Consider the following 71,116-nt stretch of genomic DNA (forward strand, 5'->3'; position numbering starts at 1 on the left):
TCTAAGCTAGGATCCAAAACGATAGGGGGAGCATCCAAAATTAAATTTCTATCATATTATGCTCACCAATAATATTGGCGTAGAGCTGTTTTACATTCTTTGTGGCTTGTGCTCAAATGTGTTGTTTGTTTTGAAAATTTTAACATAAAATATATTGTTTAGCCACACTCATCTATTGTGCCATATGATTGTGCATATGAATTGTCTATCTTTTAGATTTATATGGTTTTCTTTTCTGGAAAGTGTTGCTTGATTAATTTTATCTATTAAAGTTTCTTTTTTCAACAAGCACAATCCCCAAGTACTTTTTGGAGACATCAAAGGGGGAACATTTTTTTCAATGTTTTATGGCAAGAAATATTTTCCAAACTAAAACTCATTATCTCTTGCCTCATTATTTATTTATTTTTTAATGCATAATTGGTTCAGTGATTATACATGAAAATACAAACGAACTAGTTAGACTGATTTTATACTCAAACCTACCCCTTGCTATTATATGTCGTACATTTTAAAAAGTCCAATTTTTAAGGGTTGTATGATATGTCTTAATTGCAATAGTTTGTGGATAATCCTGATCTAACCATGTTTATCATGTGTTTTTAATCTCATATGGCCAGTCATATTATTTATTTTTGTGTGTGCATAAATTTCCAAATCCTTCAAAATAAAAATAAGATGCTTTTATATGCCCAAAATTTTTTAAAAAAGGGGGAGTTCTCTTAAGCTAATTTTTTTTTTTTTTTTTTTTTTTTTTTTTTTGCATAACCCTTTTTACTGATGCCAAAAAGGGAAAAAATATATTTGAAAATTTGGGTGTATAACATGCTCAAAATGCAATGCATATTGCTTTGACAATGTCTTCTTTTCTAGATATACTTGATCTGCATTGAAAATTTGAAAGTATGCATATTTGAGCTTTGATATATGGGCCTCAATGACATACTCAAAATGCAATGCATATTACTTTGACAATGTCTTCTTTTCTAGATATTCTTGATCTACATTGAAAATTTGAAAGTATGCATATTCTTAGGGGGAGCCTTTTTAGGTTGTACCCACTTTTGCCCTTGTATTTGTCATCATAAAAAAAGGGAGAGATTGTTGACTTTTTGAGTCCTATCTCATTTTGATTATGAAAAATACAAAATATCTTACATGTGCATTGACCATGTGAGCAGGATTATATCTTTGCATGCATGGATGGTAAGGATAAAAAAGAAGCCATGAGGAGCTAAAATTCAACATCACCTGGCGTATGGCATGGCAATACGAAGTGCAAAAGGAATGAAGACAACATTTTTCAATTCTAATTGCATTTTATTTTCTTTGGGTCTGTAATAATCATACGGTCTGTCATAATTGCATCTCATGCATGGCAAGGATTGAATGCTCAAATACAAAAGATCATAGATTGACCATTAGGTTCCACAACCCTTTAGTTAAAATGTCATAACTTGTTCACACAGGGTTGGAAAAGTTTAAAGGCAAAGTAGGGCCAAAATTAATATCACAAAGACTTCGATTGACCGACGTTGCATTTTTTGGGCTTAATTAAAAAGTTCGGTCGACCGACCTAATCACGTTTTAAACAGCTCAGTTAACGGACCTGGCCAGAAGTCAAATGTTTGACTTGACTTCATCAATCAACCTGTTTTGAACTAAGCTTCCCCGATTGACCAACCTTGAAACTTGGCTACTCTACCGTCCCCGGGTGACCGAACTTTCAATTCAAATTTACCTCGGCTGATCGGCCGTTAAAGACCAGTAGACCAAACCTTAGGCTAGGCGATCAAACCTATGAAGGTTTGGAAAATCACCCTAACTCGGCCAACCAACTTCTCCCATAGCAAACCAAACCTAGGATTTAAATTAAAATCATTATGTCTGTTCGTGCGACCGGCCCATTGCTCCGTGCAACCGAACCTCTCAGGTTCGCGATTTTTTATCGCGTTAAACATAGGTTAATTTTTAATTAATATTTTTTCAAATGACCGCCGTGTCCCCAAACAGTAATATTTTTTAGGGGACTCTATATATATTTCACCATTTGCCCTAATTAACAGAAGATTAGAAAAAGTGATTAGCAAATTTTCTCTAAAATATTTTTTGTGCTAAAATCTTTTATACTCCCACATTCTTGCAAGCATATTGTTCAAAAACTCTTTCTCATACTTTATTGATTGCATATTTTTGAAAGAGTGCAATTGTGTTCTTCTCCTTCATTTGCAAAGTTATTGCAACTTGAGGGCAGATTGAATACTCAATCTTGTGGGCATTTATACATTCTTTTTATAGCTTATTACTCTCTCTCTCTCTCATACTTGCATGGTTTGATCTTGATTTTTTTGAGAGTAAGCTAAAAGTTCTTTTCCCATTATATTTCATTGATAAATATTGTATTGGGAAGAGCTCATCTTTGCTTTTTGATTCTTGGCATCTTTATTGCAAGAATCAAAAGCTTGCATATTATTTTTTATAAACGTTTTTGCAATCTTAAACCCTAATATCTATTGTGCTTGATACTTGAAAACTATTTTTGAGATATTAGCTTAGGGATTTTGAAGTTCCTTTGATTATTCATTTATTGAATATACTATATTGAATCAAAGGACTCACTCACACACACACACACACACACACACACACACACACACACATGCATGCACACGCGCGCGCGCGCGCGCACTCACACACACACACACACACACACACACACACACACACACACACACATATATATATATATATATATATATATGCATTCTTGAGAGTTGACATTTATCTTGACAAATCTCACTTGAGTATAAATTCTTATCATTTGTAAGTGCATTGATTATATTATGCTTATTGGTGTACTTATCTACTTGTGAAGAAGCACTTGTATTGTACACAAAAATTATTTGATTATCTGTTTTATTCCCGATGTGTGGTCGAAGGAGGATTGCACTGGCTTGAAACGTGCACCGGATGGTTTAGGCCCAGTTAAGAAAACCGAGTGCACCTTTCTAAGGTGCTGTTGTAAAGGTTGGGATCAGCCCTGTTAATTTGAACTGGGGTTTCCCTTACCCAATAAGGAAAGGGTGTTGTGAATGGTGTCGTTCCACCCGTGAAGTGAGCTTTAGTAGAATATTCTTACTTGTTAGCTTGAGGTGGGGACGTAGGCAGTCTTGGCCGAAACCCAATAACATACCTTGTGTCACTCTCTTCCCCATGCTATTTAATTTCCGCACTTGAATGTTTATATCTTTATTAATGTAAATGATTAGGAAGTACTGAGTGTGATTTATCTAATTAGTTTTATTGTGTTGGGTGATTAATATTTGCTTAGACAGACCCTAGGTTGAGCTATACTGATCGTGGATTTGAATTGAACCTAGGAATAAATTTTTAGATACCTAATTCACCCCCCTCCCTCTTGGGAATACACCAATTCCAATAATTTAAGAATGCACTCTTCACATCCATTTGATAGAGTAAATTCTCTATGAGATGCATAACTTTCTTATGGCTTCCATTCTAACTACAAGAGCAAAGGTCTCATCGTAATCTATTCCTTCTTCTAGATTATATCCTTGAGTAACAAGTCTAACTTTATTAAGTACTACTATTCCATTTTCATCCTTTTTATTCCTAAATACCCATTTGGTTGTTATTACTAAATGGTCATTGGGTCTAGGAACTAATTTCCATATTTTACTTCTTTCAAACTGATTTAATTCTTCTTGCATAGCTATTATCCAAGAATCATCACTTAAGGCTTCTTCTATATTCTTAGGTTCTTCTTGAGATATAAATGCATAATGATTACATAGATTTTTCAATGAGGATCTAGTGGACACACCATGTGAAGGCTCACCAATTATTTGGTCTTTTGGGCGATTTCTTACAAACTTCCATTCTGTAGGTAGTTTAGATTTATCTGTAGGTCCATCATTTGATTCATTGTTCTCATCTTTTATTTCCTTAATTTCTAAGTCTTCTAGTTGTTGTATTTTTTCAACTTCCTTAATATCATTTTTAGTGAATGGATTTGCCTTATCAAAGGCTACATGTATTGAGTCTAAGATTGTGAGTGTTCTTTTGTTGTTGATTCTAAATGCTTTACTATTTAATAAATACCCTAGGAAAATTTCTTTGTTTGATTTTGCATCAAATTTTCCTAAGTCTTCTTTATCATTCAATATAAAACACTTACATCCAAATACATGAAAATAAGATATGTTAGGTCGTCTTCCTTTCCATAGTTCATAGGGGGTCTTATCTAGGCTTGATCTTATGGAAACTCTATTCATCATATAACATGTGGTATTTACCGCTTCAACCCGAAAATACTTGCATAATTTATGCTCATTAAGCATGGTCCTACCCATTTCTTGAAGAGGCCTATTTTTCCTTTCAACAACTCCATTTTGTTGAGGAGTTCGAGGTGCTGAAAAATTGTGATTTATTCTATATTGTTCATTACAAAATTTAACAACTTCTTTATTTTTAATTTCTCTTCCTTGATCATTTCTAATGTTTAGAACTTCATACCCCTTTTCATTTTGGAGTCTTTTGCATAAGTTGATTAACATCTTGCAAGCTTCATCTTTGGAGGCTAAGAAGAGTACCTAGGTAAACTTGGAGTAGTCATCAACAATGACAAAAGCATATTGCTTTCCTCCTGAACTTTGTGTTGTAGTAGGGCCAAATAAATCTAAGTGGATAAGTTCTAAGGGTCTACTAGTGGAAATGTGTTTCTTCCTTTTAAAACTTGTCTTAGTTTGCTTTCCAAGCTAGAGAGCGTCACAAATTTTGCCTTTTATGAACTTTGTGCTAGGTAGGCCTTTGACTAGTTTTTTTTCCATACTAGCATGTCCTAGTCTTCTATGCCACAGCCAGCTGGCTTCATTCATAGTTTGTAAGAAAATTCTCATTCACTGTTTCTAGAAGGTGTAATTAACACCGTAGAAGATTGGAGGTCTAGGAGAGGATTGTCCTTCGGCAAAGGGAGATACACCTAGGTGTACCATAGAGATCTTTATGTAGCTTCTAGTTTAAGATTTACCTACGCTCTGATACCAATTGAGAAGTAAGGTGTACTCCCAAGAGGGGGGTTGAATTGGGTTTTTAAAACTTCTTTATAACTTTATTTTATCAATTTCTTAATTTAAGAATTTACCCAACAAATTAATATTCAGTAATCACACAATCACAATGATATTGATTTGCAACCTCTCAAGTTCAGCCAACAATCCTTTTGAAGTTAAGTCAACAATCAATCCAAGTTCAATTCTTTATGAATGATAATAGTAATCAGCTTGAATAAAATCTTTGAACTTCAATATTCAAAATCAGAATTTTTCTTTCAATCAATGAATAGTTAGAATAAATAACTTCAGAGATTTGATTTTACAAGACCTGGAACTTTCCTTTAATTTATAAATCAAGATTAACTTTAGGAGTGTAGTAAAATCAATATTCAAGATTACTCTTGAATTTGTCAAACCACTTAACAACCAAATAATGATGACCAATATGTTTCTTAGTTTTAGATATGAAGCAAATTCAATAATTCAATGAGCTTCAAAGTTTGATAATCTGATTTTTTTAATCAATCATTCAATTTAGTATGCTAATTTCAAATATGGATCAAAGTAAGAAACTTCAGCAACTCTTAATATTTAGCAAGCATTAAATAATCATACACGCAAGTTATATGTTTGCAAAAAATTAAAGGTAGGTGTAGAGACCCAGAATATATATATATATATATATATATATATATATATACATAATAAATAAAAAGGAGTTTGTTTTGGTGCAGACCAAACCGTCTATGATTTGGTGATCTTAGGAAAAACCATCAACGGTTTTGAATTACGGAGTGTAGTTAAGGTAAAAACACAGTAAAAATGGTTTGATTAAAGACCAAACCATCAATGGTTTCAGGAAAACCGTTGATGATTTTGTCTAGGACAGCAGCCTATAAATAGGACTTTAGTTCATATTTTTTGGGTAATTCTCTCTCTCTTCTAGGACTGCAAATCCTCTCTCTCTCTCTCTCTCCTCAATTTCTCTTCATTCCTAGGCTAGATTGAAAAACAAAAGCCACCTCAAGATCCTAACTCCGATCCTTAGGACTTTAACCAAAGCGGAATCGTCGTTTGGGGTATTCTAGGCATCACTCCAGGGATAAGATAAGGGAAATAGATTGTGTCATTTATTTTTAGAAATTTAACCGATTAAAAAGGAGTATGTGATTATATGAACATTATATATAATTTTTCTAAATATTTAGGCATATGGATATGGTGATTCTAATTATTACATATGTATTTGGGAAAAACTAAAGTGAGCAGGGTAATCATCTCATTTTTCTTATTATACATGTATTTTGAGTTATATAAAAGTATGGAGATGATTATACACTTTTTTTTAGCGAAATATATTTTTCCTAGGCAGTTAATTACATTATACATTATCACTCAAATTGTGTGGCATGAGGAATAAATATGATATGACAGTTTTATACTGAGATACGATATGACAGTTATGATATGATGGTTTTATACCAATTATGATATGATAGTTATGATATGAAGGTTTTATTCTGATTATGATATGTCAGTTTTATACTAAATTGTGAAATGAGATCATGATGTTCTTTTATGTGATAAATATTACTATATGGTATAAGAACCCTAAAGGACCAATTATGTTAAGAGCACGGTACCGTTGCTGGCATGATATGTTTAGTGCAGCCACACCATTGAGAAAGTGTAAGCGGTTGGATAGTCGATTGGTTATGAGAAGAGTAGAGTACCCCCCTGAAGTCCAAACAAAGCATGGTGGTAGGCCAATCGTGCTTACAGACGATTATGTTTGACTTAGTATGGTTGTAGGCCAACCATGGCCGAGTCCAGTCTTCCGACCGCACAACCCGATCATGTGGGTTTATTACATGATGATATATGAATGTCCATTCAGAGGAATTCTTTTATGTATATATATGATGATTTATGTACACAGAGAAAGTTTATTACGACAAGCATGTTTTTGAAAAGGAAGTATGTATTTTCAAATGTATAGGTGTGAGTACAGTTTTACATGTTTTCTCAGTTAAATATAATTATTTAATTAATACATTTTTATTACACTAAAACTAATGTTGTCACACACTGATGATAATTTATTCTGTCTTATTGAGAAATGTCTTACCCCAATAGCTTTAAACATTTCAGGAAATCCACAGAGTCGAACTTAAGGAGCTCTAGGGCAAGATTCGATAGTTTTGGGGTTGAAGTTAGTGTTTGCATGACACTGATCTGATTAGATAGTATATATATATACTTTTGTATATTTTGGAATGTAATATTATCATTGAGAAAGATTTGAGTAATGGTGATGGTTTAGAACTCTAGTATATATTTTAAGGTTTAATGTATTTTCCACTACATGTTTAGTATGAATTATGGACTGGTGTACCCAGTACCCCACTTCGGGTTTGAGTTGTTATAATGATGGTATCAGAGATATACGTATAGGGAATAGCACTCCGAGCCCTACCGGGTTCGGGGCACGGCAGTTGTGGTATCAGAGCAGTGAAATTTTTGGGTCGTCATAGATGTGGTATTAGAGCCTAAGTTGCTAGGTTCTGTAGACATTAGCGGATAACTATACCAAAGTATAGGAATAAATTTTGATGAGGGTAGGAAATGGGTAGATCAGGATTTTAGTAAGTCATTATTGGAGATTAAATAGGAACTTTGGGTTTTGTCTCGCAACTTGCAGGCATAAATTCTACGACGGTCTTCTACAATTTTCCTGAGACGACGGTTTCAGGAAAGTCATGGTAAACGATCATCGGTTTTTGTTTCTAAGCGGTAAGATTGAACCTTAAATTGGGAACATGGACATTAAGTTGATTGGTTGTATAAGGATATAGTATATTTTATAGTTTCTTAGTTAAATGATTGTACCAGTCGTGTTATGATAATAGGATTTTAAGATTGTTTTCTACCCTACTTTTAGGATGGACCCTGGGGGTAACAATGCAAATGTTGAAGGTAAGTAGTAACGTGGGGGCTTCCAGCAGGGATGACATTGATTCTGCTTCAGTGCTATGTAGTGTAGCTCAACAAGTCATGGTGGAGATTGTGAGAAACTCAAGAGAACATAATTGCCCACGTGCTGACCAGGGATGTACTATAGAGCAATTTACCCATATGAATCCCCCTACCTTCTCAGGAGGAGCCGACCCATTCATTGCAAAAAACTAAGTCCAGGAGATCGAGGAAATATTAGTAGTTCTTCCTTACACTGATGAACAAAAAGTCCAAAATGCCACCTTTAAATTGATTAGGGAGGCTAAGCACTTAGCGAGGCTATTAGAGGATCAGAGGCCAAGAGCTGCAGCTCTGACCTGGAGCTATTTTAGAGACATTTTCCTCGATCGATACTTCCCCCCCTACCACTAGAGATGCTAAGGTAGAGGAATTCTTGAATTTGACTCAGGGGTACCTAATAGCCCAGCAGTATACACCTAAATTTGTTGAGCTGTCCCGCTTCACCCCATATATGGTTCCAGATGAGGCTAAGAAGGTGAGGAGGTTTGAGAGAGGCCTGAGATAGGGGATTTATGAGCAGGTGGTGGTGTTTCAGGTGTAGGATTTCTCTGAGTTAGTGGATAAAGCCACAGTAATAGAGACGAGTTTACAGAGAACCGTAGGGGTATGTAGTTAGAGGAAGAAGCCCATGCCTCCTGGATTTCAAGCAAGTACAAGTCGAGGCCCCTAGAGGAGAAATAATAATAGTGGGAGGCAGAGACAAGAGATGGGGAGTCGAGAGTATCAGGGTACTCAATCATACTCTAATTGTCCTAAATATAACAAAAGGCATGTGGGGGAATGCCGAGTTGGAAGGAATGCCTATTACCAGTGCGGTAAACCCGACCATATTGCACGAGACTATCGTGTGCCGCTAGGCAATGCACCCACTCCTAGTCGTTACCAGGAAAATGACCCGGCACCTCGAGGCAACCAGTTGAAGAACATCGCCCAAGGTCGGGTTTATGCATTTACACCAGGAGACACAGAGAATGCAGGTGATGTGGTGACAAGTACTATTTCTATATTTTCAATTAAAGCTGTTGTTTTTTTTTATTCAGGGACAACACATTCTTTCATATCTCGAGATTATATCAAATTGTGTGGGGTAGAAATTCAGTTGTTAGATGCTAATTTATCTATAGTCACACTGATAGGAATAGTACTAATACATAGAGATTATCCAATGGGTATTTGTTGACCTAATAGGTCATACTTGGTTTTGATTATGACAAATACTCATGTATTTAATGTCCATCAAGTTTGTGTGCAGGTTCATATTAGTAAGATAATTATATGAAGACTTGAAAAATAAAGACCCAGAAGATTCATTCATTGTAATTTATATTATGTTCAATTCAAGTCTGTAATAGTAAAATAGGAAAGGGCTTTAATAATTAAATGCATATCATGCATGTAGGATCTAATAAGCTCAAAGACCTTAGAAAGACCCTAGGTCCTTGCACTTACACGTAAGATAGTCCACAAAATCACATATATTATCATGGGAATCAATTTAATTAAAATAGGACTTGAAGGAATAAAATAATAGGGTTTTGGGTGACCGAACCTTGGTGTTCAAAACACCTTGGTCAACCGAACCGTTGACTGGTTAGCGGATTGACCTAACTTCGAGCGACCAAACCCAAAAGGACTTCACCGTCCTCGGTCAACTGAACATTAAACCTTACTTTTTCCACCAACTCAGCAGCTTGAACTTTCAAATTCAAAACTACCTCGGGCTACCGAACATGCAAGTTTGGTAAACCGAACTTGATATCGGGCGACCGAATCACAGACTTTTGGAAAATCACCTCGGTTCAGCAAATCAAACCCTTATTCAGGCACCTGAACGTTGAAAAGTTCTTTTTCCTGTTGTGTTTGTTCAGGTGACCGAACCAAGGGTCAGGTGCCCGAAACTCTTGGGTTGTCTTAATTTTTACCATGGTTATTTTGAGTTAAACAGGGTTAATTTTTTTAAAAGTTTTTAAAACAAATTTAATAATTCCCTATGTATCCCCAACGATTATAATTTTAACCTTCTCTATATATAAGGGTTCATTTGTTTGGATTAGCACCTAATTAGCATTTTGATTAAGAAAAAAATCCTCTGAAATTTCCTAAACTCTATTTCTTCATACAACACTCATATACTACCATTCTTTAGAGAAATCAAGCCTTGTGAGTGTTTATTTAGTGTTTTATTGTGCTAGAAACCCTTGTTTGTTTATTGCATATTTGATTTTCGAATTGAGGGTTTAGCTAGGTTTTTCCCCCGATTTTATTTAATAAATTTGTGTGTGGGAAAAATCTTATAGCTAAGTGAGTCTTTGTATTTTTATTGCAAGACTCATTGAGCTTATATTTTTTGTGTGTGCAAAAATATTTTTTTACAAACTCATTTTTGAATATGTCTTTGTGCTTTGACATTGAGAAAATATTTTTTGAGATATTCTAATTACTCTTGGTACAAATCTTTGAAACCCTAAACTGTGAATGAGATTTTCATCTTTACATAGTTTAAAAGATTAGCTTGTTGATATACTCTTATGCTTAAATTGAGATAGTCATTACTTTGAGTGTTAATTGCACACATATACCATTGAGCTTATTGGTCTTACATTATTGGTGTGTTTTTTATTATTACTAGTGCAAATCTGCTTGATTGAGAAACATAATATTTGTACACAAATTGTATTATGATTCTATTGTATTCCAGGCGTGGCCTGAGGGGGCGTTAATACAGCTCGGAAGGATTGGTTGTAAAGGTTGAGGTCAATTTTGTGCTAATTGAAATGATTGTATTTAGGTGCCGCTCCCCTCATTAAGTGAGCCTTAGTGTTATCCTTGTGCTTGTGAGTCAAGGCAGGGACGTAGGCAGTTTGTCGAACCTCAATAACATATTTGGTGCCATCTCTCTTTGCTGCTTTATTGTGCATGCTTAATTAGATTACTTGTGCATTTTTATTTTCACTAAATATATATATATATATATATATATATATATATATTGATTTATTTTATCCGTACTGGATTGACCTTAGGTTTGTGTAATACTGCTGCTAGTTGATTGACCTAGGGAAGAAATTTTAAAATACCAATTCACCCTCCTTTTGGGATTATAGTAAAGCTAACAATTGGTATCAGAGCCTCGTAGCTTAGAATTAATAGTTATTTTGCAAAAGATCTAGATGACTCATAACACTGTAACCCATTTCCTTGAAAGACCCTCTTCCACACGCCCTCCGGTTTTCAGTGGTGTCAATTACACCTTCTTGAAATAGAGGATGCGCATCTATCTTCAAAATATTAACTGGAAGGTGTGGAGGGTTGTCTCTAAGAAAAACTATGTTCCTATGAAAACTGAAGGTAAGAGTAGAGTTCCTAAGACTAAAGAGGAATATACTGACGATGATATGAAAGCTCTTTGTATAAATGCTACTGCCATGAATAATTTGTATTGTGGTCTTGATGTTAATTAATTTAACAAAGTTAAATATTGGATAAGTTAGAGGTCACCTATGGGGGTACTAGAGATGTGAAGGATAGTAGGATTGACATGTTGACCAGTGAGTATGAAGCATTTAGGATGAACATTGGTGAGTCCATTCAGAGCATGTACACTAAATTCACACACATCATTAATTCATTGCATGCATTAGTTAAGACCTTTCCTACATATGAAATGATTAGGAAAATTTTTAGGGGTTTGCCTCCTGTTTGGGAAGCAAAGGCTACGGCCATATCTAAGGGTAGAGAAGGGAGAGCCTAGTAAAAGAAAAGAAAAATTGAACGCTCCCATGTGCTACAATTGCAACAAGTTTGGGCATATCAAACCTAATTGCCCGTTGCTGAAAAAGGAGTTTAAGAGAAAGAAGAAAGCCATGAAAGCAGGTACTTCGTGGGATAGACAAAACAACAACGATTCAGATTCAGATTGCAGCGACTCTAAGATTGCCAACATGAGGTATTGTCTTCTTGCTCCTTATCTTCATATTATTCTGATGATGATTGTGATTCTGATAGCATGCCTACTTTTAAAGAATTGCAATATGAATATATTCGTATATCTAAATTGTTAAACAAAATGACCAAGGAAAACTATGTTTTGAAAAAGAAACGTGAAAATTGGTCAAAACTATTTGAAATTGCAAAGAACTCTCATGCCTCGATTCTTAAAGAAAAATATTTGAAAATTGCCAAGCTTGAGAGAAAATTGGAGGATAGCTCCAAAATTATTTTTAAATTTACTGAGGGCCAATGCAATTTTGAAAAACTACTTAGAGCCCAAAGAAACTCTCTTAGCAAAGAAGGTCTTGGATTTAATGGTGTTGAAAATGTAAGATGACCTAATCTTTATTTAGGACTCTTTACTCGAGAATCAAAATCCCAAATTCCACCTAAAGATCCTAGGTGTCGAATGATATGTTTTAAATGTAAACAAATTGGTCATATTCAGTTTGACTGTCCACTTAGAAATAGACATGTAAAGGTTAAAAGGGTGTGGAGAGTCAAAGGTGATCCAGGCACTAACCCCTGTGGACCCAAAAAAAATTAAGGACTAGTATCAGTTACTTAGATTTTCTTGCAGATGTGTTTGAGATTATCCTCTTCTAAGGATAAGTGGTACCTGGATAGAGGGTGCTCACGACATATGACCAGTGACAAGGCCAAGTTTGCATCCATCACTCCCAAGGATGGAGGATACGTGACATTCGAAGACAATGCAAAGGGGCGAATCATCGGCATAGGTAAGGTTGGTGAGGAATCTTCCCTCATTGTTGATAATGTATTGCTTGTTGATGGCTTGAAACATAATTTGTTGAGTATTAGCCAATTATGTGATAAAGGGTATAAAGTATCTTTTGAAAATGACAAATGCATAGTTTAAAGAAAATCTAATGACAAAGTATTTTTTACTGTTGAACGTCATGAAAATGTGTACACAACTAACTTTGATAATTTAGCTTCTTAACAAGTTATAGGAAATTTCCCAGCTGAAGAGTCGTGGTCAGGGCTGCCAATGCCACTCCCATGTCCAAGTTGTGGATCTCCAGAGTTGCGGTGAGGAAGCGGTGCATCAGCTTTTTTAATGTCTCCCATTCTCCTTGGACCAAGCTCATCAAATGAGCTGAAGTTTTGACAATTCTCCAGCTTCCAATGAAATGGCTGATAAACTGCTACTTCATCTCAAAGAAGAAGTCGATCGATCTAGGTCATAAGGTTCAGTACCAATCCCTGACACTACCTTTAAGGGTGGCTGCAAATGCACGACACATGATGGCGTCAGGTGCGCCCTGTAATTGCATCAACACCTTGAAGGTGTCCAGATGATCAATCGGGTCAGTCAAGCCCTCGTGCATTTCAAAAGTCGACATTTTGAACTTGCTGCGGAGCAAGACCTCCATCACTTCTTTGGTGAACGGCGGCTCCGAGGAATTTAAAGAGGTTTCCCCGTAAGAGGGGTTGGTTCGACCCTCTTTCATCATCTTCTCTATTAGATCTATTTTTTATATCCTCTCCTCTAACTCATTCGATCTTTACTCATTTACCCCTACGCTGTTCGCGTCTTCCACCTTCTTAGTGAGGTCAGTTTTTTCCTCACTCTCTTTCGGGTTCTCTGCTTTCTTAGGTGAGTCAAGGCTAACCTATTCTTAGAGGGGGACATGTTCTTCCTTACTCTTTTTTTGCAAGAGTAGGTTGAACATATCCTCCATCTTCTTCTAAGAGGCCTCCATTCTCCTTTGGAAAGCGAGGAATTCTTCCCTAGTGACCCCCGAATGATCTCAATGCGTGGAATGAATGGACTGAGGTGATTCTTTAACAGCGGCAGGGCTGGAGCTTGAGCCATGGGTTGTTGTCATTATTTGGGAATTGGAGAGTGGAAGCAAGATGAGCTCCTCTCAAAAGTAGTTCCCACAGAAGGTGTAACGCCCCGACCCTCTAGGTGGCCCCAGAGTGCTCCAGAGTGCTCCTAAACATACATACCCTCTAATACCTTACATATACAACCCGCCCAAACAAGGGAAAACGGGTGGTCCATACTAATCTGTATAAATATACAAAGCGAAAATACAAACATCATCTAATACAAACCATACTTTCCAACTACTTTCCATATACATTCATACATAATTAAAACATAATCTGCTACTACAATCCCCAAAAGACAGACACTGACTAATATCTCACCAACTCTAACAAGGACTGTCTGCTATCTAACTCAGCCTAGAAGAACGCTTGGCTCGATCCCTCGGAGGACCTAAAAATACATTTGTATGCTGGGGTGAGACACCTCTCAGTAAGACGAATTACATTATCATTAGTGTGCGGTTAACATGAGATTTTGTGTGTACATAATACTGCTAACATTAATCATTTAACAGGCAATTAAATTAGTACTAAAATGTATATATGAAAATACATGCTTTCATAATAACATACTGCTAGCTCAATATAGCCCTTTCTATAGTAAATTTGCCCATATATGCTTAGAAGATACAACCTAGTCTATAGGACTAGCGTTGTCATGCCATCACATACTTGTGCGACATGTTTCCCCCCTATGACGGGTTGTGCGACCCGAAGGCTAGACCTAGAAAATAGCCGGCCGACTAATGCTAAGTCAAACATAAAGTAGTTCGATGGTACCTACTCAATTTGTACCTGAAGGGCACCCGAAGGCTGAGTCATCCGGGATTACTGCATCGGATGGAGCCCTAGAAAACCTTCGGGGAGTACTTTACCCAAGTCACCAATCGCCTTTCCCATCGACACTCTATCTGAGATGTGTGGTTGTACCCTTACATACACATAGCTATGGTACAATGCTTTAACATGAGAACATAATAATAGGGCTCTACTATCATATGTGGCAATTTACATCGTATAAAACTGTATTCATAATTCATTTCATAAAACTGTACATATCTTTGTTACATATATGATGGATAATGACTTGGTAAAACCCAGCACATCATATCATCTCATATCTCATATCTCGATATATAGCCGTTACATTTCATTATTTCAAAAAAATTGCTTATTTAATGTCAATTAAAAACTATACTCATGCCACATAATTTTCATCAGTTAATTCATAAATAAATCATCTACTTGATAAAGTAACTTCTACTGTTAAAACTAGGGTATGACTATCTCCAATTCATTGTTTTATTAAATATAGATATATAGTTAAATACAGGAAAAATGGAGAAAATCAACCCTACTGCCTTGGTTAATTTTAACACAAGCTTATGGTTTAAAATAAAGATTTTCCAACAAGTTAAACGTTCATAAAGACCTACACTATACTTTAAAATTATCATACTTGAATTTAAACGGTTGGTTTGGAAAATAAATTCGGTTAACCGAACCCTAGGCCCGAAAACCCTCGAAAAAGCCATAACTAAATATATAAAAATAATTTTAACATTCCATTCGGTTAAAACTCTTAAACATAACTGACATAATATAATCCTCTTACCTATTTCCTGAAAAACACCCGAGACACTCGAAAATTGAACCCTAACTTTTCCTCGAAATCGAGAATCTACTCTGCTAGATCTGTAGATATTCACTCCCTGATCCTCGTGGTAACCTCCGATTGTTGAAATAGGCAACGAATGGCGAAAGATCAGAGAGAGAGAGAGAGAGAGATTTAGATTTCTTAATGAAGAAGCAAACAAAAATCCTATTTATAGCCCCTTTGACCCGGTCAAATTCGTCAACGAATTGGCCTTCGTCGACGAGCCACTCAAGGCCGTTCGTCGACGAAGGAAGGACCTTGTCGACAAACCCTAAGCCTGATATTTTTTGGATGTTCTGCATCTCTTCGTCGACGAGACTCTGAATTTCGACGACAAAGCACAGAAGAGCCTTCGTTGACGAGAACATTGGCTTCGTCGATGAAGCCTGCTGCTCCATGTTGAAATTTTCTTTTCTTTCTTTCTTATTTAATTTCTGGGTTCAGGTTTCTATAGACGACGCTAACTGTTGTAGGATAAAAATGGTTGGGACTTGCGACGTTGCTCTCCGATTTCCGATGACCTCAAAATGGTGAAAACAAAGTAGACTTGGAGGACCCGGGGTGTACTCCGGAGGATCACTCTGATGCCTAAGTAAAGGAACGCTTCAAAGATGTTGAATGCAACAGTAAAGTGGATTAAGAATGACTTATCATGACCTCTTGCCCGAGTCCCTACTTATATTGGCCGGAGTTGACCTAAGGGTGTATGGCCATTTATTGGTGAGTTAAGGTGTGAGCGTGAATTACTTTCACTTTTAAGGAGCCGATAACGACTGCCTATGATGCGGGCGTGGATTGTTCTAGCCTATATGGGGTTGACCCCTTCAGAGCAACTGTCCATGAGCAATAATAGCCCTCATTGCTACTGTACCTTAATGCTCCTTTATAACAGATGGACTATTTTGACCTTGATATATATATATATATAAGGTATATCAATTATAAAATATTATAAAACTAATAATATTATAAACATAAGTTAGTTATATTATTTTTAATTAAAAATAATATTATTGATAATTAGAAAATAATAATCAAATAATGTTTATATAATAAAAATATAAAAAATATTAAATAAATTGATAATTAGAAAATATTTAAGATGTTAACTAAAAATATTAATTAGAAAATATTATGAAAAATATTTACATAATTAAATAATCTTATATTATTTATTATGTATTGTATATACTGATTATATGTTGAAATATAATAATAATATTCATATATATAGACACACACACACACTTATAAATGAATATCCAAATAGGATTTGTTTTCAAGACTTATTCTAGACAAAATAAACTTCAACGCCTTTCTAACTCAACACTTATTAAATTAGTAATTTTTTTTAGAAAAGAATCCTTTTCAATTTCAAACCATCCAAAAAAGGATTGCTATACTTTTCTTGCTTATTAGTCTATTAAAAGCATTATAAATTTATAAATAATAATTTGTCTTTCATAAATAATAGTTCAAACATAAAACAAAATAAATACTATTAAAAAATTATTAAAATATTATTCAGTTCAAATAAACCTTAAATAAACATCCATACAAGTGTGCCCACGTAGCCCTAGGTTCTCCTCATTTTACAATGTAAACATCTCTGATTTAGAATTTCTAAATCTCAAAAATAAGAATTTGGATTTTAGTTCAAGTTTTAACTATAAAATTATTATAGCCTACCCTATAGGATATTCAACAATCCCACTAATTTAAACCAAATCAATTCAAAAAAGGAAAGAAAAAAAAAAAAAGATTTTGAATGGCTATAGAGATTTATAATTTTCCATTTTACATAATTAGATCACATGTAAAAGTTTGTGAATTTAAAGTTTAGTCCAACTGACCCAATCCAAACTCTCCCTCCCTCTCTCTCTCTCTCTCTCTCTCTCTCTCTCTCTCTCTATATATATATATATATATATATATACACACAGGATGGACTATGGAGTTGATACTTGAATTTTAAAATATTTTAATTTTTATGTTTTAGTTTTATTTCTATTATAAAAATATTTATAGATATAATGTTTTAATCTTTTAAAGGGTTATAGACACATTTTATTTTATTTTATTTTTGATCTTATGCATTATATTCTCAATAGTTGAGATTGAGTACTTTGCAAATCAATTAGATTTTGGGTCTGACCAAAATTTTAGGCCCAATCCTGTCCACGAACGCCCCTGCTGCCCTGCCGGCTGGCCCCGTGAAAACACACGGTGGAAGCGTGATCTCCAGTTGTCTCTGAGGAGCGAACCTTGCTTGCTATATGTGAGCTCTAGGAATCTAAAATTCCATTTCCGAGGATTTTCCTCAGAGCATCTCAGATTTCCGGCGGGATATGGAAGCAGCTGCCTTAATATTTTCTCATTCTACGTTTCGCTTGCCCACTTTGGGATTCGCAGTCAGAAAGCCCAGCCCGAAGCTGGGAAAATCCATTTTCTCCATCAAAGGTAAAATATTTTCTCCAGCCCAGAAACCCTAGTTCTTTCATTTCTCATTTTGCTTTCCTAGAATCGTGAATGTTCTGTGTTAATTGATGAAAAATCTAGGTGATTTTTAAGTACAGAGGCGCATTTAAAGTTATCCGTTCCAGAAAATCAGTGGCTTCTGTTACATGGAAACTCACTGTTTTTCTGTTATTTTAGAATTGCTGTGAAGAGATTTCAAAATTTGTGAAACCTTTCATCTCATTTTCCATTATCTTCTTCCTTTATTTTATTTTATTTTTTTGGGTTTAAATGGTAAGGTGTCAACCCTTCACCTCACCTATTTGGTTTTCAAAGGCCATAATCTTGATAACTTTCTGCAAATCCTTCCGCTTATTTTATTCAGTAATTAAGCATTACAAATTCTGTTTTATCTTAGCCAAAAAGTTTTGAAAAAAGAATCACCAGCCACTTGGCTACATGAATCTTTTTTTCACCAGTGTGCGTTGCCTATAATCACATTTTCTATTAAATCAATACCACCCTGTCATTTTAGCAATGTCTCAAGTCTTCTTTTTTCGGCTTTTCCATCGTCCATGTAACAGCTTTAAAGTAAACGCATACCATTTTCATTTTCCTTATAACTTTACTCTTTTTAATTTTCCTTTTTAAAAGCAAAAGTCGTAAAAGAATTGGCAAACAAGCCTCGGGAATTAGCGGCCGCAAAGCATCTTTCAATGGTGATACATCCGCAGGATTTTGCTAGTTTACCCAGTGAGGACGGATGGGGCATCTGCACATTGATTAATAGTCTAATCTATGGACAAACAACACCACCCACAACAAAGGTTGCTGGTTGGTCCATATGGTATAGCTTGTGCCAGCTGTTAGATTTCCACTTTACCTAAAAGCGTCCATATGAATATAGCTTGTGCCAGCTGTTAGATTCCCATTTTATCTAAAAGCTTCACTCTTAGGCTATGTGCCAACAATATATTTCAAGCTTTAACACTATCCCACATTGTTAGCTTGACAACACGCAAAGAGATGAACACATGATGAATAACACCCATCATAGGGAATATAATAATTTTTTAAACACCATACAACAAATATGGGCAACGAGACTAGAACTTATGACCTCCTGGTAACCAGCTCTTATATCATATTAGATTACCATTTTACCTAATAGCTTAAGCTATAAGTTGTGGGCCAACAATGTATATCAAGTTTTAGCACCAGCCACAATTCTAAGGTTATAATTTATATGATAATGTTAGACTCGTCTGAGTTGAGATGTGTCTAGTGATGATAGATGTCCCACATTTATTAAACAATACTTTTTATTGAAACTATTTGTGTTAGTATGTTGTTTGTGTCTTTTGAGTTGAAAACAAATATGGAAACATCACATTGAACAATTTGAACTCACCATTTTCGTACGGTGCTTACAAATTTTTTCACTGCATTGATTAGTTTAGTCATTTCCCTATGCTTTATAAAACTTGCAGTAATGTATCAGCACATTGATATATTGTTAATGCTCCTAAACTTTTCTGTACTACAGCCTGAGAGATCATTTTTTGATGCAGCTTGTTGAATTTGGCAGAGACTGCAGATGGCTTCTTATGCTGTGCCTCCCAGGGGAACATTCTTCCATTAACAGTTTCAGCCGTAAAATCTGATGGAAATAGGGGACTTCGACCTCTGAAGAAAAATACAGCCTCAGGAAGAATATCAAGAGGGAAGGGAACTAAGACGCCCCAACCATCTAACAATAAATTATCAGAGTCATCTAACCAGGAGGAGATAATTGCTCTGTTTAGACGGATACAGTCTTCAATCTCGAAAGAAAAGTCTCCAAGTGCCAAAAAGGGCATTTCTAAATCATCTGTTGGGAAAGCCTCAGCTGAGTCAGTTTTGGAGGTTCTCCGCCAATCAAGGAAGCAAGTGAAAGGTAATGGTAAAAGATAATATGTCTTTTTTCTTTTTCTTTTTTTGGACAACAGATAGGCTGAACCATAAATTGCACTGACTAATAGTTTTTTGTGGCTGTATTCCTCATTATGTGTTTTTGTTTAGTTTCAAATGAAAAACATGGGAAGAGAAAAGAAAACATGAATTGTTTGACATTACTTATTAGCTGAAGTTTTTTTATTTCTTTTGAAAAGTAATAAAAGATTTTTCTAAAAGGGTGTACAAAAAGTATACAAAGATAGGAAGGATACAAAGATTATAAAATTTAAACCATGGTGTTTAGACCATCAAGAAAAGAAGAAAAGGATATTGTCTTAGCTGTTGAATTAGCCTTGCCCTTGGGAAGAGACCTCTGAGGATGAGTCCAATAATCTTTTCATTATTATTTTCTTATCTGAAAGCTCATGAATCTATTTCCTTTCATAAATTCCAAACATGACTGTCGATGGAGAAGAACATGTTCCATATCTTGCTATGTGTTTGTGTGCATCAACCCAAATATAGACCCTCAAGGGAGTGCAGAGTACCCATGATATTCCCAACATTAGGAGGAGATTGCACCAAATTGAGGAGACAAAACCACAGTGTATGAAGATGTGGGTTACAAATTTTGGCTTTTTCCTGCAAAGGAAGCACCTATTGGCAAAGTTCCAGCATCTCTTTCGTAGATTAATGTAGGTAGGAAGGATTTCTCCAACCACCACCCCCCCCCCCCCCCCGGGCTCCCTCCCAACCCAAAATACTGCACCCTAAACTTGCTTTAGAGAGGATCATGGTGGACCAAATTTTCTCAAGTTGGGAAGACAACTTTGTAGGTCCTTCCTTCTGGTTGATTTCTCAGCAAAAATAGAGAATAAGTGGATTTTACAACAAAATTCCATTTGGAGAGTGTCACCTAGTCATTTTTTTACCATAAATTTCATAACTTAGGCAAATAATTTAAGAATTAAGCTAAAACAAAGAGAAAAGGAAAATTGTAGAGTCATCGACCAGCCACTTAAAGGGAGTTGACCAGTCCTTGCCCTTCTCGATTTTTGCGCATGTGTGAAAAGTTTTGGCACCACCCCAATAGCAGTCTACTGGTCACATGGGGTGGTCGGCCGGTTCAATTAATTTTCAAAATTATTCTTTGATTTGATTGGCTATTGTTTTTGAGGCTGTCAAGTGTCCTCATCATTGCCACATATAAGGCCACAAACCAGGTCATTGTTGGTTGTTAGTTGGTAGTTATGGAAGTTGAAATTTTGGATTCAAAATCTGAAATTTCAAACTCCATGCATGGTCTTATAAATAGACCATGCACGGGTTGTTTTGGGGCATGTCCTAGTGGGGGATAAGGAGAGTTGTGCTGCAGAGAAAATGTGTGTTTTGGGTGTTTGAGAAGAAATTTATACTTTGGGCATTTGAGAGATTTCATCCTCTCAATTTTCCATTCATATTTCTGGTGTGTGTATGTGTGTGTGTGTGTGTGTGTGTGTGTGTGCATTTTCTGAGTTTTCTTCTACTATAAACACAAATCTTCTTGGATTCAAGTCACTCGTATCACCTTTCTTTTGTAATTTCTATGTTTGATTGTAGTTGTGCATGCATAAGTTTATATGGTTGTGTTCTATTCATGTGGCATAGTGCTTTGAATTTTATTTCATGTATAGTGTTATCTTAGTGTCTCTGAAAGGATAACCATGCATATTTCAAAGCCACATTGGTTTCGACACCATTTTATTCAAAAAATGCATTTTTGGAAAAAAAATTTGAAAATATTTCTTCCCATTTCTTTATGTATGCATGTTTGTTTCTATAATTAGTATTCTATTCAGGATAGGTGTAGATGGGATCCATGCACTGGTTTCACAAAATTTACATGAAATTTCGAAGAATGGTGAAATATTCATGCAAGCAATCAACTGGCCTTGAGGGCACAGGTGACTAGTTGATTCTCTACATACAATCGATCAACCATTGAGGTGCGATTGACCGGGACAGTCCAGAGGTTAATTTTAGTCCATTTTTGGACTTCTCTTAGAACTTTGAGTCAGTGGTTGGTTTAAACACTCACTCCGTGTATGGTTAGTTTTCCAGTTGGTTATTTGATGATGGTTTAACGGTTTTTCCTTAAAAAATAAAAAATATTATGTTTTCAAGTATTTTTCAAAAAAGAATTCTGAAAGGAATGCCCATGATGTGACATTTGGACATTTTTTACTATATTTTCAAGTGATATGAAGATGGGTTTGTGATTCTCTTTTGTGCATGTGTAGCCAGCCCCATGGAAGGGTAGGTCAATGGGATTGTTTCAGATATTGAAATCTTAAATTTTCTTCATTGCTTGTAATGTTGGTGTCTCCTTTCCTTTCATGAGGATACCTGACAAACTTTCAGAATTTTCAAAATTATTTTCCTTTATGATAAACAAAGAATTATATTAAAGGAAGAAAGAAGGATTACAACAAGAAACAAAAGAGGAAAACAAAAAACCAGGGAGGACAAGATCCTCTTTTGATGAATTTAATTCTATGCTTTTTTGGGATATATATGTATGGAGTAAATCTTTTGAATGATCTGAACTTAGCTTTTGTTTCAAATTGTTCACTTCAATCTATAACATTTTACTAACTGATTTTTTAAAAATGTTTTCAATGTGACCCAATGTGTTAATGATCATCAATTGTGACCAATGGAATACTCTACAAGCACTTGAGTCAGTCATCCTAAGCCTTTGTGGGCTACAACCACCCACAACACCAACACCTTCATACCTGAGGACCATACTCTTCATCAACGTTCTTCTTCTTGACCTATGCTTTATTTTTGCAGACACCAACAGAACCAAGCTGTTGAACTAAGATGTAGTCCCAAGAGAGGGGGTGAATTGAGTTTTAAAATTTCTTTGTGTTTTTAATGAAATCTTAACCTTTTATTGATATGTTCAATACACAACAAAAGTTTTAGGTCTTTTATTCAATCCACAACCTCAACACAAATAAACATTTAATCAACCACTCAAACAAATGAATCACAAAGTAAGTAACCAATCAATTAACTACACCATATTCAATCAAGATGTTTAGTTTGTTTGCAGCTCTATGGTGAATGAAATTTTGAATCAAGCCCTGTATTTGTGAAATTTGTTTCTCAATTTGATATTCAACAAAACATCCACACTCTTCCTAAAATTCAGATTTCAAATAAACCTTAGTTAGTAGGTTTCAACGTACTCCCTTACGGTTTCCGTAAAATATTGATTAACCAACGTACTTCCTTTCGGTTTTCGCAAGCCCAAAAATAAATTACACTTCAGCTTTATTTGAAATATAAATCATTCACACAGTTTATATGTGCTGAAAATAAAGAGCAAGGGAAAGAGAGAGTGAGACCACGATTTTTATGAGGTTCGGCTTATCCCCAGCCTACGTCCTCGCCTTTGGCAAACCACGAAAGGATTCCATTATTTCAGTTTCTTTCCGGGTGGAACAACACCATTACACACTCCTTCAGTAGATTAGAGCCCGCCTCTCCAAGTAATATCCCCTCATTCGGTCACTCCTTCAATTAGGCTAGAGCAGCACCTCTCTAAGCGATCCCCCACGCTTAGCCAACGATTCAACAATCTTGGAATCGTTAAAAACACTACAAGAATACAAAATGATAGCTGCGTACAAGAACACTCTCTTAAAGAGCAGATTAGTATAAATTCAGAACTATATACTTCAAAGCAATTCAAATATGAAATTCAGATTAAAGCTCAAAGAGTGTATCACCAAATAGTTCTTTCAATGGATGAAAGAATTAGAATTGTAGCACAAGATTCGAGATTGAGAGTCAGCAAAGCCTCAATAATTTTCGTGCAAGATGAGAGTGAGAAAGCCTTTGAGAGTTTGAGAACAATTGAGAGAGATTGAAAGTTGTAAGTGATTCTTCGTGTATGATTTAATTGATCTTGGGTGTATTTATAATGTTAGAAAAACATTTAACTTGATCCCCAAGTTTGCTTGGAGTAGTGTCCAAGTTTTGAACCAATTTTGAGCCCTAAGCAATCTAATTTTTAAAATATGTCCGTTATGAAATTTAAAATCTGCCGCATGGCAGTAGCCTGAGGGGTTCTCGTCAGTCGCATTTCAATGAATTCCACAATTAAAATACACAGGCAGTAGGGTGGCAGTTGCCTATCACTTTGGGGTCAGGCGCCTGTCACTGAATAACCCAGTTTTAAAAAAAGAAACAGAAGGATGACAGTAGCTTGATGAAACCTCGTCAGAATTCTCATTTTGCACCATCAGGTGCCTTTCACAACTCAAACAGTAGCCTGACGACCTTGTGTCTGTATATTTTAAAAGCTTTTATAGTGGTAGCCTACTGACCATGTTCAGCCAGGCGCCTATCAAGTAAAAATGCTGGCTTTTAAAATATTGTTATTTTCTTGCTCTTTTCTTATCTATTCTTGGAATATTAATTTGTTTTCTTTAAAAAATATGTTCCAAGATTTTAAAAATTAGAGTCTCTAGGTGTTTTCATTCCTAATTAGCTTCAAATGAAATTTCATAATTTGAAAATACTCAAAGTACTCACATTACATCTCCTATTGACTCTCTTCATTTCTTTGATTTCTCTTTGTTGCTGAGTTTCAATGATCCTTTAAGCTTTCACTCTTGAAGCTTTTTCTTTAATATCAATGCTCTCATGATCTTCAAGTTTTATCTTTGAATTCATGCTTTAAGTAATCCATGCACTAAGCTTCTCTTGATTTTCTTTCTTTGGAATACAAGTTTTGTGAGCACTTGACCTTGCGTTGTCATAGTTGAGTCCTGAGATGACATTACTTAACCAAATATGTTAAATTCTACTTATTTGTTAGTATCAAAATAAGATACTATGCCTTGTAAGGCCAACAATCTCCCCATTTTTTATGATAATAAATAAGGAGTAAAAATTGAGGTGAGCCTTAAAAGGATTCCCCCTTACAATAAGCATCATCTTAACAATATTTGTAATATCAATATCCATTTCAAAAACTCTTTTACAATCATACTCATTACTTTATTCAAGTACAAGGTTACATTATTCAATATCACTCATCACATTATTTAAGATCAAGTTTATCAATCAATATCAAATACTTCTCCCCTTTTATGTTCATGCTCAATTTTTGCTCAAAACTTCTCCCCTTTTTTGACATCAATCAAAAAGAGTAAAAAAATAATTAAATTCAAATAAAATCACATTTTGAGTATATCATCAAACATGCATATCAAACATATATACACACTCAATTTATTATTTTTCAATAGAGCATGTATAGTGTGTTTTAATAGTCATGCATGTGTTGTAATATCTTTACTAACAGCATTTTCCCCTTTGACATTATTCAAGATAGCAATTGAACTTTTGAATTGTGATACCAAGTAAGACATTAAAAATAATACCAATTGAAATTTGAAAATTATGTTACCAATTTAAAATTTCATTAATTCATGATATCAATTTGAAAATAGGGAAACAATCATAATATAAACAATAAGTCATAACACTCCCCCTGAATTTAACACATTCAGATTTGATATTAATTATGCTTTTAAGTTTATCATCTTATGCTTCAAATATTGATTTATATCATATATGTATAAATTACCATGTCAATATCATCAATATCTACATGTTCATGGATACAATTATGCTAGTCATGCTCAAATTCCAATTGAGCTTTTAAATTGTGATACCAATTAAAGTATTCATGGATACAAATATACTTTATAGATATCAAAGCTAATATTATATCATGTATAGTTCATGGATATCATATCAAAATTTCATGCTTCAAAATGAAGCTCAATAATTTCATGCTCAAGTTTTCAATATATAGTGAGCCACAAATCATCAATCATTTTCATGTCTTTGGAGATTTCAAGATATACACATGTAGCATATTATTATCATGTGCATTGTACTACAATATTGCTCAATTTATTCTCATTCTCAAATATCTTTTCTTAAAAACAACATGCAATAAGCTTAATTTTTTCTTTACATTTTCTTTCATATGGGTTCCCAATATTTATATTTTTTTTCAAGACTTAATACTTTCTACTTTAAGCCTTGTATGATTTATTCATTAATTGAGGCCAATAATTTTCATTTTTGTTTTTATTTGTTTCAATAAACTCTTAAACTCTTCTTCATTGATTTGAACAAGGCTTTTTATCTAGGTACCCATACTTTCTTGGGTCCGATTGGTCTAACAAGAGATATTTCTTTTACTTTCCATACTTGTTTGTTTTCACACCCTTTCTCTTAAATGGACATTCAAACTTTATATGTCCCTTCTTCTTACATAGGTAACATATGGTGTGAGTGTAAGCATTTGAAGAAGTGCTTGCATAGTCCTTGGAGGCTTTTGTAAAGTACCTCATATAGAGGTTCTTCTTCCTTGAATTTTTAACTCCATTAAATCCTATGTATTCTTTGTTTAAGGTTATTCTTTGTGATCCAATCATTTTCTCAAAATTTTCTTTTCCTTTTGTGAAATTGTAAATGATTTTGGCTTGATCCTCAATTCCTTTCTTAAGATCATTGATTTCTGAATTTTGTATATTTTTATCATATTCTTGTATTTTTACTTGGTCTTGAGACATCTTGCTAATTTTATTCTCTAGTTCAGAAATATATGTCTTTCTCATTTTGCTTAGAGGATAAGGATCTCAAGTCTTCTACTTCCTTCATCAACTTTTCATTCTTACTCTCTAATTTTTTGATTTTCAAGTCTTTTTCTTTTTCAGCAAGATTTATAGATTCTAACTCTTTTATCACTGCTTCATTCTTACTTTCAATTTTCTTTATTTTTGAATTTTTTCATTTGCAGCAAGTTTAAGAGATTCTAACTCTTTAATAACTCTTTCATTCTTATTTTTTAATGATGTGTATCATTTAGTCACATTAACTAACATCTTATGCACCTTGAATAAATCATTTTGAAGTTCTTCATAAGATGACATGCTCTCATAATTGGATTCATTAGATGAATCACTACTATAACTATTAACCGATTTGGATGAGAAACTTTGTTCTTCATCATCATCCTATGCCATAAAGCAAGTGTAAGCAACTTCTTGGTCACTTGATTCACATTCTGAACTAGTTGTACTCAAATTATCCCAAGTAGTGGCTTTCATGACCTTTTTCTTTTTCTTTTTAGAATCTTTCTTAAATAATGGACATTCCGATTTTATATGTCCATATTTGTTGCAATTATAACATGTAGGAATTTTATTTCTTTATTTCTTCTTGCTAATTTCTTCTTCTTCTTCTTCTTCTTCTTCTTCTTCAAATTTCGATTTTCTTGTAAATTTATTCTTTCTTCTAAGGATTTTAGCAAGTTTCTTGGATATGTAGGCTAATTCATGTTCATTCATCTCTTCTTCATCATCACTAAAGTTTTATTTGTTGTTTTAAAAGTTATGGATTCTTGAGCTTTAGTTTTTCCACTTCTTTCATTCATGGTCATTTTGTATGTGAGGAGAGAACCTATGAGTTCATATAGGGAAGTGTTTTTAAGATTTCTTCCTTCAGTTATTGTTGTGGCTTTTGGTTCCCATATTGGTAGAAGCCCTCTAAGAATTTTTTGAATCATTTCATACGTTGAATGTGTTTTTCCTAAGGCATTGAGGAAGTTTATAATATGGGTGAACCTAGTATGCATACTAGTGATTGATTTATCTGGATTCATTTTGAAAGCTTCGTATTCACTAGTTAGCATGTCAATTCTGTTGTCTCTAACATCTACCATTTCTTCATAGGTTACCTCTAACTTATCCCAAATTTCTTTGGCTATTTTGCAGGTCATGACTCTATTGAATTCATTAATATCTAGATCACAATACAAAACATTAATAGCACTTGAATTAACTTGCAACATTTTGTGGTCTAAGTTAGTCATGTCATTTTTCTCCTTAGGGACTTGTTTTCCATCTACTAGTTTGGTAGGAATTAGATCACCATCTGTGACAATCTCCCAAGCTCTCCAATCCATAATTTGAAGATATATTCTCATCCTTTGTTTCCAAAATGTATAATTTAAACCACAAAAGATGAGTGGCCTAGTTGAGGATTGTCCTTCTCCAAAGGGAGCTACGCCTAAGTATGCCATTAAGATCTTTGTATAGCTACTAATTAAGATTTGCTATAACCCCGCTCTGATACCAATTGTTGAACTAAGGTGTAGTCCAAGAGGGGGGTGAATTAGGTTTTAAAATTTCTTTTTGTTTTTAATATAGTCTTAACCTTTTATTGATTTGTTCAATACATAACAAAAGTTTAAGTCTTTTATTCAATCCACAACCTCAACACAAATAAATATTCAATCAACCACTCAAACAAATTAATCACAAAGTAAGTAACCGATCAATCAACTACACAATATTCAATCAAGATGTTTAGTTTGTTTGCAGCCCTGTAGTGAATGAAATTTTGAATCAAGCCTTGTATTTGTGAAATTTGTTTCTCAATTTGATATTCAACAAAACATCCACACTCTTCCCAAAATTTAGATTTCACATAAACCTTAGTTAATAGGTTTTGGGGTGTTAACCAATCAACATACTCCCTTACGGTTTCCGCAAAATATTGATTAACCAACATACTTCCTTTTGGTTTCCGTAAGCACAAAAACAAATTACACTTCAGCTTTATTTGAAATCCAATTCACGTAGTTTTTAAGATTAAGAAATATAAATCATCCACGCAGTTTATATGTGCTGAAAATAAAGAGCAAGGGAAAGAGAGAGTGAGACCACGGTTTTTACGAGGTTCGGCTTATCCCCAACCTACGTCCTCGCTTTTGGCAAACCACCAAAGGATTCCACTATATCAGTTCCTTTCCGGGCAGAACAACACCATTACACACTCCTTTAATAGGTTAGAGCCCGCCTTTCCAAGTGATATCCCCTCATTTGGTCACTCCTTCAATTAGACTAGAGCAGCACCTCTCTAAGCGATCCTCCATGCTTAGCCAACGATCCAACAATTTTGGAATCGTTAAAAACACTACAAGAATACAAAATGATAGCTGCGTACAAGAACACTCTCTTAAAAAGCAGATTAGTACAAATTCAAAACTATATATTTCAAAGCAATTCAAATATGAAATTCAGATTAAAGCTCAAAGAGTGTATCACCAAATAGTTCTTTCAATGGATGAAAGAATTAGAATTGTAGCACAAGATTTGAGATTGAGAGTTAGCAAAGCCTCAGTAATTTTGGTGTAAGATGAGATGAGAAAGCCTTTGAGAGTTTGACAATTGAAAGAGATTGAAAGCTGTAATTGATTCTTAGTGTATGATTTAATTGATCTTAGGTGTATTTATAGTGTTAGAAAAACATTTAACTTGATCCCCAAGTTTACTTGGAATAGTGTCCAAGTTTTGAACCAATTTTGAACCCCAAGCAATCTAATTTTTAAAATATGTCTGTTATGAAATTTAAAATCTACCGCATTGTAGTAGCCTGAGGGGTTCTCATCAGTCGTCTGTCAATGAATTCACAGCTAAAATACACAGGCAGTAGGGTGATAGTCACCTGTCACCTTGGGGTCAAGCGCCTGTCACTGAATAACCCAGTTTTAAAAAAAGAGATAGAAGGGCGACAGTAGCCTGATGAAACCTCGTCAAGCTTCTCATTTTGTACCGTCAGGCGCCTGTCAAGACCCAGACAGTAGCCTGATGACCTTTTGTCTGTATATTTTAAAAGCTTTTAAAGTGGCAGCCTATTGACCATGTTCAACCAGGCGCCTGTCAAGTAAAAATTCTGGCTTTTAAAATATTGTTATTTTCTCTCTTTTCTTATCTATTCTTGAAATGTTAATTTGTTTTCTTTGAAAAATATGTTCCAAGATTTTAAAAATTAGTCTCTAGGTCCCTTCATTCCTTTCAAAATGAAATTTCATAATTTGAAAATACTCAAAATACTTACAATACATCTCCTATTGACTCTCTTCATTTCTTTGATTTTTCTTTGTTGCTGAGTTTCAATGATCCTTTGAGCTTTCATTCTTAAAGCTTTTTCTTTAATATCAATGCTTTCATGATTTTCAAGCTTTATCGTTGAATTCATGCTTTAAGTAATTCATGCACTAAGCTTCATTTGATTTTCTTTCTTTGGAATACAAGCTTTGTGAGCACTTGACCTTGCGTTGTCATAGTTGAGTCCTGAAATGACATTACTTAACCAAATATGTTAAGTTCCACTTGTTTGTTAACATCAAAACAAGATGTTAAGCCTTGCAAGGCCAATACAAGCATCTCTACAACGACTTGTGCACACCTTGATCAAACTGTAACAAAAGAAATAGAGATGGAGAACGGACTTTGTTTAATTAGACATCGTGATTCGTGTCTCACATATTTTGCGCTTCCAAGAACTTATGGGTTGCTTCTACTACTCGACAATTGCTGCTCCACTTGCCTTTAAAGTCAGAACTCAGCAGAAACATAGATGATAGGAAATAAAATTGAAACATCAGGAGGATTTATTTATTATGAGCCAATTGATAAAAGATAAGAATGCAATTCTTAGTAATGGTATTCTAGGCATAGGAAGAGGGAGGGATTTGAGAACTTGGTTGGAGCTATAAAGCACCAGGCTGTGGCACTCTTTGTCCAATTTAGTTGGGCATGTTCCTCTTTTACGACTATCAGATGGAAGAGTACCAAGACACTATACGCCCAAACTACTGCTAGTTCTATTGTGATTGCACCATCTCTGGCACCATTGACTTCATCTTTGGGGATGCCTCCTTCGTCTTAAAACTGCTACATGCTCCTCTGATGGCTGCTTGATTGCTAGCAATGCATTGTCACGGCCCAAGGCCTCCTTGACCACCACCATGATCCCACAGCCACCATCCTCCAGTGTTGCACCATTGTTGCTGCTGAGAGCTTCACAGCCACCAAGGGCCAACCCATCTTATTCTTGGCCACCCCTTGAAGTGGTATTCCAGGACCATTATCATGCAGTAAACTCGCTACTGGGAGGTTTGTTGGTGGCAGTAGTGGATAAGCCCACTTCTCTGGTTGTCGATCATGGAGGTTGTCCAGTAGCTGTAGAGATGCTTGGTTTTGTGGGTGGCTGTGTAATTTAGCAGAAGAATGTGGACGAAGAATGTTCCTCAGGTATGGAGGTTTTGGTGCTGTGGATCATTATGGCTCACAAGGACTGACTAGGATGGCTGATTGGGACGTTTGGAGAGCATTCTGCATGTCACATGAAATTGTCATTACACATTGGATCACATTGAAATAATTTTTGAAGTTCAGTGCTAAAGCTCAGTGGCCATTCATGAAAAGTATTATAATCGTTGTTGTTGTTGTTATTGTTGTTGTTGTTGTTATTGTTATAAAGAGATAGAGAGACAGAGATGGTACTGCAACTTCCAACCCATAATTTCACATTTTAGCAACTCCTATTTCACATTCTTTATGTACTAGTAATGTTATTGATAATTCAGCAAAGCACAAACAAATTAAAATACCCTTTTTTTATTTTCAGCAATCAAAATGGAGTGTTAATGTCATTTATTTGGATGTTACCTCCAATTATCAGTGCAATTAACTTTTACTTTCTAAGCTCTTTGTCTAATTCAGATTCCTGTAATATTGGTAGGCAGTGACCCCAACAATGAAGGTGATAATTTGTTGACAAGGAAAACAGGGGTTCTGAAGAAAGAGCGAAGAACACACGATAGCCCTCCAGAAGCGGACTTAAAGTTAAAGCCAACTCGACCACCATCCAAATTTGTTAAGAGTTCCCCGATTCCATCTCCATCAGCCCTCAGAGGAACAGTTGCTGAACAAAAGAGTAATGCAGTGTCCGTCACAGGCAGTGGTAAAGAGTCGAACTTGCAGAAAGTTGAGGAAACAGAGCTTCCTGGTAAGGAGTTGCAGAGAGTTGAGGAAATGACGGTTGCTGCACTAAAAGACTTCGCCAAGTCAAGAGGTATTAAAGGTTACTCAAAACTGAGGAAGAGTGAGCTAGTGGATTTGCTGAAGTACTTAAACTTTGGAGCCATGCTGGATTGGAAGAAAAAGTAATGTGATAGAGATCCTGTCAATGTTTAATACATGCCTGAACAGCTTGCATTTTTGGCAGCAAATTGTTCAATTAGTGAAGAGTGCCATTATTTTTCCTATCTTATTTCCATTTATTTGGTTTTTTGCTCCGATTAAATTGAGCTTTACTATTCATGCCACTAGTTAAAAACAAGAACAAATTAAATTGGTTTTAGGCTTTTGTAGCAAACTGCATCAAGGGTTATTATTATTTTATTTTATTATTTTTTTTAACAGAAAACCCAATTTTATTGATAACTTTCACTTATGTCGGAGGAAAACTATGGTTATAAATATGTTTACAAATAACAGACAAAACGAGCCTAGACACAAAAATCAAAACAAGCTTAACAAAACATGTATCATTTACCAACTAAAACAAGTTAAAGATGCCCAAATGAATTCAAAACAATCAAACACATAAAAACAATTTACCTGCAAACGGAAGACAAATACCTGCAAAACAAAAACTCGAGGAAAACATAGGAGAGCCAAAAATGACAATTAAAAACGAAGACTTGGAAACTCATCTTATCCATACAAGTTAGACCTCTCATTTTATTAGGCACCTCATCACCTATAAAATATCTCCTAGTGTTGCCTCTCACGCCTTGACGAGCCAAGTAATCCGCCACTTGATTACCTTCTCTAAATTTGTACTTTATAGATAACTGAAAGCATAGCTCCTCCTCTAACAATTTCCAAAAGTCTCATAAGTACCAAAAAGAGCAAATTCCAAATGTGATTCAACCCACCACCAATTCCGAGTCGCTTTCAATACAAATATTCTGATAACTCAACTCTTTACAGAGTCGAACACCACCAGTAAGAGCCTACAACTCCGCTCCATTATTAGTACCTGATTCAAATTTTTCAGAAAAAACGGCTTTAATATTACCTAATGAGTCAGATGATACCACCACCACCGCAAGAACCCGAATTTCCTCTACAAGAGTCATCTATATTTAATTTTAACCAACCTACGAGTGGTTTTTCCCAGACTACTTTTCGAGGAGTTCTAACCTTCGGAGTTATCAATTTTACTTGGAACTCTTCCAAAAAATTCTTATCAATAGTAGGCAGGGAACCCTTCACGCCTTCTGTAATTTTTGTGAGCCAAAACCTCACCAATAACCAAACTGCATTCCCTAACTTATACTTATCTTCCATGCGGGCTTTATAGTGTCTGAGCCAAAGTCTCTAAGAAATTATAGTAGGCCAAAAATGAAATGATGTGCTTGGTCAAAGGTTTGTAAACCCCTAGATGAAGGGGGTGTTGGTGTACGGTACTTTAATGACATTCAAAGATCTTTTCACACGAAGTTTGCTTGGAAACTAATGACAATAGATAATCTTTGGACCTGATTTTTTAAGGCTAAATACATTAAATTAGGTCACATAGCTTCAATCAATTATACTCCTGTGGGCTCTCTATTTTGGAAGACAATCTTAAAGGTCTTTCCAGAGGTCTATAAGAATGTTTATGTGAAGGTTAGAGAAGGAAAAACTTTCTTTTGATTTGATAAGTGGTTGAGTAGTGATCTCCTTGCGGAGTGTTCTTACACGGTCTAGCATCCTGAGCTTAATATTCAAGAGTAGTGGGAGTCCGAGAATTGGGATACATATATGCTAAAAGATTTGGTAGGGGTCCCCAAAACAGAAGAGATTTTGCTATCATCTATAAAGCACAAATTGGGGATGTTGATTCTATGAGTCTAATCCTGTTTTGACAATAACAAATCACTTGGTATTTGACCTATACAATTGAGTTTGTAAACAGGATCATGATTTAGAATGCATGAATGGTAAGTTTGATATGAAAGCCACGAGAAACCTAAAGTACATATCACTTGGCTCAATACATGGAACTAGAAGAATAAAAGGATGAAGAAGTAAGCTTCAAGTTCAAGATCTTCAATTGGAATGGGTATTTAGAATTGACTGTATTTATATATTTTATATGATATAATTTGAAACTCAAATATACCCTACATTGACCTTAGGACTCATGCATTTTATGAAAGATTCATTTACATTAGTTCTAGGTTGAATGAATTTTAGAGGCAAATTTTAGAGGTCTCATTAATGAACGCATGAAGGCCACTCAGCGATGAATAGTCTGTTCTCGTCAATGAAAAAATACCGAGAGTTCAAAAAGTTCAGACAAGTCTCTCATCGACGAACTCAGGTTCTCGTCAACAAATGGGTGTTGTATACTCGTCGACGAATGCGTACTCTCGTTGATGAATGTTGCGGCGTAGAACTGCGTTTCAGCGCGGACACAGACGTAAATATGATATTTTAAATGATCGTAGAACTGCGTTTCAGCGCGGACACAGACGTAAATATGATATTTTAAATGATCCAACAACCAGAAATTGTTTAGATGACGAGATTGCTTATATACACTAACCCTAAACCCTAGAAGAACAACTTTTTGCATACTATTGAGAGCCTTGAACTTTTTGCCTACATTCTAAGAGCCTTGAACATATTGTTGAACTTGTGCGTGCACTCTAAAGATTTTACACCTAGTCTTGTGCTTTTGTTACGTTGATCAAAAAGCATTCACGAACATATTTTGCAATCATCGTTGGGAGGTTTGAGTATTTTGAGTATTCAAATCTTATTTTTGTTTTCCTATACTCATTATATTTAATATATTTCTTGGGAGCAAAAATCATAATTTGTGTATTTTATATTCATTGATTGAATAAAATACTTGAGAAAAGTTTTTCTAAAACTAAAATCTTTGAGATATTCAAATCTATATTTTCATTCAAAGATTTGATATTTGGTTATTACAAAAACTATCTGATTGCAAATTCTAAGAGCTTTTAAATACATATTTTTGAGAATAAATTTTTAAAAAAAAAAATATTGTTTAAATCTTTGCACTATTCAAAGTCATATTTTTTTATTCAAAGATTTAATCTTACAGGTTATTTGATAGCAAGAACTTAGATCTACATATTATTCAAGACTATTTTTTGTGAAGATCTTATTTGTTATTCTTGTTTAAAGTGAGTTGAAATCAAACCCTAAGATCTCCAAAGTTTTTATTTTTAAGAAATTATTTTTAGGAGATATTGATTAAAAAATAAATTTAGGAAGCATCACATTACTCATATAACGATCTTATCGTTACATACATATTGAATTTCATGTTTTATCATATGATTATGTGCTAGAAATTCAATTGTATTCACTAGTTTTGTTAGAAGCATTTTGAGTTTTTTGCAGAAATATTGTAATCATTATATTGTATAAAAGGTTTGGGTTGTGAACCGTGGTAAGGAGGAAGCTACGCCTCTTATAAGCAGCAGACTGTAAGGGAAGCTCCGTCCCAATTAAAGGAGTAGGGATTAGTGGAATCCTTAAGTGGGTTGCTCAAGGCGAGGACGTAGCCCGCGTTGGTTGAACCTTATAAAAATCATGTTTGCCTTCTCTCTTCCCTTAACTCTTTTTAATTTTCACTTGCATTTAAGTTATCTGTTTATTGTGTATGTGTTGAACATTTGGTACATTTGTAAGTAATTGGGTAAAATTGTATGTTTGATAAAGATACACATTAAATTGGTTAATTGTGAAACATTGGGCTAGTTGTTAAGTGGCTTGCAAGTTTGTAATTGATAGTTTTCAAAATTAGGACTTGATGGATTTAATTTTTAAAATATCCAATTCACCCCCCCCCCCTTTTCTCTTGGGATAACACCGGAATTCATAGGGGCCTCATGTGTTTATTTGGAAGCCTTCCATTAATGGAAAATTTTCAGCTAACTCGGCTTGGGAGGTGATAGGAATTAAAGGGGAGCAGTACCCGTGGATGGAGTGGATCTGGCATAAACTATTACCAAAGAAGATATCCATGTGTATATGGAAAGCTATGTTCCAATGTCTTCCTGTACATGAGAGAGTACAAAAACTGAGAGTTGATATGGTATCATGTTGCAACTGCTGCGTGAATAAAAAAGAGGAATCTCTCAATCATGTTCTAAATACGGGATCCATCACAAGTATGGTTTGGAAGAGAGTAGCGTCTTTCTTGGGAATTCTAAATTTTGACACTTTGAATTTGGGGTCTTCCTCTATCCCATTTTCTTTCTTCCCTCTGTACCTTTTCTCCTTGATTTTATAGCTTTTCTCCCTATTTATCCTCATCTAGAGTGATTTAGAATGGTTATAGTTTAGGGTGCTCTAGGTAGGCCTAGGGCATTGCATGAAAGTTTTAACCTTCCTAGATTAACTTTGAATTTTTTTAACTTCCCTATGAATGAGAGATTGTACACACACCTATAAGGGCAATGAATTCCTTTTCTTCTGTTTGGAGAGGTTTTGGATTTAAATTTGTATTGTATGTGGATAAGATGTAATATAAAATTATATTAAAGTTTATCCAAATTCACTCACATCTAAATTTAAGGTTTGAAATCTATTTTCTAAATGCAACCAACTCTATTTTGAGAGGTCTTGGATTTACATTAGATTTGGATAAGATGTACTATAAGATTATATTGAAATTTGTCTAAAGTCACTCATTCAAATTAAAGATTTGAAATTCATACTCCCAAACACGATGTAAGTGTATTTTAATGTTGCATAATTTATGATTGTTGGTGAATGCATCTCCAAAAAAAAAAGTGTATTTTGACAAGGGTTAAGCATCAATAATTAATTAGGAACCTCTCGCTAGTTTCTGAATTTGATAGCAAGAAGTGTTTTCACACCATTGACCAACTTGATATATGATTTTTATAAATTCTAAATATTGATATTTTGGAATTCGTGACTCATCATTCTTCATTATGGTTGGTTTGATTGTCATTTGGAGTTTTATAACTTTGGTTTCGTGACTTGGACAAAAAACTTTATTTTGGGTAAGACTTCTCCATTTCTCATTCAAGTTTGATTCCATCTTGATGGTGTTAGCTCATATTATTTTCTATGCTAAGAATTTGTAATTCTTGATGATTGTTGTTGATGTATGCCTCTAGTTTTAACTACGAAAAACCTATTGTAATCTACTATTTTGAAATAGTGAAAGATTGGAAGTGGACTTCTGTCCTTTTTATTTTTCTCTTTACATCGAAAGGTTTTCCATGTAAATCTAGGTGTTCTCTTTGTGATTGTGTGGCTAGTTTTGTGTGTTTGTTTGCTATGTATTTCTATTGTTTGGTTAATTAATTATTCTATTTAGGATTGATTGAACTAATGGAAGGTTTATTTTTTTGGATCATTGTATTTTGGGCATCACCTCCGTAATCCCTTCTTCCCCAACTGCATTAACATATTAGACATATAGTTTTTGTCTCATAAAAGGCATCTTGTAAGTTAAGCCCTAATCATCTTTATATAGTCAAGATATTTTTAATTCATGTTCAATGTAGGACCTTAATAGTCTTATCCATCTATTTATGAGATCCATATAAACAAAAATCAAATCAAATCAAATCATAAAACGGAATCAAATTAAATCTAAAAATATGTTAACCTTTCTATCCAAGATAGTTTTTGCTTTCGGTTTAGCTTATTCAATAATTGCAATTAATCAAATTGAATCAATATATTATGTATAAATATAACTATATAATTATATATTATGTTGACCTTATAGGTCACACCCGGTTTTGATAATGACAAATACTCTAGTATTTGATAACTTTCAAGTTTGTATGCAGGTTTATATTAGCAAATCAATTGATGGCACACGAAGTAAAGCCTGAAGACCATGAAGATTATTTCTTGTTATAATTTATATTATTTGGGTTTGTAATAATTTATATCGGTCTGTAATAATCTTTGCATGTCATGCATGCAGATTTTGTAAGTTCAACATGACCATAGACTAACCATAGGCTCACCAGCACAAGGATTATCACTATAAGGCTCACTTAATGGGTGGTTCCGCCTAGAAAGTGAACTGAGGTGACTCTACCTCATAAAGAGAACTGGTTGTGGCTCAATTCTGTAATTGAGTTAGGGAGACTCCGCCTTATAAGGAGGAACTAGTTTGACTCAACCTAATAATTGAGCTGAGGTGACTCCGCCTCGTAAGGAGAACTGGTTGTGGCTCAACCCTGTAATTGAGTTGGGGAGTCTTCGCCCCCGTAAGGAGAAGTGTAAATAATTTCTACTCCACCCATTAAGTGATTAGGGTTAGTAGAATCCTTGGGAGTCTGCCCACGGCGAGGACGTTCGTAGGATTGACCGAACCTCAATAACAAATCTTGTGTGTGTCTCTCTCTATCTCATTTATTTTCGCACTTTAAATTCCACACATGTATGCTTGTCCTCTTATTGTTATAATTATTTTGCATACACATATTTAATTTAAATGGGATATGTTCCACGTGTATGTTTGCATTCACTGGTTAATCATTTTACATACAACCTTCAAATTTTAAATGGGATATGATGTGGTGTTTGTATGCAAATATTTAATTTGCTAAGAATGCCATTTTTTAAAAAAATATTTGCATACTTGTTCATTTGAGGAATTTGAGACTGCTTAGAAAGACCCTAGGTTATGTAATGCTAACTGCAGTTTAAAACTCAACACACTTAACCTATAAATAAATTTTAATATCCAATTCACTCCTCCCTCTTGAGATCACACCATTTACATCAGTTTTTTGTAGTGAGTGACCCAAATACCAAATGTAACGATTTTGGTGTAATTAGATTGATAGTTATATCCACTTTGGATCATTGAGTATTATGGTTTTACACCATAAGGATACATCATAAGGTTGAAGTCTTTATCCTCTTGGTCTGACCAAAATCTCTTTAATACACGTTTAATGTGAGATTGTGCCCCCCAATCTAGGTGTGTATCTATGTTGCTATGATAGTATGTATTTTGCTTTGTGCATTTGTATGTGTGAATTGAGCGTACAAGTATGTCATTGCAACTAGGGAGGAAGAAGATGAACATGCATCTTCCCACCGACCCCCTAATTTATTATTATTATTATTATTAGAAAATTAAAAAACAAAAAACAAAGAAACAAAACCTATGTTGTGTTATTTTTATTTTTTATTTTTTTTAGAAAACAAACTTGTTTTCACAATCACTTATTATTATTATTGCCATATTAGAAAAATAGCACTTGTTATTATTGCTAATGCTATATTAGAAAAATAGCAATAAGTATAAAAGGGAATAGACCAGATTAGCAGAAAAGGGAGAGGATTAATAAGTTAGTACAAGAAATTAAGATAAGATTAGCAACATGGAATATAGGGGCTCTCATTGAAAAAAGTATGAAAATAGTTGAAATAATTTTTAGAAGGAAAATTAACTTAATCTATCTTCAAGAGACGAAATGGGTAGGAGAGACAGCTAGAGAAATTGAAAAAAACCAGTATTTAAATTTTGGTACACTAGTAAAATGAAACATAAAATGGGGTGAGTGTTGTTGTAGAAAGTGACCTAAAAGATAATGTAGTAGATGTTAAAAGAATAAGGGATAGAATCATTAAAACCAAGATAGTTTTAGGTGGAGATAGTGAATATCATTAGTACATATGCTCCCCAAATAGGCTTAACAAAAAATTTGAAAAGACAATTTTGAGAATATATGAATAGTATTTTACTAGGGATACCAATGTCTGAAAAGACATTCATAAGAGCTTATTTGAATGGTCACATCATCAGGGATAATATAAGATATAAGAGGATACATGGATATGGAGATTAAGATAAGATGAGTGATACAATCTTAGATTTTGGCATGTCTTACAATTTGGTTATATTGAATACTTGCTTTATAAAAAGAGATGAATACTTAATAACTTTCAAGAGTTGGTACGATAAAAGTCAAATAGATTTCTTCATTAATTAAGAATGAGGACCATCTATTTTGTAAGGATTATAAAGTTATTCCATGTGATAGTTTGGCTACACCACATAAAGTCTTAGTATTAGATATACATATAAAAAAAAATAAATGAAAGAGAAGGAGTAGCATAAATCAACACAAGATGATTAGATGGTGGAACTTAAAGAGAGATAATATAGTAAAAATTAAAGATAAAATGAACAAAGAGTATGATTAGACAGTAGGGGATAAGGTTGATGCATTCCTGTTTGGAATAAAATGAAAAATTCTATTGTAAGGATAACAAGAGAGGTTTTAAGTGAATCCAAAGGAAGATACTTGGGTGGTAAAGAAAGTTGGTGGTAGGTTCAAGAAGTCCAAAAGTCGTCAAGACAAAACAAAATTGGTATAAAATATGGCAAAATCATAGAAATATAAAAAATCTTGAAAAATATAAAGAAGCGAGAAAAAATGCAAAAAAAAGACTATCAATGAAGCTGAACATAGAGCTTATTATACTTTACATACTAAATTAGATACAAAAAAAGGATAAAAAAAAATATTTATCGACTTATTAGAGTTAGAGAAAGAAAATGCAAAGATTTAGGTGATGCAAAATGTATAAAGGATGATAATGATAATGTCTTTATTAGATAATAAGACATAAAAGAGAGATGGAGGAGATACATTGATAAATTGTTTAATGAAAATCAAAATGAAATATTGAACTTGGAAGTGACATATGAGGAGAAAAATAAAAATAGGAGATTTATCTGCAAAATTAGAGCCCTTGAAATTAAGATGACATTAAAGAAGATGAAAAGTGGGAAATCTATAGGACCAAATAAAATACCAATAGAAGTTTGGAAATGTTTAGGGGATAAATAAACTATTTGGTTAACTAATTTATTTAATAATATTATAAAAACCAAGAAATATCAGAAGAACGAAAGAAAAGTACGTTAGTACCTTCTAGAAAAAACATAGGTGATATTCAAAATTGTAATAACTATCATGGAATAAAGATTATAACTCATGTGATGAAATTATGGAAAGGATAATTGAACATAGAATAAGATTGGAAACGAAGATTTTAGAAAATCAATTTGGTTTTATGCTTGAAAGATCAATAATAGAAGTTAATTATCCTTTAAGAAGTTTAATGAAATAGTTTAGAGAAAAGGACTTGCATATGTTTTTTATTGACCTAAAAAAAACTTATGATAGAGTAATTAGGGAAGTGCTTTGGTGCGTATTAGAAAATAAGGGAGTTTGTAGTAGATATACGGAGTTAAGGATGTATGAAAGAGTAGCGACTAGAGTTAGGATTTTAGGAGGGGATTCTAGAAAATTTCCAATCACAATAAATGTACATCAAGGTTCTACTTTGAGTCCTTATTATTTTACTATAGCAATTGATGAAATTACTAGGAATATCCAAAATGAGATTCTTTGGTATATGTTGTTTGCAAATGATATCATATTGATTGATGATAGTAGGAGTGGAGTGGAATTTAAGTTAGAACTTTGGAGAGGCACATTAGAGTATAAAAGGTTTAGGATAAGTAGGAATAAGATAAAATATATAAAATGTAATTTTATTAACGTAAAGAGTAGTAACAAAGAGAAGATTAAATTGGATAATCAAGAGATAAATAGCACTAATAGATTAAGATATATTATATCTTTTATGCAAGGTGAAGAGGAAAATGATGAAAATGTAATACAAACAATTAAGACAGGTTGGGTAAAATGGAGGTGTGTGCTAGGTGTGTTGTGTGATTATAGAATATTAATTAAAAGGAAAATTTTATAAGACGACTATAAGGCTAGCTATACTTTATGATTCAGAATACTAGCCAACTAGGAAACAACATGTACAAAAAATGAAAGTTATTGAAATGCATATGTTAAGGTGGATGAGCGGTTTAACATTAAAAGATAAAGTAATCAATGAACATGTACGTGATAATTTAGGCATAGGATTGGTTGAAAACAAGAAAAGGGAGGGGTGATTTAGAAGATTTTGACATTTAAAATGCAGACTGAGTAGAGAATTTGTGAGGCGTGAGATAATTATGATTTCTGCCATGAAAAGGGATAGGGGTAGGGATAGGCTTAAAATAACTTGGAATGGGATAGTAAGAAAAGATTTAATAGCTCTTAATCTAATAGAGGAAAATGTTCTAGATCCAATGAATTAACGAGAAATGATTCATTTAATCAGCCTCACCAGTGAGAGTTAAGGTTTCTTGTTGTTATTGTTGTTGCTTCTTTTTTTTTTTTATTTGAATCAGAAAAAATTAAAAACAATGACAAATACAAATAATGAACAATCATAAAATTCTCAAAATCTACATCAGAATTTAAATTTTCCCAAAAAATGCCATATAAGTGCCAAAAACATAGTCAAAAAACACCAACAGAAATATTTACAAATTACCAAAAAAAAAAAAAAAATCTAGGAAATGGGTACTTGCAAATGCCTCACGGTGAAAAACGAAGAACTTGACATTTGGACTTTAATTAATTTATTAAAAGGGAGTCTAGCAACATTAATGTTATTTTTCTTTTAAAAATGTATAAATTTAAATACATAAAGATATTAATGCATTTATTTTCTAAATAAGAAATAAAGAAGATAAGAATTTATTATGGTAAGGAATATCAATTAGAATTTGCTTACATGGTCAGAAATGCTATGATAGGCCCAATCTATCTAATAATTTCTTTGCATGACACCTTTTTTTCCTTATATATATAATGACAGCTTGAAAGTGAGAGACAACTGCATGCTTTTAAAATTTTCTTTGATGTGATAAATTTAGTGTTCCCAAATGAAATTTTATGACACAAGGAAAATCAATATTAAAATGACTAGTAATTAAAGCAACATGAGTCAGCTAAATGTCATTTTGATTGAATTTGAAAGCATTCAAGGTTGATTAGGCATTGACAAAACCTATAGTGTATGAACTAGCATCTTCCACTTGCATAATGATACTTCCAAACTGACTCTAGTTACACAAGATTGCCGCAGCCTCACAGCAACTCCATGAGCTTATTAAACCCATTTCTCATGTTGCAACAAACTGTTTGCACACATCCACTTACAGCAATATTAATTTGAAATGATACATATGATGTTTTGTTTTGACCAGCCGCGGTACTTGGGTTATACTAATGTATATTTGGTAATATACATCTGATGTTTAGACTCTTGCCAGCCTCTTAAACTTTTATCCTTACTAAGCTTTAATCATGCACCTGAAGAAGCAGAAGGTAGCTGATTTTAGTTTCTACCAATTGATGCTTGAACTACAAACCCATCTTTTTGTTTGGAGCCCAACAAAATTATCCATCCCACCAAAAGATATGAAAAAAAATAAAACATGCTTTTCTTAGAACCATGTTGGAAAATAGTTTCTTTCATAAATCATCAAACCAGCATTCATCCACCCAATGCAGGCATCAAGAGATCCAACTAGAAGGATCATCCAAGAAACAAAACAAATGGCTATGAGAAAAACATATGAAGCAATCCTCTCAAGTCTCCATGGGAAATGGATGCTTTATTAAATGATCAAATCAGCATTAATCCAATCAAGCCAGCCATCATCAAAGCATTCTAACTAAAAATAAGCATCGATATTCAAAGCAGCAGCCGGGATACCAAAACATACCTGTAGTCTCTAAAGCCAATAATAGATCAGGGATGAATGCAAAGTTACAGCTGAATTGGACAAAACAGCTTTATCTACTTGTAAATGAAAGTGCATAAAGAGTTAAAAGAACAAAAACATAGGAAATGGTATTTCCAACCCTGTAACTAAGAATCTCTTTAGGTAACACAGCTACTCACCCACATAAAACAGCAAAAGGTAATCCTACATTGTAGGTGTTCTATCTAGCCTGTGATTGTTTGGGCCTTGTTAAGGATGACTCCCTCATATTTGACCTGGAACCACTTCATTGCATCCTCTTTCGTAACTCTATGCTGGATTCCTACACGGGATTTGCACCTGCGGCGGCGACCCACACGATATCCTGGGCGCTCCAGAACAACATAGAAGTCCATACCATAAATACCAGTGGAAGGGTCATACCTGGCAAGAAAAGATGATAAGGACCAACATCAACAGTTAGATCTAATATCTCAAGTCCCAATGCCTTTTAAAAAAAACAAGTTCATAATCATGTTCTACCTAAAACATATTCAATTGTAACAGAGGGAAAAAAAAACATCATTGATTCAGTGAGAGCCCTCTAAGATAGTGGCTCATGCCCTAAAGTTGTGTCAAATCAGAAACCTTCTTTTACAATACGAGAACTTACTAAAATAAAGAAAAAGTGATCAGCTAACCAATACAACTATAACTTTATAGGTCCATATAATATCAAAATCATGCTCCTCCGTCCTCATTGTTTCCAAAAAAAAATCATGCACCTTACCAGCCACCACATTGGCAAACCAATACAACAGGAACTTTTTGGATAAAGCAAATATACCAGAGGATCATATCTGCCAGCATCTAATTAATTAGACATGAAACTCACCTTTAACAGGAAAAATGGATGTACCAGAAGTTGCCTTATCAAACAGCACTGTTGAATGAAACATGAAACACCAAAACACCAGGGATAGTATCAACCACCTCCCTTATTTTAAGGGTTTAGGAAAATATTGACCCTTGAGAGAATTATTTAGTATGTTAAATAACTTGGAAATGACCATCATATTTTTGTTAATAACCAAAAAGACTTTAATGATCTCATTTACCAACGAAACATTATTTTGACATGCCAAAGTACCCAGTCGTGGGCCACTAGGAGTGGCAGATTGTAGACTCCTATGGTTTGCTTAATTTAATTTAGTTCCCCTGTTAATAACCTTTGCCTACTAGCAACAGAAAAATTATTAAAATGACACTTTCACATTGAAATACAACACATGCTGGAAAGGAAAATTATTAAAATGACACTCACTTTCAAATTGGGAAAAAAAAATTACACGCACCAATAAGAGTGAAATATTGGCATCAAATACAACTAGAAATTTGTTCATAATCCTAATTCTTGATCCAACCATTAGGAGGCCCATTCATTCAGGGCTGCACAACATAGGTAACCCATGCCTCACCCCCCACCCCCAAGATTAGAATCTGAGACCTCTAAGATGGTGAACTCACACCCCAACCATTGTGGTGTCACCTAAAATACCTTTTCTGAGGGAACTTGCTAAACATAAAAAAAGAGTGAGCAGCCAACTGCTACAACTATAATTTCATATGTAACACTACATATAACCTCATAGTGATGCTCAGTGTTTACTAAAAATCATGCTCCTTACCAGCCATTAGCATCTCTGTGTCAAACCAATGCAACATGATTTTTGTGCATGAAGCAACATGAAACAAGAATAATATCAGCCAGCATTTGACTAATTAGGCCCTTCATATGAAACTTCCCTTTAAGGAAAAAATGGGTGTAGCAAAAGCAGCCTTGATCCAATAGCATCCCTGAAGCAAACATGAAACCTTAAGGATAATTTCAACAACCTCCTTGTTCTACCGGCTCATGCAACAAATTGCACATGGCATGCTCGCTGAGTGAATTTAGCACGCTAAATATTTTCTGATGACCATTATACTTTGGTAAGAACCTGAACCAGTAAGTCTTTAGTATTTATTTATGGAAAAATGATTTTGACTTGTCAAAATACCCTACTAGACAGCCACTAGCTCACTGAGTGATACATGGTTCTGTACAAAGATCATATAAACTCATATGTTTTGCATAATATCACCTAGTTCCCCTGTCAATAAAATTTGCCTACTAGCAATAGAAAATTATTAAAATGATATTAACACGCCCAGGCTTTCAAATTGAAATAAAATACATATCAGAAAAGAGAGTGAGTGTGTTTGTGAAAAAAGAATGAGCCAATAGGAGAGCAATATTAGGTCAGAATTATGCACACTAAGGCAAATATGATAGAAATTTTAACTACCAATTTTGCATCCAACTGACATATTTGGAGTGCATAAATTCATGTTGTTTAACATACTCATTAGTATATAAACTTGTGGGTATTAGTACATTATTACAAGAGAAGCTGCATTTAACTTTAGTATCAAACTGTGCATTCAAATATGGAAACAATTAATTGCTATAGAAAAAAGGAATGAAATATTCGGTTCCATGCACCACTCAATACTGTGTTTAGTCATTTCAAAATCATTTTTTTCCAAATATATAAATTACGGCACCGAAGTATCACTGATTCTTACAAGGGCATTTTGGAAATTTAAAATTTTAACATGCCAAATGGTTTACAAGAGACAGTTGTCCCTTGAACCTGTACTTAATGGAGGTAAGAGTAATTACGCAAACTAAAGGAGGTGTATCTAAAATTCAAATCAATGCTGGGGGCTGGGGGGGGGGGGGAGGGGTGGGGGAGGTGATATTATCCCAAACCCTTACGAAACTGACGCTTAATCTTCCGTCATACATTCTTTTTCCCACCACACACAAAAAAAAAAGTTGAAACCAAATGCCAAAGACCTGTTTGGATTGACCCTATTCACAGTACAACTGGTGCAGTTCACAATTGTAATTTAAATGGCCCTACAAACAATTGTATCAAACAGAAAAGTTACACATTAACGAAGTCTCTTCCCTAATCCCACTAGGCTACTACAAAACTTAAAAATATATAAGCATGTCACATAAGAAAAAATAAAGACATAAGCATCATTTCCTACAGAAAATAGCACACTTAAATTCATTTAAATTTCTTCCCCTTCTGTCTACATCTTAAAGTTAATCACTAACAACAATTCCAAGAATTATCCTCACATTACCAGAAAACTTCCTCTCTCACTACATAGTCACGACATCACTGAGGATTAGCGCCATTAAATCAGTTGAAAGGTAATGCATCAATCTCAGTCCAAACACATGTTAATTAACTATGTCTACTATGTCTATCATCTACAGCATAGTACTCCAAGAAGATTATATTGACCTTCACCGAAAGACCAAGCACATAAAGCTACTAAAAGAAGCATTTAGAAAAAATATATGGGAAAGAGAAATCGAAACTCACTTGATACCAAGATCGATATGCTCCTGAATTCCAAAGCCGAAGCAGCCTGTGTCACTAAAGTTCCTCCTCAACAATTCGTATTCCTTAACCTTCAACCCACTCTCGAGCAGCTGCATCGCCTTGTCGCCCCTGACGGTCACATAGCACGCAATTTTCTCATTACGCCTGATACCGAAGGATCGTACGGTGTACCTTGCTGTTGGAGGTTTAGAAACAACACATTGAATCCCACTAATCAACCAAATAACACGAGCTAAAATTATAACGAGTTGAAAAATGAATCGAGAATCGTCATACCTTTGGAGAAGACAGGTGATTGGCCACTCAGCTGTTCCAACACCTGCAGGAAAAATCGAAATTTAAAAAAAAAATTGACAAAAATGTCTGTATGCGCGCGCGCTAGTTGAAGCATGTCTCTGTGCGTGTGTGTGTGTGGGTGCCAGAGAGAGACCTTGGCGGCTCTAGTGAGGCGATCGCCGCTTTCACCCACGGAGATGTTGAGAACGAGTTTCTGGACTTTGATTTCTCTCATGGGGTTTGAGAGCTTCTTTTCTGAAGCCTGAATTCAAGGAAAGAAACATACATCAGAAATCAACAGAGAGAGAGAGAGAGAGAGAGAGAGAGAGAGACCATGGGAGATGAGCTGAGGTAGGTGGAAGGGGATCGCAGGAAACGGAGGGTGTCTGAGTTGCCGAAGGAAGCAAGGGATGGGGGGCTAGGGTTTGAGGGTGTCTGAGTTGCCGAAGGAAGCAAGGGATTCGGGGGCTAGGGTTTTTGTGCGCGTGGGGAGGTGCGCTATCAAATGACGATAGTGCCTCTCTTGTGGCAAAATTGGGCTAGGGTTTTTGTGTGCCCCAAGTTTTTTCCCATTTTACCTTTATTTTAAAATAATATATTAAATAATATCTTATTCGAGAAAATTATTCTCAGAAAGACCCTTATGTAATCTCACTACTTGGTTCAACGAGCTTTAAACAAATCTCGCTGGACCGAAATTTGTCACGCGTCAGGACAAATCTCGTTGGACCAAGTAGCGAGATTTACCACGCGTCAGGATCAGTGTATTTTCCAGGCAAATCTCGCTGGACCATCTAGTAGGATTTGCATGGCGCGTTGCTCTGTTTGTGATTCTCGCGAACAATGATGTAAACCAACAAAAGGGACATGTCCCTTTTCGCGTCGATCGAGTGGCTGCCCGCATCAAATGATTTGAAAAGGAAGGTTAAATCAGTGAAGTTCCCCTATTTTGATGCATCTGTAGGTACCTCACCTGAAAGCCATAGAGATTTCAAAGTATAGGAACAGGGCAACAAAAAACTTTCAGTATCCTTACAAGTATCTTTGAGTTGCAAAATTTGATGACAATTCTTATTTCATTTTTTGTTGTGTGATTTGAAGGTGGAGCCAAGATACAGATAGTATCACCACCAAATGCAGATTGTGATTACTACATTTGAGCAAGTGGCCGGAATTGGGTCGGCAAAAACATACACTGCACTTGCTCTTCAAACAATCTTAAAGCAGTTCCAATGCCTGAAAGATGCAATTTCCTACCAAATTAGAGCTGCAAACAAGTCCTTGGGCAAAGAAGATTCCTTAGGAGGTAAATCTAAGGGCTCAAGACTTAAATTCGTCAATAATCAACTTCGACAACAGCAAGCTCTTCAATAGCTAGGAATGAGCCAACACAATGCTTGGAGACCCCAAATAGGATTGTCCAAAAGATCGGTCTCGATTCTTCGCGCCTAGCTTTGAACACTTCCTCCACCCGTAAGCACAATTCAATTTTTCTCACCAAACCATTATAAATTCCTACTTAAACTTCAAAAAATTTGATGGGAAGCGTAAGAAAATCAAGTATAAATTTGATTTTTTTTTTTTTTTATCAATTCATTCCATCCCTGTTAGTTTTCAATTCATCTCCTGCTAAAAATCTTGAATTTGGGTTGCAGATATCCCAAGGATTCAGACAAACACATGCTTGCAAAGCAAACAAGGCTAACCAAAAGCAAGGTATGCAATGAGTCCTCTGCATCTTCAACACTTTTTTTTTTCTTTTTTTAGTTTTTGCAACCCTCACTGTGGAATCTCTGCGACATATGATACCCCCAGGTGTCTAATTGGTTCATTAATTCTCGAGTTCAACTCTGGAAGCCAATGGTGGAAGCAATGTACTTGGAGGAAATTAAGGAACATAAACACAACCAATCTGATGACAAGACCAGCAGAAGCGAACTCCAAGAGTACTCAACATCCAAATCCACTACCCAGCAGGAGAAGAATTAGGGAAATTAGAAACCTCAAGCTAACTATTGCCAATGAAGATGGCAACCAATGCGTTAAAGAACAGCTACATTTATTTGCCAGCTCTAAAATTTTCTAAGCTTGGAGCTTTTTTAGGAAATTACAGCGAGACACAAGAGACGAGACGAGAGAGAGAGAGAGGTAGATGGTATATATTTTATAAATATAAATATATAGCTAAAATTTGGGTTTGGTTAGGAGTGAAACTGTAATGCCCTAGCCCTTAATATGGCCCTAGAGTGCTACTATACATACATAATCTGTACAAATCCTAATAACATGCATATCTACCCGTCCTAAATAGGGACATATGTGTATTTCATAATGATCTGTACTCTCATATATTGCAGAAAACATAAACATTCATATGGATTCTAATACACGTACCAGAGTATCTAACTGTTCCTTACATACATTCATCCATACATAAAACATAAATTGTATTACATTCCCAAAAAGAAACCCATCCCGACTAAATAACCCAAAACTCATACAAAACTTACATTAGCTAACCAGACTCTACACTCCAAAGTCTTTCTAGAAAACTAGGACCAATTTCCTGTTACTCCTGAAACAAGGTTGTAAGATTGGGGTGAGACACTTCTCAGTAAGGAGAAAGATATTACATCAGTGTGTGACTGTATAGTTATATTCTTATTTGAAAACAGTTACATAGCTTGCACATTCTCAATACTATAATATAGATAGTACATATATAACTCAGCATCATTACAAATGAGAGTTCCCGAGGTTAGGGTAGGGTACAGCCCATACACTGTACAATCCCTTCGCCCGATACTCAAACCTGTGACTTTACCCATTAACGCTTTTAAATCATGTATATGCATATTTAGAACAACATCCAGTTTGAAATTATCATAACTATGCCAGTAACTCCCCATGGCAAGGGTTGTGCGATAAGAAAGCACTAATCGAGCCATGTTCGTGCAAGCATTGTCAGACATCATAACATACTACAGTCTGACTTGACCATCACTACCCTGATCCCTTTTGACTAGTGGCCTTTCTTACCAAGCCTACTACTAGACACTCACACTAAAAAATAACTACGTGTGGTTGCACTGTACCTCTATTTTGGCAATGATACTGAGCCTACATAATGTAAGCTTTTTAGGGCTTCATATACTATTGAGACAAGATGCGGTCCCAATATCATATATATAATTTACATTAAAACATAATAACATGTGCAATTCCAGTATTTTCACAATCTCATTCATGCTTACTTTCATTCATACTGTGGTAAAAACCGACTCATAATCTCTCGATTTTACCCTTTTCCCATACTTGGCACGCTATCTAACCGACACATGTTTTCTACATTTTCTGATAACCACCTGGAACCTTAGTCCTCATAGTTCATATACATACATCTCAAATCAATATAGATTCAATTCATATCATACGTCACACTTATTTGATCATATATACATTTCATATAAACGGGTTCGTAAAATATCATTTCTACTGCAATTTAAGAGTTTCAAGTCTCTCATACTTTAGTTTTAACGCAAATAAAGTAATTTTAGGAAATTTGGAGATCATATGCTAAAAACCTCATTTTTGTCAAAGACCGTAAAATTGTAAGAATCGACATTTATACCCTGTAAAACTTTACAAATAAGCAGTTAACAAGTACATATTCACATAAGCTACATATCCAGTGGTTTCGTTTTCTAAAAATATTGATGTAAACAAATCCTTTTACCTTTATCCTGAAAACTGAAACATGAGCTTATTGATCCAAAACTATGACACGGAAACCTCAAGACCTAAACATCGAAGAACAATACTTCAATATAATCCTATTTTACTACAGATCTGCTGAATTGAAAACAAATTCAGATCCTTACCTCAGTTTTGTGAAAAATCCTGAAAATCGTCAAAACGACGATCTAATTTGCTATAGCTGTAGAGTTTCCTCCCCTAGTCCGAGCAGAAACCTTTGATCATAGAAACAAACGACGAACGGCGAAGGATCGTAAAGAGAGAGAGAGAGAGAGAGAGAGAGAGAGAGAGCTTTTGGGTTTTCTTAGCCCTTAAGCAACCAAAAATAATATTTATAGAGCATTTAACTAAGTCAAATTCGTCAATGAAGCGGTGCCTTCGTTGACAAACCACCTGGACTATTAGTGGACGAAGCTCTTACTTTGTCGACGAACCCCATCCGGATATTTTCTTGGTTCGCTAGGTATTTCTTCGTCGACGACGCTCTAAATTTCAGCGATGAAGAATTGAAGGGACTTTGTCGATGAATATACTAGCTTCGTCGACGAACCCTACTAAAATTTCCCTTTTACCCTCTTCTTATTTATTTTCCTAATTTATAGGTTCGGGTCTCTATAGAAACCCTAAAAGAGCTCTGAATCTGGAAAAGGGCATTCACTTGGGAGTGGGAATCTAGGTGGTAGTTGGAATCTATCCTCGTTCCACGTTTTTGTGTTGGATGTACACGTGGCTGATTCTTAGCCATAACATGCTGAGGTGTGTGGCACCTTGCTGTCGCCCTGCCTGATGCGTGGAATGGGACGCTGTCCCTTTTACTGGTTTACATCACTGTTCGCGGGAATCACAAACAGAGTGACGTGCCATGCAAATCTCACTAGATGGTCCAACGAGATTTGCCTGAAAAATAAATTGATCTTGATCCTGACATACAGCAAATCTCGTTTCTTGGTCTAACGAGATTTATTTAAATCTCTCTGGACCAAGCAGCGAGATTACGTGAGCATCATTCTGGGAATAATTTTCCCAATTAGGGTTTTATTTAATATATTATTTTAAAATAAAGATAAAACGGGAAAATGCTGTCAAATGACAATTGTGTCTTTCTACTTTCTAGTGGCAAAATTGAAAAATAAAAGACAATGTATTATTTTTTTGTTTTCTATTTTATTTTATGTACTTTAAAAATTAAATTATATAAAATTTTATTTATATCATTAATTTTTTTATTGATATATTTCAGTTATTAAAAATAAAAATAAAAATTTATAATTTTCACTTGTTTCATCAATCAGAATGTCTCAATAGTTTGAATTAATTTTTATTAATTAAATCATTTATTTTATATACATTTTTAATTAAAGCTAAAATTAAAAGACCATTTCAATATAAATATGCGTAAATTTTTTAGAATTTTTTAAAAATATTAAAATTCAATTTTTAAAAGTGTTTTTTTTTTTTAATTTTTAATTGCTATGTGCAATAAGTTTATTCGTGTAGTACAAAACAATAAATTTTGAAGCGTATTAATTAAATAAAAATAATTATTATAATCTTAATTTTTTTGATATATTTTTTAAAATTTGTATCATTTTTATATATTTTATTATTTTAGTTATTTTTTAATTTAAAGATAAAAATGAGGATTTACACACTGCAGCTTCTAATTTATTTTGGTTATAGAACTATTAACCAAACAAGTTTCCTATAAATTATGGCTTTTTATCTTCATTTCCAGGTTTTGCTTTTATAATTTTTAAAATTGGTATAAAATGATCACTAAGTTTATAAACATGTTCTACATTTTACTTATTTGTCAATTTATTTGAAATTTCGTTTGCAAGCTCGTTTTGTAATTTACTTATATTGATTGTGAACACACGCAAATTGTGAAAATAGTCCAATCAACTCGACTCAAGGAATAGCAATTCTAATTTGAAAAATGATGTATATGGGGAATGGTGGTGATAGTGATAAATAGGCTAGGATTTTTATGTGCCTCCGGGAGGTGTGCTGTCAAATGACGATACTGCCTTTCTAGTGGCAAAATTGAATAATAAAAATTAAGATGCATCAAACCAGACAACGTGTGTGTGTGTGTGTGTGTGTGTGTGTGTGTGTTTTTTTTTTTTTTCAGTTTTCTATTTATTTTATGCAATTTTAAAAATAAATTATAAAATTTTTTATTTATATCATTAATTTTTTATTGATATATTTCAGTTATTAAAAATAAAAATTTAATTTTATTATTTTTACTTGTTTCATCAATCCGAATGCCTCAATATTTTGAATTAATTTTTATTAATTAACTCATTTATTTCATACACATTTTTAATTAAAGCTAAAATTAAAAGACCATTTAAATATAAATATGAATAAATTATTAGAATTTTTTAAAAATAATAAAATTTAATTTTTAAAAGTATTTTTTTTAATTTTTTAATTGCTATGTGTAATAAGTTTATGTTAACTTTTTAAGTTCAAACCCTATTTTGATGTTGACAAAACACAAGTATCTTATGCATGCATTTAATGCTTGAACATGTTTACATGATAGCACGGACATAAGGTACTGAAAAATGGAAGTCGTAAGGAAGCATAAAGTTCATCTCAACTTGGCGTATTTCATGAAGACTGAAGAGTAAAAGAAAAGAAAACTTTTGTTTTATTTGTAATGCATTTAATTTTTATATATTTGGTTTGTAATAATGCATATCCTGCATGGTATGATACTAAGCTCAGAATGATCATAAACTGACCGTAGAGAACCCAACAAGGACCATAGACTGACCTTAGGGACTAAAACCTTTCATGAAAATCCTTTTTCTAAAATGCTAAAATCATACAAAGGTCTTTAATATATTCTTAGGTCAAAGACAGGGCCAAACTTTTTTATTTTAACTGACCTTCGACTGACCAACTAAAGGCTTAAAGTGCTCAATCGACCGACCAGTTCATTTGGCTAGATTTGCATAGGCTCAGTCGACCGACCATAAGCTCAGTCGACTAACAATAAGCTTAGTCAACCGACCAACTAAAGGCTTAAAGTGCTCAGTCGACCGAGTATCGAATGGGTGGAAAATCGTCCTTGCTCAGTCAATCGAGCCCTTAGGAAATTTGAATTTTTGACCTAGTTCAATCAACTGAAGCTTTCCTCAGTCACCGAATCCTTAAAAAAATTCAAATTTTACCCTAAGCCAATCGACCGACGCTTTCCTTAGTCAACAAACCCTCTCGAGTTGCCCAAAATTTTCAATGCTAAAACATGTTTAATTTTTAATTAAACAAATTCAAAATACCCTTCGTGTCCTCAAATGGTAATATTTTTGGAAAATTATTATATACCCGTGTTGACTTTTTGAGTCCGATCCCTATTTGGATATTGACAAAGTACAAGTTCTTATGTGTGTTTTTAAGTGTTTGAACGGGTTTACTATTCAACATACACATAATGCAAAAGGGAAATGAAAGCCAGAAAGACTTAAAACATATTCACCTGGCATATTTCATGGAGTTTGAAGAGCAAAAGAAGAAGAAGAAGACTTTTGATTTTATTTGTATTGCATTTAATTTTTATATTTGGTCTGTAATAATGCATGCATCTGCATGATATGGATGAAAAGCTCATATGACCATAGAATGACCTTATGGGACCTAAACCTTTCAAACAAAACCTTTTCAAAATTTGCCTATAACTTACAAAGGTTTGAAATGCTTTAAGGTCAAAAATAGGGCCAAACTTGAACTTTTAGCTAGGCCTGATCGACCGACCTATTCATGTTATAAATAGCTCAGTCGATCGATCACACCGTAGGGCAAAAGTCAAATGTTTGACTAAGCCTCGACCGATCGACCCTAAAATGAACACAACATCCACGGTCGACCAACCAAAGAAATTAACTTTTCCACTTTCCTTGTTCGACGGTCCTTTTAGTTCAAAATCAACCTTAGCCGACTAGCCTTCAACGCTCGGCGACCACTGACCGAATCCACAAAGAAAGGGAAATCACCCTTGCTCGGCCGACCAGCCCTTTGCTCGGCCAACCGAACCCTTTAGAAATTCAAATATCCCTGTAAGAGGATAGCCAACCGATGCCCTGGTTTGATTGACTGAACCTCTTGGGTTTTGGTAATTACCCGTGTTAAAACGTAATTTATTTTTCAATAAACAAATTTCAAAATACCGAGTGTATCCCCAATGGTCATAATTTTTTGAAAATCTATAAATACCCCCTTCATAAGCTAAATTAGTAACTTTGATTAGCTAATTTTTTCTCTCAAATCTTTTTGGACTATTGTTAATTAAAGTTCCTCCAAACCAATTTTTATTGTAAAAATCTTTCTTTGGGGGAAATTTTATACTCTCCCAACTTTCTTTATTACTTTTTGGAAAAACTTTTGAAAGAGAGCATTTATGTTTGTTTGGGCATTTTGTTCTTCAAATGCACTTACTCTCTCAAGCTTTTACTTTTGAAAAAAAAATCTTTGAGAGTAAGTATTAAAGGTTCTCCACATTGTTTTGCTTTGATAAATATTTTTCTTGTGCAAAAATTTTTTATAGGTTGTGAATCTTTGCACATTCATTATAAGATTCACAAGCTCACTTGTGTTTATTGGCAAAATCTTTTTCAGCTAAAAACCTTAGCTTCTCCTACTTCATATTGAAAGAATTTTTGGAAAGATATTTTATAGGGTTTAAACCTTTGAAGTTTTTATCATATATATTATATACAAAGGTTGCAAAAATTAAAGCTTATTTTTATATCATATGAAAGTGCATTAAAGCTTTCAAAGTGTACATTTCTGTTTATATTAGAAGCAAGTATTTTTTACAAAAATGACTTTATCGTATCGGTTAGGTTTAGCCCGAAAATTAAACTAGGGAGTCTCTGCCCCGTAAGGGAGACCAGTTGGGTTCAGCCCAAAAATTGAACTGGGGTGTCTCTGCCTCGTAAGGGAGACCAGTTCGGCTTAACCTAGTAATTGAGTTGGGGTATTCCTTGCCCTATAAGGAGAGGTTGTATGGTTGTGGCTCAACCTATAATTGAGTTGGGGTTTACCTTACCCCATAAGGAAATGTTGTAAACAGCTTCTGCTCCGCCCATTTAAGTGAGCAGGGATAGTGCAATCCTTGGGGGGTATGCCCAAGGCGGGGATGCAGGCTGGTTTGACTGAACCTTGATAGCAAATATCGTGTGTCTCTCTCTCCTTATCTCATTTATTTTCTGCACCTTAATTTCCATATATGTATGCTTGTTCATTTACAGTTATAGTTATTTGCATGCACACATTTGAATTAAATGAGATTTGTTTTATGTGTATGTATGGACTCATGACTTAATCACTTTACATACATTCCTCAATTAAAATAGGATATGATGTTGTTTCAGTATGCTAATATTTAATTTGCTGTGAATGTCATATTGGTTTTAAATATTAGCATACTCGATTCATTGGGGGAATTGTGAATACTTAGACAGACCCTAGGTTATGTAATACTAGCTGTGATTTGGATTGAACCTAAGAAAATTTTTGTGAAACCCAATTCACCCCTTTCTTGGGATCACACCATTCACATCAACCCCCTTCATAAGCTTAATTAGCAACTTTGATTAGCCAAAAGTTTCTCTTAAATATTATGGGATATTTTTCAAATCAAAGTTCCCCCAAACACATTTTATTGCAAAAATATTGTTGGGGCAAATTTTTTTAACACTCTCTTTTACTCTTTATTTTGAAAAATCTTAATGGAAAGAGAGCTTTTGTTTTAGGCATTTTTTCTATCATTCAAAGGATTTAATCTCACTTACTCCTTATATTTGAAAAACATTTTTAAGAGTAAGTTTAAAGGTTTCTCTCGATTATTTTCTTGATAAATATTTTTTGGAGAAACTTATTTGTAGCTTGTGAATCTTTGCACATCTATTGCAAGGTTCAAAAGCTCATATTGTATTTTTGCAAAAACACTTTTGAGCATAAGTCCTAACTTCTCCAAACATTTTTTTTTGTAGATATTTGTTGGAGAAAATATCTTTTTTATTGCAAATATTTGTTGCAGAAAATATCTATTACATTTAGATCTTTGAAGTTTTTATTGCATATTTTACTTAACATCAAAGATCATATATATATATATATATATATATATGTATATATATATTTTTATTTTTGCAAAAATCTTCTTAAGAGAAAAAATCCTAGGTTCTCCTATTTTTCTTTGAAAAATACTTTTTTTGGGAGAAAATTTTATTAGGGTCAAATCCTTGAGTATTTATTATATACCTCATTTTCAAAGATTGCAAAATTATTTTAAGAAAAACACCCTTACTCTCTTGAGCATAAATCATATCATACGAGAGTGCATTTTAGAGCTTTCAATGTGTACATCTTTGCTTATTTTCAAAAGCATTCATTTGTACAAAAATTTATTTGTAATGATTTGGCTCAGCCCTGTAATTGAGTTGGGGAGATTCTGCCCCGTAAACGAGTCCCAGTTTGGCTTAGCTTGGATAATTAAGCTAGGAGGTGCACCTTCCTATAAAGGGTGTATGACTTGGTTCGGCTCGAAAAGTGAACCGATATGTCTCCACCTCATAAGGAGAATCGATTAACTCAACCCTATAATTGAGTTGGGGAGACTCCGCCCTACAAGCAGTGCTGATTGTGGTTCTGCCCCATAATTTGAGTTAGAGAGTTTTCCGCCCTGTAAGGAGATTGTAAGTAGGGTTGCTCCTCTCAGTTAAAGTGAGCACATAATGGAATCCTTGAGTTGCTGGCTTAAGGCAGGGATGTAGGTAGGATTGGCCGAACCCTGATAACAAATATTGTGTCTTTCTCTCTATCTCATTTATTTTTCGTACTTTAAATTCCATACATGTATGCTTGTTCTTTTATTGTTATTATTATCTTGCATACACATAGATAATTTAAATGAGATATGTTCCACGTGTATATTTGCATTCAGCAACTAGTCACTTCACATACGCGCTTTAAAGTTTAAATGGGATATGATGTGGTATTTGTATACAAATATTTAATTTGTTGAGAATGTCATGTTTGTTTTAAATATCTGCATACTTGATTATTTGGGGGATTTGAAATTGCTTAGAAGGACCCTAAGTTGCGAAATAATGTTTATGATTAGAATTTAACCTAAGAAGTTTTAAAATTTCAAATTCACCCCCTATTGGGATCACACTATTTCTTATAGTTTATTCGTGTAACACAAAACAATAAAATTTGAAATGTATTAATTAAATAAAAATAATTATTATAATCTTAATTTTTTTTATATATATTTTAAAATTTTCATCATTTTTACATATTTTATTATTTTAGCCATTTTAAATTGTTATTTAATTTAAAGATAAAAATGAGGATTTACTCTTCTAATTTATTTTGGTTGTAGAACTATTAACCAAACAAGTTTTCAAATTTTAATTTTTAAATTATGTTTTTTTTTATCTTCATTTCCAGGTTTTGCTTTTATAATTTTAAAAATTGGTAAAAAATGATCACTAAGTGTAACGCCCTCAATTTCCTTAATATAAAATGAAACATAATAAATAACTGGTCAACCCGAACCCGTGGGTAACGGGGACACCTGTCATTCACAGCGGAAACTTAAGCAGTAGCAAGTACAAAATCTCATACATCCAACCATAAAACATAATACCAGAGTTTATTACAACATCATAATATTGTGTTTATACACATCCTCATAAACATCAAATAACTTTAGGATCAAATACAAAATAATTCTGACCCTAGTACAAAATCTTACCCTCCTAACGGGGTAATATCACTAACTCAACGGCGGCCATGACCCGCTGGTCACTCAAGGTCTCCTGAAAAATTAATTAATGTTGGGGGTAAGACACATCTCAGTAAGGGAAAATAAACTAAATACAACTGTGTGGCAACATGAACATTTAATCCAATTATACATATACAGTACATTTCATATATCTGTAAACATTTATCATATCGTACATAAAACATCTGTTATAACTGATAATACTGAAAACATGCCCAAGATGAATAACTAGCTAATGTCATGTATTACCCCCCATGATGGGTTGTGCAACCCGAAGGCGGGACCCGATAATGGTTGATTGACCACTGCCGAGTCAAATATGTTTGTAAGTACGATGGGCCCGCCGCACCCTGGTCCGGACTGCCAGGTGGACGTCTACAACTCTACACTGAAAGCCACATCGACTATCCACCTCCCACCCCCTTATGAGGTGGTTAGCACAAGTCTGAATATAGATATCTAATCTATAAATAGCTACGATACCGAGCTCTTGAACTAAACTAAACTAACATCCGAGTTCTGATAACATATATTACATAATCATATAACATCTTTCATAATTTCATAAATTACGGCCCTGCGCCGAACATTTCATAAATTACGGCATTGTGTCGAACATTTCATAAATTACGGCCTTGCGCCAAACATATCATAAATTACGACCTTGCGCCGAACATATCATAGTATCATTCTGAAAATAAATCATTTATCATGTATTTCAACATTGTAATGTACTGTACTATTTCATAATTTCTCAAAACATATTCCCTTCGTATATTTATCATATCATGATATTCTTCCATGTAAAATAATATTCATGCCACACATTTGCTGCATAAAAACCATGCATTGTATTCTAAAATCCTAGTTTCCGGCATCTTATACATATATATATATATATATATATATATATATATACATTTCAACACAGTAACAGTATTTTCCTCAAACGTACATTTCCTTCGTAATATACAGATATAATATATGCTTTTCCTAAAAATAACTTTTCTTATGATTAACAATAATTTGCAAGAAAGTAACTGCTTTAGTTTATTCCCTTACCTGACTATTGAGAAAGCCACTAAAATATCATGGTCTAACCCCCGTAGGATTTCTTGATCAATACCCTGAAATTGAAAACTCCCAATATTAAACTTTAGTATTTCTACGTGTATATCATTTCTTATAACTGTCGTAAGACCAATTTTGGCTTAAAAAGCCTCACCTTAACTTAGGGATGATTTTCAACTTGCTTTCACCAACGATCCACTCCAGTAGATTTGGAGAGAACTTCCCTAGAAGCTTCGTGGTGACTTCAGATTGTCGATCCGGCATAAATTTGGCCTAAAATCAATGAGAGAGAGAGAGGGCCGAAGAGGAGAGAGAGAGAGAGAGAGAGAGAGAGAGAGAGAGAGAGAGGAAAGTTTGCTTAGTTATGAAGTAAAGAAAATCTGGATTTTTGTATTTATAGAACTGGATTCGTCGACGAGCCACGTTATTCGTCGACGAATCCTTCATTAATTTCGTCAACGAAATTCAGTCCTCGTTGACGAAATTCAGTTGACTCAAAACCTCTCTCAGTATTTCTTTGTTGACAAAATTCAGTCTTCGTTGACGGATTCTCTTAAGCCCTCATCGACGAATCCCCTGTATTCGTCGACGAAGCCCCGATGATCCCCCCTCAGTTATTCCTTCCAAAGTGCAATGTCGTCAACGAACGCTTGACTTCCTCCTTCTGTTACTGTTTTCATTTCCCTTCCTCTTTATTATTTAAATTCCATCTTTATTTGGGTTGTCACACTAAGTTTATAAACATGCTATGCATTTTACTTATTTGTCAATTTATTTGAAAATTTGTTTACAAGCTTGTTTTATAATTTATTTATATTGATTGTTGACACACACAAATTGTGAAGAATAGTCCAATCAACTCGAATCAAGGAATAGCAATTCTAATATTAAAAATGATGTATATGGGGAATGGTGGTGATGGCAATAAAATGGGCTAGGGTTTTTGTACGCCCCGGGGGTGCTATCAAATGACGATCATATCTTTCTAGTGGCAAAATTGAAAATAAAAATTAAGATGCATCAAACCTGTTGACCTCATAGGTCATACTCGATTTTGATTATGACAAATACTCAAGTATTTGATGGCTATCCAATTTATGTGTAGGTTTATATTCATAGATAATTTGATGGCACATGAAGAAGAGCATGAAGACCCTGAAGATCATTTTATATTGTAATTCATTATTATTCAATCTGGGTCTGTAATAGAAATTAAGGAAAAAGGTATGTAATAATCAATGCCTTACCTGCATGGTAGGATAGATAAGCTCAAAAAGACCTAGACTGACCTTAGGTTTCCTATGCATGCATAAATGAATGCCCTGTCAAATTTACGTTAATCATCATATGAATAGGGGCAACATTTCAAAGAGAAAAGGACTAAAAATGCCGAAGTTGGCATGTTCGGTCGATCGAACTCAGTTACATTGAGATCCTCGATCTATTGAACCCCAACCAAGTCAACATGTTGACTGCTTGGTCGACCGACCATAAGTATATAGGCAAGACTTGGTCGACCAAACCTCCTTAGGTGAACAAGTTTACCACTCGGTCAACCGATCAAGATTATATGGGCAATGCCCTGGTCAACCAAACCCCCACATGGGAAATGCCAACCACCCGATCAATCAAACCTCGTAGTTCAAATTGATCTGGTCGATCGAACCACATGAATTTGGAAAATCTCCTTTGAACCTTGCAAGTTCGATCGACCATTCTTCTAGTTCAAATTTCTCTCGGTAGACCAAACCTAACCACTTGGTCAACTGAACCTTAAGTTCAACCGACCGGTGCTCTCAGGTTGGCGAGAATTACCGAGGTTAAAACATGATTAAAATTCATTAACCTCAGTTAAATTTTTTCAAAAATAACTAAAATGTCCTGAACGGTTATAATTTTGGGGAATTCTATATATACCCCCTTATTTGTAAAAATTAGTCAATGATTAGCAATCTTAATTAGAAAAAAATCTTTTGAAATTCAAAAAAATCCTACTTCCATTTTTAAACCTCGTACACTCATTCTTACTCACTTTTATTGCTTATATCTCTTTGTCAGTATGCTTGAGTGTTCTTCTCATAGGCTTAAGCTCTCTCTTGCTCTTGTTGATTGAGATTATTTTACTAGAGAGCAAAGCTTCAAGTTTCTCTATGAGACTTTGTTAATAAGTTTTCCTTAGGAATACTTCATTGAGCTTTTGGGTATTGCAATTTCACATTGAATTTTGGTTGCTAAAAATATTTTACAAATCATTTCAAAATATCTCTTGTGCTTATCTTTGAGAAATATATTTTGAGATATTTGCTTGAGTGCTTGTGATCTTTGTTGCTATACCTTTTGATTGAGATTATCATTTTAGTACAAAGATTAAATAAAGTTTTACAAATCATTTTTGAATATCTCTTGTGGTTTATTTTGAGAAAAAAAATATTTGTTGAGATATTTGAAGTATACTTGTTATCTTTGTTGTTGCATAGTGATTGAGAATATTATTTTGACACAAAGATCCTATCACATACACTTTCACGTTTGGATTGCATTATTGACATTAATCTTGAGAGTAAACCCTAAGGCTACATTGAGCTTATCTTAACATATCATTTGGTAGTGTATTGATTACATTGGTACATAATCCGCTTAGTTAAGAAGCATATTTGTTGTACGCAAATTTTATTAAGAAATCTGTTGTATTCCATGCGTGGCCTGAGGGAGTGGTAATCCAGCCCGGTAAGGATTGGTTGTAAAGGTTGAGGTCACCCATGTGCTAATTGACCTAGTTGTTTGGGTGTCGCTCCACCCGTTAAGTGAGCTTATAGTGGTAATCCTTGTACTTGTTAGCCAAGGTGGGGACGTAGGTAGTTTGCTGAACCTTGATAACATTTTTGCCATCTTTATTTATTGCTTTGTTGTGCATGCTTAACTAAATTATTTGTGCAGTTTACCACTGTATATTTATATTTATTTACATATCTGCTCTAGATTGACGCTAGGCTTGTGTAATACTGCTGTTAAAGGATTGACCTAGGGGATAAAATTTGAAAATACCAATTCATTCTCCTCTTGGGTTTACGGTAAAGCTAACAATTGGTATCAGAGCCACGTAGCATAGACTTAATAGTTATTTTGCAAAAGATCTAGGATGGCTCATAACACCGTGACCCTTTTCCCTGACAGACCCTCTTCCACACGATGTCCGATTTTCAGTGGTGTTAATTACACGTTCTGGAAATAGAGGATGCACATTTACCTTCAAAATATAGATTGGAAGGTATGAAGGATTGTCTCTAAGGGAAATCATGTTCCTATGAAAATAGAGGGTGAGACTAGAGTTCCTAAAATTGAGGAAGAATATAATGATGATGATATGAAAGCTGTTAGTTTGTATGCCACTGCTATGAATAATTTGTACTGTGGTCTTGATGTGAATGAGTTTAATAGAGTAATGGCATGTGCTACTGCAAATGAAATCTGGGATAAATTAGAAGTCACCTATGAAGGCACTAGGGATGTAAAAGATAGTAGGATAGATATGCTGACTAGTGAATATGAGGCTTTTAGGATGAATGTAGGTGAGTCCATTCAAAGTATGTACACTAGATTCACACATATTATAAACTCACTGCATGCATTAGGTAAGACCTATCCTACATATGAGATGATTAGGAAGATCCATAGCAGCTTGCCTCCTGTTTAGGAAGCTAAGGCTACAGTCATTTCTGAGGGTAGAGACCTTAAGGCCATGAGATTAGATGAATTGATAAGTTCACTGATCACCTATGAAGTAGCTATAAATGGGAGACTTAATGAACATAATAAGGTGAAGAAGATGACTACATTGAAAACTTCCATTAGTACATCTAGCGAATTCAGCAAACCTAATTTTGAGGATGATATAGTCATGTTAACTAGAAAATTCAACAAAATTTTCAGGAAGAATAGAAAACCATACAAAAGATATAGGGAGTCTACATCTTATAAGAGAGAGTCGAATAAAAGAAAGGAAAAGGCAAACACTCCTACATGCTATAACTGCAACAAGGTTGGGCATATCAAACCGGATTGCCCACTGCTGAAAAAGGATGGTAGGAAAAAGAAGAAAGCCATGAAAGCGGGCACTTCATGGGATAAACTAAGTAGCAGTGACTTAGACTCAGACCGCAATGACTTAGAGGTTAATAATTTGTGCTTGATGGCACATGATGATGAGGTATCATCTTCTTACTCTTTATCTTCATATTATTTTTCTGATGATTATGAATCTGATAGCATGCCCACTTTTAGAGAATTGCAATTTGAATATATTCGTGTGTCTAAACTGTTGAATAAAATGACCAAAGAGAGTGATGTTTTGAAAAAAAAAAAGCAAAAATTGGTCAAAATTTTTTGAAATTTCAAAAAATTCTCATGCTTCGATTCTTAAAGAAAAAGATTTGAAAATTGATGACATTGAAAGAAAATTGGAGGATAGCTCCAAATTTATTTTTAAATTCACCGAGGTCCAACGCAATTTTGAAAAACTACGTAGAGCCCAAAGAAATTCTCTTGGTAAAGAGGGCCTTGGTTTTAATGGCATTGAGAGTGTTAGACGACCTAATCTTTACTTGAGACATTTTACACGGAAATCAAAATCTCAAATCCCACCTAAAGATCCTAAGTGTAGAATGAAATGTTTTAAATGTAAGCAAATCGGTCACATTCAATTTGATTGCCCACTTAGAAATAGACGTGTAAAAATTAGAAAGGTGTGGGTAGTTAAGGGTGATCCAGTCACTAACCCCCGTGGACCCAACAGAATTTGGGGACCAGCGTCAGTTACTTAGTCTATCTTGTAGGTGTGTTTGCTATCTTGTAGGTGTGTTTGAGATCGTCCTCCTCCAAGGACAAGTGGTTCCTAAATAGCGGGTGCTTACGACACATGACTGGCGACAAGGAAAAATTCACTTCAATCACTCCCAATGATGGAGAGTACATGACGTTTGGTGACAATGCAAAGGGACACATCATTGGTGTAGGTAAGGTCGGTAAGGATCCTTCCCTTGTTATTGATAAGTTTCTATTAGTTAATGGCTTGAAGCATAATTTGTTGAACATTAGTCAATTGTGTGATAAAGGATATAAGGTTTCATTTGAAAATGATAAATGCATAGTTGAAAGCAAATCTAATCATAAAATTCTTTTCACTGCAGATCGCCATGAAAATGTGTATACCACTACTTTTGATAATTTAGCTTCACAACAAGTAACTTGTTTTTCTACAATTAATGAAGCTAGTTAATAATGACATAGGCGCTTAGGACACGCTAGCATGGACTTGTTGTCAAAACTGGTAAAAAAATATTTAGTGAAAGGCTTGCCTAAAACACCATTTGTGAAAGAAAAAATCTATGATGCATATCAAATGGGTAAGCAAACAAGATCTAGCTTGAAGAAAAAGAAATTTATATTTACCATTAAACCACTTGAAATGCTTCACTTGGATTTGTTTGGCCCTAATTCTGTGCAAAGTTTTGGTGGAAAATCATATGCTTTTGTCATTGTTGATGACTATTCTAAGTTCATATGAGTGCTATTTCTCTCACATAAAAAAGAATTATGTGAATAGTTTACTAAGTTTTGTAGGAAAATTCAAAATGAAAAAAACTATAAGATAACTCACATAAGAAGTGATAGAGGCAATGAATTTAAAAATGAAGGCATAAAAGATTATTGTGACCTAGAGGGTATATCGCACAACTTTTCAGCACCTATGACCCCTCAACAAAATGACGTGGTAGAAAGAAAGAATAGACCTTTACAAGAAATGGGTAGGACCATGTTGAATGAGCATAATCTACCTAAATTTTTTTGGGCTGATACCATAAATACTGCACGTTATGTCATGGATAGGGTGTTGATTAGACCTTCATTAAATAAAATCCTTTATGAATTGTGGAACAATCATAGACCTAATATTTCCTATTTCCATGTTTTTGATTGTAAATGCTTTGTTGTTAGGGATAATGACCATCTAGGAAAATTTGATTCTAAATCTAATGAAGGCATTTTCCTAGGTTATTTTCTTAATAGTAAAGCATATAGAGTTTTCAATAAAAGAACCTTAACTATCATTGAATCTATTCATGTTGTATTTGATGAATCTAATCCATTTTCTGAGAAAAATGATGAAGATGACATTGACATTAGAAAATGCTTCAACAAGTTATCTATTGAAAACAATGCAAGTGAGAATTTAGAAATTAATGATAAACCATCTGAAGATAATGACAATGAGAATGAAGTTTAGGAGTTGCCTAGGAATTGGAAATTCATTAGAAACTATCCTATAGATCAAATCATAGGTGAACCTTCCTATGGTATAGCTAAAAGATTTTCTTTGAAAAACCTAGTTGTTGAATTAGGTGTAATGCCAAGAGGGGGGGGGGGTGAATTGGGTATTTTAAAAATTCTTTGAATCTATTTACCACTTAATCCCTATTTGTATCTTTAACTAATCAATTTCAGGGATTTATTATAAAATTTAATTTAATTTACCAATGAGTTCTTATTACCCAACTAATTGTGCGCAATGTTATTCAACCTACACGTGTAATACGACCAATTTAAATGTAATGCTGAAAGTAAAGAGTAAAGGGAAGAGAGAAAATAAACGTAGTTTTTACGAGGTTCAGCCAACTAGGCCTACGTCCTCGCCTTGAGCAACCACTCAAGGATTTCACTAAAATTTTTGCTCCTTAAATTGGTACGGAGCTTCCCTTACAATCCATTGCTTACAAAAGGCATAGCTCTCTCCTACTCTACTACTTACAAAAGGTACAACTCTCTCCTAAACTTCTGCTTACAAGAGATACAACTCTCTCATCAAAACCCAGTTCACACACCGAACCGTGAATACAATAGAATTTGTAAAAACACTCAAAAATGCTTCCAAACAAAAGCTCGTGAGTACAATTCAAATTCCTAATACATTAACATATGATATAACTTGAAGCTCAGAATGTAGGAAGCGATACAATCGTTTATGTATGATATGCTTCAACACACAAATTCTTTTTTTTATCAAATCTCCCAAAAATATTTTTATAAATCAATACTTTGGAGAAGATTAGGGTTCAAGTTCACTTTGCTAAAATACACAAATATATCTTTTGTGAACTTATCAAAAAGCTTTGAAGATTAGATCAATTACACTCAAAAAAATTCCTTTCAAATATTCAATCTCAAAACAATCTTTGTTATATGCAAGTATGTATATATATAGATAATGATGTTCAACACTCACAAACTGAATATATTGTTATTCAGAAAAATATCCCTCAATAAAATATATATTTATAAAAACCAAGGATATTTAATCAAGCATTAATATATCTAAAATATAGATCCTTTAACAAACACACACTAGAAACAAATCTTTTTAACCAATGATAAAAAACTTTATCAAGCAGTAAGATTATCTAGATATAACATTTACTTACTCTCTATCACTTAGCACATTTTAACTATAGATTTCTAAATGAGTGGTTCTTTGAAAAATATATCTCAATGACAAAGTAAACTTTTTCCAAGTAATGATCTTGTCAAACAAAATATCTATATGGTTAAGAACGCTCAAGATCAAATTCTCTAAGGATATTCAATAGCAAATGATAAGATGAGAAGCTTTTTTTAAAAAATAACTTGAATCACCAAACCTCAATACCAAGATGAAATAAAAAATGTATACGTGAGTTCCCTTCTAATTTTCTGAATTGATTTGCTTAAAGACGATGTGTAGAATGAAGTGCAGGCAATCGTATATCAATCAACTCAAGTTTCTCTATTCTCTTTCAATAAGATGTGTTCTTCTCTTCTTGTGTGTCTTAACTTCGTTCTAGGGTTTAGACATTCAATATTTATAGTGTCTTACCCTTAGGATTGATCTTAGCCGTTGGATCAAAGAAAAAGTTTGCGAGTTCTATTAATAAAAATCTAATTTTTAAGTTTTCCCGCAACTTTAGGCAACCGAAGTGAGGTTCAAGCTCCTGAAGTGGCAACTTCAGGTGCTTGAAGTTCCAGTTCAGGCAACCGAAGTCCCTCAGTTAGGTTCTGTGTTTCCCATTAATTCTTTAGGCTACCGAACTTAATCTTCAGGCTATTGAAGAAATTCTTCTAGCGGCTGAAGTTGAGTCTTGGCTACCGAATTGCCCTTTTTCTGAATTTTTCTTTTCTAATTTAAAAATCTGCTTTGCTCTCTTTCTTGGCTATTTTATAAAACATATTTTCCATTATTTTAAATGTATTTCAAAGTCCATGAAGTCCCCTAATGATATGCATGAAATGCATGAATCCTAAAGTCATTCTAAGTTATGTTGAGCCTCAAATTAAATCATATGAAAATGTAAGTACATGAGTTCTAAATACCCATTCCCAAGATGTTCTTGAACTTTGCCGCTTGCATCTTGATTCTCGTACTCTTTGAGTTCTATGGATCTTGCCAAGATATGTTAGCTTTACTTTATAGCTTCCATGACTCGTTATCTTTCCGTGCATGCTTAATATAGGTCCTGTTCACAAATTCAATGCATAGATCAAATATCAAGTGATTTTTCATTATCAAAACCGGATTAAACTCGTAGAGTCAACAATCTCCCCCTTTTTGATGATGACAAATACATCAGCAAAAAAATATAATAGGTTACGCCTAACAAGCCTCCCCCTCAATTAATGCATCAAATATTCAATAAATAAAAATATACTCATGTTCATACACAAAGTGTTTAGCCTGAAACCAAATGAAATATGAAATATGCTCATGATGAAATATGGTTTCAACAATTTTTGTTTTTGTTATTATCCTTCTCTCTTTGCATATCTCCCCTTTTGCATAACATCAAATAATGTTTTGCTTTGTTTTTCTCTTTGCTTATGATTTTATCTAGTGAACAGTTTGTTTTTGCTCTTTTTTCTCCCCCTTTTGACATTAACAAAAAAGTGTATAATAATAATAGGACATGAGTGGACATACCCTTGTGTTTTTCTCCCCTCTGAAATTTTAAAGTTTTAATCTTGTTCAACCATTAATCTTGGAAAAAATTTACTTCTCCCCTTTCTACATCAAGCATCCCCCTTGCTAATGCATAAGTTTCAGTGATTATGTGAGGATACCAAATATTGATTGATGTGATACCAAATGTGGACTAAAGTTATATCAAATGTGCACACAAGTTGATTGATTGATTTGACACCAAATGTTAATTAATGCGATACCAAAAGATGTTTGATACCAAGTGATTACATCTTAAGTGATGTTGCTCCCCCTGAATTATGTTATCTTATATAATTCTAAGCAACCTCTCGACAATGCATCAGACCTAATTCACGCCTAATTTGGATAAACCTATCCTTCGCAAGTGGTTTCATGAATATATCTGCCCATTGTTCATCCGTGCATACAAAATTAAGTGTTACATCCCCTTTTGTACATGATCACGAAGAAAGTGATGTCGTATCTCTATATGCTTAGTTTGTGAATGTAGTATGAGATTCTTTGAGATGTTAATTGCACTCGTATTATCACATCTTATAGGGATTGTTTCATAATTTAATCCAAAATCTTTCAGTTGTTGCTTCATGTATAACGTTTGATAACTACTTACCGCTATGTATTCAGTCTTAGCTGTGGAAAAAGCTACTGAATTTTGCTTCTTGGAAAACTAAGAGACTAAGGAATGTCCTAAAAAATAACAAGTACCACTGGTGCTCTTCCTATCCACTTTGCTACCCGAAAAATCAGCATTTGAATGGCTAGTAATCTCGAAAGATGTGTACTTAGGATACCATAATCCAATTTCCATAGTTCCTATTAGGTATCTAAGTATTTGTTTAACGGCTAACAAATGTGACTCTTTTGGTGCAGATTGAAATCTTGCACACGAACATACGCTAAACATTATATCAGGTCTATTGGAAGTCAGATATAATTAGCTACCTATCATTCCATGATATAACTTGACATCTACTGGTATACCTTGTTCATCTTTCAATGAAGCGCTAACAAAACTAGACAATGTGTTTTTTATTTTATTTTATTTTATGCACTTTAAAAAACAAATTATAAAATTTTTTATTTATAACATTACATTTATTTTTATTTTTATTGATATATTTTAGTTATTAAAAATAAAAATTTAATTTTATAAGTTTACTTGTTTCATCAATTAGAATGCCTCAATATTTTGAATTGATTTTTATTATTTAAATCATTTTGTGATTTTAGGTGTAATCCCAAGAGGGGGGTGAACTGGGAATTTTAAAAATTCCTAGGTCGGGTATCCTAATTTAATCACAATCAGTATTTCACAACCTAGGGTGTTACTAGCACTTCTTAAAGCAATAACAATTTAAATGCAAACAATATTCAAGCAAGCATGATAATGAAAGCATATCACTGTGGAAATTAAATAGAATAGGGAAGAGAAAATGCAATCATGAAATTTTTAACTAGGTTCGGCAAATCCTGCCTACGTCCTCAGCTTAGGCAAACCACCCAAGGATTCCATTATCTACTCCTTAAAACTGGGCGGAGCTTCCCGTAATAATTCGCTTCTTTACAAGGCGAAACTTCCCTTTACAATCTACTACTTACACGAGGCGTAGCTACCTCTTTACATCCGTTGCTTACACGAGGCGTAGCTACCTTGATTACGTGCCACAGTTGCATAATTATGCATTTAAATTCATACATTCAAGATCACAATTTTAATTAAATGCCCGATTTTGTCTAATATTTTAATCATTGAGCTCACCTGATAATTTTAAATATAATTAGCCTACTTTTGTTGAAAATCTGTGGACACTCTTATTTTATTATTGCAGGATAATTTTTGAAGCCGAGTCGTGCATGTAAAGAGAGACTATTTTTTATACTATTTTATAATCTATGCGTAACTCTCTCATCCGACCTCAAATTTAGATGATTCAAGATGCTGTAGAAAGCTAAGAGAACCCTTTACAACTTTCACATTTTGCATTTTGAGAAATGCTGGATGCATCATGGTTGAAATCAGACGTGAAATTACCATATGTTGTTTTTATGGACTAACTCGACATTATTTTGTAATTTGGGCGTAACTTTCTCGTCTGAACTCCG

At 34.2% G+C, this 71,116-nt stretch overlaps 2 protein-coding genes across 2 annotated transcripts; one reads left to right on the top strand and one right to left on the bottom strand.

Moving 5' to 3' along the window:
• Window positions 1-17,677: 17,677 nt before the first annotated feature.
• Window positions 17,678-32,201, top strand: LOC131144898 (uncharacterized). Its single transcript, XM_058093839.1, has 3 exons — window positions 17,678-18,078; window positions 19,664-20,011; window positions 31,678-32,201. Exons 1-3 carry the CDS (start codon window positions 17,967-17,969, stop codon window positions 32,103-32,105), a joined length of 888 nt encoding a protein of 295 aa, XP_057949822.1. The 5' UTR covers window positions 17,678-17,966; the 3' UTR covers window positions 32,106-32,201.
• Window positions 32,202-43,491: 11,290 nt separating this feature from the next.
• Window positions 43,492-47,908, bottom strand: LOC131144899 (large ribosomal subunit protein uL5). The gene is made up of 5 exons (XM_058093840.1): window positions 47,682-47,908; window positions 47,503-47,610; window positions 47,349-47,391; window positions 47,052-47,247; window positions 43,492-44,049 (listed from the first exon to the last, which is right to left on the bottom strand). The coding sequence occupies exons 1-5, from the start codon at window positions 47,682-47,684 to the stop codon at window positions 43,851-43,853; spliced, it is 549 nt and encodes a 182-aa protein (XP_057949823.1). The 5' UTR covers window positions 47,685-47,908; the 3' UTR covers window positions 43,492-43,850.
• Window positions 47,909-71,116: the final 23,208 nt, after the last annotated feature.

This window comes from Malania oleifera, chromosome 12 (genome assembly GCF_029873635.1).
Source record: "Malania oleifera isolate guangnan ecotype guangnan chromosome 12, ASM2987363v1, whole genome shotgun sequence".
NCBI lineage: Eukaryota > Viridiplantae > Streptophyta > Magnoliopsida > Santalales > Ximeniaceae > Malania > Malania oleifera.

Coding starts and splice junctions, on each gene's coding strand:
- LOC131144898 (XM_058093839.1), top strand. CDS start 17,967: ATGGAAGCAGCTGCCTTAATATTTTCTCATTCTACGTTTCGCTTGCCC. Junction 18,079..19,663: donor ATCCATTTTCTCCATCAAAG/GTAAAATATTTT, acceptor TGAATTTGGCAG/AGACTGCAGATGGCTTCTTA. Junction 20,012..31,677: donor ATCAAGGAAGCAAGTGAAAG/GTAATGGTAAAA, acceptor TAATATTGGTAG/GCAGTGACCCCAACAATGAA.
- LOC131144899 (XM_058093840.1), bottom strand. Junction 47,392..47,502: donor GCCTCACTAGAGCCGCCAAG/GTCTCTCTCTGG, acceptor TTTTTCCTGCAG/GTGTTGGAACAGCTGAGTGG. Junction 47,248..47,348: donor ATCACCTGTCTTCTCCAAAG/GTATGACGATTC, acceptor AACCTCCAACAG/CAAGGTACACCGTACGATCC.